Source organism: Heloderma suspectum, chromosome 2 (genome assembly GCF_057233095.1).
Source record: "Heloderma suspectum isolate Gila_16-S chromosome 2, 16-S_ref, whole genome shotgun sequence".
Taxonomy (NCBI): Eukaryota; Metazoa; Chordata; class Lepidosauria; order Squamata; family Helodermatidae; genus Heloderma; species Heloderma suspectum.
Window position 1 is genome coordinate 390,673,026 of NC_139459.1, and position 71,928 is coordinate 390,744,953.

General features: G+C 47.2%; 1 protein-coding gene across 2 annotated transcripts; it reads right to left on the reverse strand.

Annotated features, from left to right (window-relative positions):
* Window positions 1–15,752: 15,752 nt before the first annotated feature.
* Window positions 15,753–26,702, reverse strand: LOC146356439 (vomeronasal type-2 receptor 26-like). Of its 2 annotated transcripts, XM_084832632.1 has the most exons (4): window positions 26,545–26,702; window positions 21,328–21,555; window positions 19,034–19,160; window positions 15,753–17,674 (listed from the first exon to the last, which is right to left on the reverse strand). In XM_084832632.1, the coding sequence occupies exons 2-4, from the start codon at window positions 21,511–21,513 to the stop codon at window positions 16,773–16,775; spliced, it is 1,215 nt and encodes a 404-aa protein (XP_084688758.1). In that variant the 5' UTR covers window positions 21,514–21,555; window positions 26,545–26,702; the 3' UTR covers window positions 15,753–16,772. The 2 variants fall into 2 exon arrangements, 1 of the variants encoding a protein (XP_084688758.1); XR_014787460.1 differs by lacking the exons at window positions 15,753–17,674; window positions 21,328–21,555 and having other exon boundaries at window positions 18,560–19,160; window positions 26,545–26,678.
* Between the last annotated feature and the right edge of the window lie 45,226 nt (window positions 26,703–71,928).

The following is a 71,928-nucleotide window of genomic DNA, read 5'->3' on the forward strand; positions in this document are numbered from 1 at the left end:
GGCGGTTCAGCGGTGGCAGCCAGTCTTCCGACCGGCTGATGGCAGTGGCAGCCGGTCTTCCGACCAGGTGCTGCCGCTGCCGCCATTTCCAAGTAAAACAAACAAACAAACAAACATAATAGTCCACGTAAAGATTTACGTAGCCTATCACGGCTAGATTTTTTAAAAACACCGTGATAGTCTACGTAAATGTTTACGTAGCCTATCACGGCTGACTTTTTTTTTTAAAAAAAAGTGCATACGCAAATGGCGGCGCCCATGGGCGCCGCCATTTGCGTTCCTTATTTTGGCACGTGTAGTCTACGTCAACATTTACGTAGACTACGGGGAAAATAAGGGCAAAGCTACTTGCGTATTTGCATTTACGTAGACTACAGGTGCCAAAATAAGGAACGCAAATGGCGGCGCCCATGGGCGCCGCCATTTGCGTACGCCCTTTTTTTTTTCAAAAAAAAGTAGCCTATCACGGCTGACTGCAGGGACGCAAAAGTAGCCTATCACGGCTGACTGCAGGGACACAAACGGCGGCGGCTACAGCCGCCGCCGTTTGCGTCCTGGCAGTAGACGACGTTTCGCGGCCGGAGGGATGGGGCGCCTCCCACCCGGCCAGAATTTCGGGGGGAGGGATGGAGCGCCTCCCCCCCACCGCGAAGCAAGCTTCGGGATCAGGTAAGGGACTTTCATCCATCCCTAGCCGTAGAAGAAGCACTCCTCCTGGCCACAAACAGGGGAGATGCTTGTAGCAGAAAACACAATTTCCTCTCTACATCCCAAAATTTCATTTCCCTTATGAAGGATTCTAAATCACAATCTCTAATATCAGTATCTTTAGCAAAGGAGATCGTTACCTTGTCATGGCTCTGGTGCTTGAGCACCTCAATGACGTCATGAGCTAAACCGTGAAGGGACACCCAAGACGGGAAGGTCATGGCAGAGAGGTCAGACTAAATACAATCCCTGGGGAAAGAAACGGCAACCCACCCCAGTATTCTTGCCATGAAAACTCAATGGATCAGTACAACCAGAGATATGTCAGTATTCCACCAGAAGATGGGACTCCCAGGTCGGAAGATGGTCAAAATGCTACTGGGGAGGAACAGAGGATAACTTCAACTAGCCCCAGATTTGATGACGCAGCTAGCTCAAAGCCGAAAGGGCGGCTAGCTGCCGATGGTGCTGGTGTTGAACAACGAATCTGATGTTCTAAAGATCAATGCACCATAGGAACCTGGAATGTAAGATCGATGAGCCAGGGCAAATTGGTTGTGGTTATTGGGGAGATGTCAAGATTAAATCCCCTTCATGGATCACTGCCTTGTTGTGGCGAAGGGGCTTGCGTAACTCAGTGAAGCCATAAGCTATGCCGTGCAGGGCCACCCAAGACGGACAGGTCATGGCAGAGAGTTCTGACAAAATGTGGTCCACTGGAGAAGGAAATGGCAACCCACTCCAGGATTCTTGCCAAGAAAACCCCATGGAACATATCACAAGGCTAAAAGAGATGACGCCGGAAGATGAGCCCCTCCGTTAGGAAGGTGTCCAATATGCTACTGGGGAAGAGCAGAGGGTATTTCCAAGTAGCGCCAGAAAGAGTGAAGCAGCTGGGCCAAAGCCGAAAGGACCCTCAGCTGTGGATGTGTCTGGTGGTGAAAAGAAAATTCGATGCTGTAAAGAACAATATTGTTTAGGAACCTGGAATGTCAGATCAATGAATCAAGGTAAGCTGGAGGTGGTCAAACATGAGATGGCAAGATTGAACATCGACATCTTGGGAATCAGCGAACTCAAATGGACAGGCATGGGCGAATTTAATTCAGGTGACCATCATATCTACTATTGTGGCCAAGAATCCCTTAGAAGACATGGAGTAGCACTCATAGTCAACAGAAGGGTGGGAAAAGCAGTACTGGGGTACAATCTTAAAAATGATAGAATGATCTCAGTATGAATCCAAGGCAAACCATTCAACATCACAGTAATTCAAGTCTATGCCCCAACCACTGATGCCGAAGAAGCTGAGGTTGATCGGTTCTATGAAGACCTACAACACCTTCTAGAACTAACACCAAAAAAAGATGTCCTCTTCATCATAGGGGATTGGAATGCTAAAGTAGGAAGTCAAGAAATCACCGGGATAACAGGCAGGCATGGCCTTGGTGTACAAAATGAAGCAGGACAAAAGCTAATAGAGTTTTGCCAAGAGAACATGCTGATCATAGCAAACACTCTTTTCCAACAGCACAAGAGGCGACTCTACACATGGACGGCACCAGATGGTCAATATCGAAATCAGATTGATTATCTCCTTTGCAGCCAAAGATGGAGAAGCTCCATACAGTCAGTAAAAACAAGACCTGGAGCTGACTGTGGCCCAGGTCATGAGCTGCTACTTGCAAAATTTCGGCTGAAATTGAAGAACAGAGGGAAAACCACTAAACCATTCAGGTATGACCTCAATCATATCCCTGATGAATATACAGTGGAGGTGAGGAATAGATTTCAGGGATTAGACCTGATAGACAGAGTGCCTGAGGAACTATGGACAGAGGTCCGTAACATTGTTCAGGAGGCAGCAACAAAATCCGTCCCAAAGAAAAAAAATGCAAGAAAGCCAAGTGGCTGTCTGAGGAGGCTTTACAAGTAGCTCACGAAAGAAGGGAAGCGAAAAGCAAGGGAGAAAGGGGAAGATATATCCAACTGAATGCAGAGTTCCAGAGAATAGCAAGGAGAGACAAGAAGGCCTTCTTAAATGAACAATGCAAAGAAATCGAGGAAAACAACAGAATGGGAAAGACTAGAGATCTCTTCAAGAAAATTGGAGAACTCAAGGGAACGTTTTGTGCAAAGACGGGCATGATAAAGGACAAAGAAGGCAGGGACCTAACAGAAGCAGATGAGATTAAGAAGAGGTGGCAAGAATACACAGAAGAACTATACAGGAAAGATCTGAATGTCCCTGATAGCCATGATAGTGCGGTCACTGAACTTGAGCCGGACATCCTAGAGAGTGAAGTCAAGTGGGCCTTAGGAAGCATTAGTAACAACAAAGCTAGCGGAGATGACAGTATTCCAGCCAAGCTATTTAAAATCCTAAAAGATGATGCTGTTAAAGTGCTGCATTCAATATGCCAACAAATCTGGAACACTCAACAGTGGCCACAAGACTGGAAAAGGTCAGTTTACATTCCAATTTAAGTTAGGGTCCCAGAAGAACTTCAGAGAGAAGTTTGCAACATTGTTCAGGAGGTGGCAACAAAAAATGTCCCAAAGAAAAAGAAAACCAAGAAGGCAAGATGGCTGTCTGCTGAGACGCTGGAAGCAGCCCAAGAAAGAAGGAAAGCAAAAGGCAACAGTGATAGGGGGGATATGCCAGATTAAATGCAAAATTCCAGAGGTTAGCCAGAAGAGATAAAGAATTATTTTTAAACAAGCAATGTGCGGAAGTGGGAGAAGATAATAGAGTAGGAAGGACAAGAGACCTCTTCCAGAAAATTAGAAACATCGGAGGTCAATTCCAGGCAAAAATGGGTATGATCAAAAACAAAGATGGCAAGGACCTAACAGAAGCAGGAGAGAGCAAGAAAAGGTGGCAAGAATATACGGAAGATCTGTATAAGAAGAAAAATAATATCGGGGATAGATTTGACAGTGTGGTCAGTGAGCTAGAGCCGGACATCCTGAAGAGTGAGGTTAAATGGGCTTTAAGAAGCATTGCTAATAACAAGGCAGCAGGAGATGATGGTACCCCAGCTGAACTGTTTAAAATGTTGCAAGATGATGCTGTCAAGGTGATGCATGCCATATGCCAGCAAATTTGGAAAACACAAGAATGGCCAACAGATTGGAAAAAGTCAACTTATATCCCCATACCAAAAAAGGGAAGCACCAAAGAATGTTCAAACTATCGAATGGTGGCACTAATTTCACATGCCAGGAAGGTAATGCTCAAGATCTTGCAAGGTAGACTCCAGCAATTCATGGAACGAGAATTGCCAGATGTACAAGCTGGGTTTCGAAAAGGCAGAGGAACTAGAGACCAAATTGCCAAAATCCGCTGGATACTGGAGAAAGCCAGGGAGTTTCAGAAAAACATCTATTTCTGTTATATTGACTATTCTAAAGCCTTTGACTGTGTGGATCATCACACATCTTGTCTGCCTCCTGAGGAATCTGTATAACAACCTAGTAGCAACGGTAAGAACAGACCATGGAACGACGGACTGGTTTACGATTGGGAAAGGAGTATGGCAGGGATGTATACTCTCACCCTACCTATTCAACCTGTATGCAGAACACATCATGTGACATGCTGGGCTTGATGAAGCCAAGGCTGGAGTTAAAATCGCTGGAAGAAACAATAACAATCTCCGATATGCAGATGATACCAGTTTGATGGCTGAAAGCGAGGAGGAGCTGAGGAACCTCATGACGAAGGTGAAAGAAGAAAGTGCAAAAGCTGGGTTGCAGTTAAACCTCCAAAAAACCAAGATTATGGCAACCAGCTTGATTAAGAAATGGCAAATAGAGGGAGAAAATGTGGAGGCAGTGACAGACTTTGTCTTTCTAGGCACAAAGATTACTGCAGATGCTGAGTGCAGCCAGGAAATCAGAAGATGTTTACTTCTTGGGAGGACAGCAATGACAAATCTTGATAAAATAGTGAAGAGCAGAGACATCACACTGACAACAAAAGTCCGCGTAGTTCAAGCAATGGTATTCCCCGTAGTAACCTATGGCTGCGAGAGCTGGACCATGGACCTTCTGGCTTCCTGCTTAATGGTGAGTTTCATGTCTGGAGAGGCCTGTCTCTCCACACTCCCAATAGTCACTCTAGCATGAGACTCATTGGGAAACATCACCCAATTCACGATATCAAAGTCAGCTGCCAGTTCCCCAGTCTTATCCAGATACAGTCCGCCCATGGAAGCATTAGAAAACTGGATGTCTCGTAAGGAAGTGTGAAGCTAGAATGACAGAGAAAACAGCCCGGATTTAGAAGTCATGAAAATGTAGGCCATATCTTAGGCTTCATCACTTTGAGCTGTGAACTTCCATGTTCAGTGCACATCCCATCCGGGCTCACAATGCCATTCTTTGGCTGTTCACAGTCACAACTAGAGTTGTCAGAATAATCCGCAATCAATTCAAAAGTGATCATATTTAAGAGAGGGCTTTTCCCAAGTTGCACAGATTAGGGAAACCTGCAGGACTTTTTGTTGTTGTTTTACGGGGGCGGGGGGAGGTGCAAGTGCACATTACTAAAATGTGCGCCTTGGCACATGACCAAAATGCTCGTACAAAAAAGTGCATCCCATCAATGAACAGATGGCAGAAGTAAAGATGCCTGATCATCTGCGGAGATTTTAAAACAAATCCTGCCCATTCCTACTCATAATGAAGATACCAGGCATGTTCAGACATCATGCTAAGCCATAATGGTTAAGGAATCTCTGCTCACCTTGGTGGCTTAGCGTGCCATGTGGGGGAGAAAACCACATTCCTCATGCTTAGTAAGCCACCCCAACTAACCACCCCTCTGCAAAAGTGTTAAGGTGCCCGAGGTGACTTATTGTGCCATCTGGCGGGCTCCCCAGGGTTTCAACAGGCTCCAGAGGACTTCCAGGCCATGACCATAGAGTCTGCTGGATAGAGTCTCTTCTGCTGTGGGCAATGCTCTAATTGCCATGGGCCTTCTCTATGGCCAAGTGCTATTTTGGACCCTGGAGAGGCCACCAGGAGTGAATGCCAGGAGCCCTTTCGTGCCACAGAAGATGGGATGCTCACAAAATATATCAAGAAGATAGCCAGATAACAATGGAGAGAGGATGGTTACCAAAATGAAAACAACATTGGGGGAAAAGCTCATATACCTTCTGGGGTGCCACAGCTCAAGAGATCAAAGAATGATCACCGAATCTTAATTTCTGAAACCACCCTTGGAAGTAGCAGGGGAACTGGAGTTCAGTACCTCCAACACCAGTGTAGAAGGCCCAGAAGGATACGAGGTTTGATGGTAGAATCATAGAATAGGACGAATGGAAGGGGGCTATAAGACCATTGCATCCAACCCCCTGCTTAATGCAGGAATCCAAGTCAAAGAATCCATGACAGGTGGCTGTCCAGCCTCGTCTTGAATGCCTCCAGTGTGGGAGAGCCCACCATCTCCCTAGGTCATTGTTTCCATTGTCGTATTGCTCTGTCAGGAAGTTTTTCCTGATGTTCAGCTGGAATCTTTCTTCCTGTAACTTGAGCCCATGATTCCGTATCCTGCATTCTGGGATGATTGAGAAGAGATCCTGGCCTTCCTCTCTATGACAACATTTCAAGTACTTGAAGAGCGCTGTTGTATCTCCCCTCAGTCTTCTCTTCCCAAGGCTAACGATGTCCAGTTCTTTCAGTGTCTCCTATTAGGGCTTTGTTCCCAGTCACCTGATGATCTTTCCTGCCCTCCTCTGAATCCTCTCCAGTTTTTCTGCATCCTTCTTAATGTGTGGTGCCCAGAACTGGACACAGTACTCCAGATGAGGCCTAACCAGTGCTGAGGAGAGGGCAACTTGTACTTCATGTGATTTGAAAGTCTCAGATTCAGCTTGTGATCCACAACAATTCCAAGATCCTTCTTGCTTGTTGTCCTTTGGAGCCAAGTATTCCCCACTTGTAACTGTGCATTTGGGTTCTTTTTCCTCAGTGTAGAACTTGGCATTTATCCCTGTTGTTGTTCAGTCGTTCAGTCGTGTCCGACTCTTCGTGACCCCATGGACCATAGCACGCCAGGCCTTCCTGTCCTGCGCTCTCTCCCGGAGCGTGCTCAAGTTCATATTCATTGCATCCGTGATGCTATCTAGCCATCTCATCCTCTGCCGTCCCCTTCTCCTTTTGCCCTCAGTCTTTCCCAGCATCAGGGTCTTTTCCAGAGAGTTTTCTCTTCGCATTAGGTGGCCAAAATATTGGAGCTTCAGCTTCATTATCTGTCCTTCCAATGAGCAGTCAGGGTTGATTTCCTTTAGGATGGACTGATTTGACCTCCTTGCAGTCCAGGGGACTCGTAAGAGTCTTCTCCAGCACCACAGTTCGAAAGCATCAATTCTTCGGCGCTCAGCCTTCCTTATAGTCCAGCTCTCACAGCCATACATTACTACTGGGAAAACCATAGCTTTGATTAGACGGACCTTTGTCGGCAAGGTGATGTCTCTGCTTCTTACTATGCTGTCTAGGTTTGCCATAGCTTTCCTCCCAAGGAGCAAGCGTCTTTTAATTTCATGGCTACAGTCACCATCTGCGGTGATCTTGGAGCCCAAGAAAGTAAAATCTGTCACTGCTTCCATTTCTTCCCCTTCTATATGCCAGGAAGTGATAGGGCCAGATGACATGATCTTCGTTTTTTTAATGTTGAGTTTCAAACCAGCTTTTGCACTCTCCTCTTTCACCCTCAACAAGAGGCTCTTGAGATCCTCTTCGCTTTCTGCCATTAGGGTGGTATCGTCTGCATATCGGAGGTTGTTGATAATTCTCCCGGCAATCTTAATTCCGACCTCTGATTCATCCAACCCGGCATTTCTCATGATGTACTCTGCATATAAGTTAAATAAGCAGGGTTACAATATGCAGCCTTGTCGTACTCCTTTCCCAATTTTGAACCACTCGGTTGTTCCATGTCTGGTTCTTACTGTTGCTTCTTGACCCTCGTACAGGTTTCTCAGGAGACAGGTAAGGTGGTCTGGTACTCCCATCACTTTCAGAATTTGCCACAGTTTGTTGTGATCCACACAATCAAAGGCTTTAGCGTAGTCAATGAAGCAGAAATAGACGTTTTTCTGGAATTCTCTTGCTTTCTCCATGATGCAGCGAATGTTGGCGATTTGATCTCTAGTTCCTCTGCCTCTTCTAAACCCAGCTTGTACTTCCGGTAGTTCTCGGTTCGCATACTGCTGAAGCCTAGCTTGTAGGATTTTGAGCATCACCTTGCTGGCATGTGAAATGAGCGCAATTGTGCGGTAGTTTGAACACTCTTTGGCGTTGCCCTTCTTTGGAATTGGAATGTAAACTGACCTTTTCCAGTCTTGTGGCCACTGTTGAGTGTTCCAGATTTGTTGGCATATTGAATGCAGCACTTTAACAGCATCATCTTTTAGGATTTTAAATAGCTCGGCTGGAATACTGTCATCTCCGCTAGCTTTGTTGTTACTAATGCTTCCTAAGGCCCACTGGACTTCATTCTCGAGGATGTTCGGCTCAAGTTCAGTGACCGCACTATCATGGCTATCAGGGACATTCAGATCTTTCCTGTATAGTTCTTCTGTGTATTCTTGCCACCTCTTCTTAATCTCATCTGCTTCTGTTAGGTCCCTGCCTTCTTTGTCCTTTATCATGCCCATCTTTGCACAAAACGTTCCCTTGACATCTCCAATTTTCTTGAAGAGATCTCTAGTCTTTCCCATTCTGTTGTTTTCCTCGATTTCTTTGCATTGTTCATTTAAGAAGGCCTTCTTGTCTCTCCTTGCTATTCTCTGGAACTCTGCATTCAGTTGGGTATATCTTCCCCTTTCTCCCTTGCTTTTCGCTTCCCTTCTTTCGTGAGCTACTTGTAAAGCCTCATCAGACAGCCACTTGGCTTTCTTGCATTTCTTTTTCTTTGGGATGGATTTCGTTGCTGCCTCCTGAACAATGTTACGGACCTCCGTCCATAGTTCCTCAGGCACTCTGTCTATCAGGTCTAATCCCTGAAATCTATTCCTCACCTCCACTGTATATTCATCAGGGATATGATTTAGGTCATACCTGAACGGTTTAGTGGTTTTCCCGACGTTCTTCAATTTAAGCCGAAATTTTGCAAGAAGCAGCTCATGATCTGAGCCACAGTCAGCTCCAGGTCTTGTTTTGACTGACTGTATGGAGCTTCTCCATCTTTGGCTGCAAAGGACATAATCAATCTGATTTCGATATTGACCATCTGGTGACGTCCATGTGTAGAGTCGCCTCTTGTGCTGTTGGAAAAGAGTGTTTGCTATGATCAGCAGGTTCTCTTGGCAAAACTCTATTAGCTTTTGTCCTGCTTCATTTTGTACACCAAGGCCATGCCTGCCTGTTATCCCGGTGATTTCTTGACTTCCTACTTTAGCATTCCAATCCCCTATGATGAAGAGGACATCTTTTTTTGGTGTTAGTTCTAGAAGGTGTTGTAGGTCTTCATAGAACCGATCAACCTCAGCTTCTTCGGCCTCAGTGGTTGGGGCATAGACTTGAATTACTGTGATGTTGAATGGTTTGCCTTGGATTCGTACTGAGATCATTCTATCATTTTTAAGATTGTACCCCAGTACTGCTTTTCCCACCCTTTTGTTGACTATGAGTGCTACTCCATTTCTTCTAAGGGATTCTTGCCCACAATAGTAGATATGATGGTCACCTGAATTAAATTCGCCCATGCCTGTCCATTTTAGTTCGCTGATTCCCAAGATGTCGATGTTCAATCTTGCCATCTCATGTTTGACCACCTCCAGCTTACCTTGATTCATTGATCTGACATTCCAGGTTCCTAAACAATATTGTTCTTTACAGCATCGGATTTTCTTTTCACCGCCAGACACATCCACAGCTGAGGGTCCTTTTGGGTTTGGCCCAGCCGCTTCACTCTTTCTGGCGCTACTTGGAAATACCCTCTGCTCTTCCCCAGTAGCATATTGGACACCTTCCGACCTGAGGGGCTCATCTTCCGGTGTCATCTCTTTTAGCCTTGTGATACGTTCCATGGGGTTTTCTTGGCAAGAATACTGGAGTGGGTTGCCATTTCCTTCTCCAGTGGACCACATTTTGTCAGAACTCTCTGCCATGACCTGTCCGTCTTGGGTGGCCCTGCACGGCATAGCTTATGGCTTCACTGAGTTACGCAAGCCCCTTCGCCACAACAAGGCAGTGATCCATGAAGGGGCATTTATCCCTACTAAATTTCATTCTGTTGTTTTCTGCCCAGCACTCCAGTCTCTCAAGATCACTTTGAATTCTGTAACTGTCTTCCATGGTATTCGCTATCCTGCCCAATTGTGTATCATCTGCAGATTTGATCAGCATCTCATCATCCAAATCATTAATAAGAATGTGGAAGAGCACTTGGCCCAGGACTGAGCCCTGTGGTACCTCGCTCGATACCTCTCCCCAGTTTGAGAAGGTCCCATTAATAAGCACCCCTTGTGTCCGATTCTGTAGCCAACTGTGGATCCATCTGATGGGCCCTTGCCACTAGTCCATCTTCCAGGAAATATAGCCCACGGTCCTGGACTCCGAATTTCTCATGCCAGCACCACCTTCATAGCCAGTCATTCACCTGGAGTATTTTTCTTTCCCTTTTTATCCCTCTTCCAACTACTGGAAGGATGGATGAGAAAACTACCTGGGCCCCAAAGTTCTTGAGTTTCCTTCCCAAAGCTTCAAAATCTGATGTGATTTCTTTGTAGCTCTGCTTGTCGGGGTCATTTGTTCCCACATAGATGAGAAGAAAGGGATACCTGTCATTGGGCTTTATGAGCATAGGGAACCCTTCAAACACATCTCTAGGCCATCCTCCTGGGAGCAGCTTGCCTGGCAAGTCCATGAGTCTTCATGACATACTAAGGTTTCGATCCCACACAGCAGGGTGTCTCCCACTACTACTAGTCATCTCTTCTTCCTGTTGTAAGCCTTGCTTTCATCGCCTCTGTTTGACTGACCTTCAGCCTCTTGCTTGCTCTCATGCAGGAGGCTCATGCAGGGTCCCCTGTAATTCTTCCTCTGCATGGTGTCCTCCAGTCTCATCCTCAAGTACCTGGAAACGATTCCATAGTTCCAATGCTTCCACTGGTCTAGAGTGGCTTCTCGTTGTTCTGCTCCTAATTGTCACCCTTTTCCAAGGAGTATCCTTTATTCATTTTTCCTCGCCTCAGCAGTTTCCTATTCTGCCTCAGCTTGCTGTTGCTCTTCTAGCTTTATGTAGGGATGTATAAAAGTCACTTACCTTTTCACGGAATTGATCGGCAGTGGGGGGGAGGTGCTCTGTCTCTCCCACCGGAATCCTCGATGAGGGGGGGAGGCGATCCGGTCCACCCCTCCAGAATCCTGCCCAGCTGGCTCTGCTCCGTGGTGGCTCCACGGAGCAGCCGGCCAGGGCCGTCCGCAGCTGGAGTTCTGGCACGGATGGGCTGCTGCGAACGCAAATGGTGGCCACCGTAGTGGCTGCCATTTGCGTCCTTCCAGGCTGCCGTGACAGGCTACAAAAGTATTTACGTAGCCTATCATGGCATGCCCCGCCCCCAAAAAACAGCATATACAAATGGCGGCTATGGCAGCCGCCATTTGCATTCCCTATTTTTCGCCATTTTATTCTGCATAAATATTGATGTAGGCAATTACGGCGAAAAAAAGGGAACCACAAATAGTGTAGCAGGCCATTTGCGTATGCCATTTTTGTGTGTGTGTTTTTTGCTTGGCTTGCCGTGATAGGCTACGTAAATACTTATGTAGCCTATCACGGCAAAGACCAAGATGGAAATAGCAGCCTTGGCAGCTGGTCTAAAGACCAGCCTCCGCCGGAGCCGCTGCCATCCGGAACATCCGCCCAAGGTAAGCTTCTTCCTGGGGGGCATCCACGGGGGGGCGGGGGGCAGGCCATTCCCCCACGGATTTCGGGGGGCAGAATGCCAGTGCATTCAGCCTCACTGAAATCCGTGGTGGAATTCTCCGCCATCTTTAGCTTTATGTTTCTTGTTTTCTGATCGTACTGAAATTGCCTGTGCTTTGTCCTCTATTCACTGGAAGTTAAAAACACAGCCCGAATGGTATGGAAGTGTGTGTTACAAGAAAAGGATTTTTTAAAAAAGAAAAAAACCCATCATTAGCTGCCTCCCCCTTGACCTCCCCTGCCGAACTCCCCTGGCCAGCTCCTGTTTTCTCTCCCTGTTCACTCCCTCTTATCGTTCACTCTTTGGGAGCTGGCTACCTTGCATAGCCCCTAGACCAGCTAGAGCAGCTTCCTCTGCTCTGCCCACCTGGGAGGTGGGAAACAGATTGAAACTTCCTGCCCACACAGCTGCAGGGATCACTCAGGCCACACCCCCTCAATTCAATTGGAGCTCTCAGGAGCACATGGTGAGCACACGGAGACTCAGAATTGAAAGGACAGCCCCCTGGGCTTACTCCAGCCCACTCACTGCTTTGCCTTCATCGCCTCTTCCCCTGCAACTCCCCTGCAACTCCTATCTGCTCTCCCTGTTCGCTTGCTCTGATCACTCACTCTCTGGGAGCTTGCTTGCTTCTATAGTCCCGAGACCAGCTGGAGCAGCTTCCTCTGCACTGCTCAGGTAGGAAACAGGAAACAGACATATCAAAGGAGATGTGAGTTCAAGTAGAATCAACAGCGTGGATTTTCCCTTGTTTGTTTTAATGGTCATCCTTCACGAGACCAAGACTGATACAGTCACATAACCAGAGAGGGAATCCAAATGGAAAGGAGCTAGGCAATCAGGAACTGCAGCTGGGCTGCCAACACCCTCCCTCTTGAGTTGTTGTTGTTCAGTCTTTCAGTCATGTCCGACTCTTCATGACCCCATGGACCATAGCACACCAGGCCTTCCTGTCCTCCGCTCTCTCCCAGAGTGTGCTCAAATTAGGGATGGGGGAGAATTTCTCCCTGAAACTTTGGGGGGCAGAGTGCCAACGTGTTGGCCCCCCAGAAATAGTTTCAGGAGAAATTCTCCGCACCCCACAGCCCCCCGCACCCCGCACCACCCCCCCGGGACGGGACTTACCTTTCCCAAATGTCCCGCCCGGCGGCGGGTCCCGGCGGCGGTTCGTCAGGTCTTCGACAGGGGCAGAGGCAGCAGCCGGTCTTTCGACCGGCTGCTGCTGCCGCAATTCCAATAAAAGTAAAAAAAAAAAAAAAAAGCCTCCGTGGTAGGCTACGTGACAATTAACGTAGCCTATCATGGCTAGGTTTGCAAAGTCTGCCATGATAGGCTAGGTAAATCATCACGTAGCCTATCATGGGTGACTTTAAAAAAAAAAAAAAAAGTGCGTACGGCTAATGGCGGCCCCCATAGGAAATGCTGGAAATGTTGACTCCATGATGTTTAGGCTCAGTCCATGGAGTCATGTGTGATCTGTGAAGGAGTTGATGATTGTTCACGGGGGAGGCATCTCATGTTACAATCATGCAAAATCAAGAGGATCCATTCTACTCAATCCATTTATCACCTCTGTGTGCATTTGGCCTAATGTGTGTGTGTGTGTGATTCTTTCCCTCACTTCTGACACACACGTTTTCACTCTGGCACTCTGTGCTCTCTCAAGAACATTTTTTTTCTGTATTTGTGCCTCCCCCACCCCCTTGCCTCTCTGGTTTCTCTCTCTCTCCTCATTCCATTCTCTATCTTTGTGCCCCCTTTCTCTCCTATTGTGCCCTTTCTCTCTCTTGACCCCTGAACCACCCTTCTCTCTCGCTCATCAGACTCGGTTGCTGGTTGTTCTGCATTCTGAAGTCTTCTGCCTGCTGCTGCCTGACCATCACAACTCCTGCTCCCCAGTAGGGAATTAGGGATTGTGAAAAACCTGTTCATTTCGAGGATTGTCAGGCACCTTTTATTCCATCGTCCTCCCATCAACAAAGTTTCCAAATCTGTGCAAATTTGCATGGGCAAATTGGGAGAATTCCCCCCAAATGCACCCCCCCCAGTGCACATTTTAATGCCCCAGCCTTTGTGGGAAATGTGCATTTTCAGCCACTGTTTTAATTGTAGCTTATTTTTCTGCAACAAAATGTCCACAAAACAGTCTAAGGTTAGAAAAACGGTTCAGGAATTCTGTGGAATCCACCCAAGAGGGGGAAAGACAATCCACTGGTGGGATTCATACAAACCTGAACTCATTTGGTCCTATTGCAGATGTCTCCAACATCCCTAACTACAGGTCTCTCTCTTGCGGCCTATTAAAAAAAAGTTTTTAAAAGAACAGCTGGGAAGGGGCAGGGATGGGAGAACACGATCATACAATAAAGTTGTCAGATTTCAGATCTGACCAGGGTGACACATGTTTGGGCTACAGAACCAATCTCCAAGTGGTTGTATCTCTTGTATGGATGGGCAAATGAGTGATATTCGAGAGTGCTTGGACCTCACGATCTGGTGGCGGGGATGGAGGAGGGAATGGTGGTGGCGGAAGTGGGGGAGGCAACAGCGGCAGTGGCCTTGGTAACGAGCTGGGGGATTTTGTGGGGGCCTCGGGGGGGGGACCGGGATTTGGCCATCCGAATCCCACTTCAGATTCAGGGCCAAGTCAGGTCAAGGCCTCCCCGAGTCAGCCTGAGTCGAATCGGGCCCACCTCTGAAGCCACGAAGCTGCTTCCGAGTAGGATCGGGGGGTCCCTGCACAGCCCTGCTTTTATACACATCATCAGAGAAGGCTATCTCACATTGTTTACCTACAAGCACCCTCTAAAGCCGGGGGTGAGTGGAAGGATGTGAAGGCCTTGGATATGGTTCCTTGCTTCCTTGTTGCAGAGGCAGAAGAGGAAGAAGGAAGAGGAAGGGGAGGGGCAGGAAAAGGAAAAGGAACTGCTCAAGATGCAGGACAGCAAGGGGGTGAACAAGACAAGTGGCTGTTGATTCAACACACGCTCTATCACCCCCCAGTGTCTGGAAGCATGTGGAGTTGTTGCTACTATCCAACACAAAGCATGTGGTATGGAAGTGTGGTCTGGCATGGGGGAGGGGAGATTCTAGGGCTGCCTTTGCTTACATTCACTTAAAGTGAACGAAAGCCCACCATGTCTCAAGACCATCTCTTCCACTTTCGAACAACTCTTAACCATTAGGAAGTCCTTCCTCCTGATGACAAGGAGGCACATGAATGAAACACTCCTAGAGCTGTGGTGTGTAATTTGAGGTCCCCAAAACTTGGTTTTGGGCTGCACACTACAGTTCCTTATTCCTCTCTCTCTCTCTCTCTCGGCAATGATTGGCAGGGAGGCATACGGTTCACAACATCTGGTACCAAAGGGAACCATTGGACAAGACACTCACTGGCAATTATTAATTGGGGCCAGGACAGTGTTTTGAGGCCAAAAGAAATGTTGGGCCACACACAAAGATTGGGTCTGTCATTGAGGACACTGTCTGGTTGTATCGGTGGATGACATGTGGTTGATTTCATGTGGCCCAAACCTTAGGATGGTGTGTATACTCCTCTTTCTGGATCTTTCAGTGTGTGTGTTCAGAGGGTATAAGAATTAATATGTCACATATTGAGTGTTACACAAAGCCAATAGTTTGGACTGGAGAGAATTGCTCTGGCTCTCAAAGGGAGTATTCGCCCGGTCATGGAGATATAACACATAGAATAGCCTAAGCTTTATTAGGGCACAGGGGTTCTTGGGGCTGAGCATTCAGCTACATTTCAAACTTTCTGGGAATGAGGAAGTGGGAAGCTAGTCCCCAACTTCAGCCTTGTCCTTGACACAGCCCTCCACTGCATTCCCTTTTCTGACACAGATGGAGTCCAGCCATTGCTTCAGATCCAAAGGGGATGATAGAAAATCTCACTTGGGCAGAGTTCTCTCCACGTCCAGCCTTCCCACCAATCTTTCAGCCTAGGATCTCAGTGGAACAGGTGTCAGTTAACTCTGTGTTGCTCCAAGGGCAGGTGCATGGATGGAGGAAAACCCATTTGTGCAAATTCACTGATGCCACTCCATATGCTGGTTGGGAGTCAACAAATGGACAATTGACCTTGGCCAGTTATTTACTAATATACAAGCAATATCATAAGAGACAAGGCCAAGATACTCCTTTAGGATGAATGTCTACACAAAACAGACTGGATGAGTAATGTGCATTATGAATCTTTCTTCTACTGAATCATAATGCCAAGACAACTTGTACCAAAAATGTGTATCGACACAGTCAGAGAGCTTTGAGTATAGGCTGGTGGCTCCAGTTTTGGTGACTCTGTGAATCCATGCTGGTTCAGCACATTGGATTCCTCCTTTAGAGTTCTGGTTGGTTCTGTCTGAAACCCAGATTGGCTTCACAGCTCCACTGAAATCAGAGCTGCCAGCCTCCACTGGCAGCTGCCCAAAATCTCAGGCTGAGAATTTCAGGATTAAAGTTTAAACAGTCCTCTACCACAAACTGAGTATAACACTATCCCATATCAAACAACATTCTGTTTGGGAGACTGTCCACTCGGAGATAAACAATTCCCTCCGATCAAAAACATCATTTCTGTGCAGTAGATGTGTGATGACCACAGATGACAAAGACAATGACAAGAAAGGAAATGGAAGCACTATATTAAACTCCAGCATTCTCTTAGAATGTCGTAAGGACAAAAAGTGCATGAAAACTTCGTAGCAAGCAAAGCAAATACAATACACAAATCCCATTAACCAACAAAGAAAATGCCATTTAAAGTCTTGCATTCAGGGCTTTCCATTTGCACTCAAGCTGCAAAATGCTGGTACACTGCAGCTGCTAAGGGCCACACCTTCAACAGATGCATTATTTAGACAATGTGGGTATGGTATAGTTCCAGCTCCACCACTACCTTAGATGTGGAGGGTTGTCAGTGGCAGAGTGAGAGACCCAAATCCCAGATTTTCCTACTTGCAGTGACAGAAACATGGAGACAATGCAACTGAAGCTATAAGTGCATTAAAAGTCTCTGTTAACTATGACCTCACCAATACTAGTATCTCCTCCAAACCTTTGCCAAATATTCTTCCACAGACTCACTTCTGTGGAGCAGATGCCCTAGTTTGTTTTGAACATGATATGCTCCTTTGTATTCAGATCAGGCCTCAGTACAATGATGTAGCACTTGGGAAGAAAGATACAGCCCAACAACCCAGCACTGGAGGCCAAGATCGAGAAGACCTGCACGGCTACCATGTATTTCCCCTTGGTGCTCAGGTAGGAGGGCACAAAGGACAGCCAAACACTGCAGAAGACCAGCATGCTGAAAGTGATCAGTTTGGCTTCATTGAAGGCCCCAGGCAGCTTCCTGGCGAGGAAAGCCACCGTGAAGCAGATGGCAGCCAAGAAGCCCATGTAGCCAAGGGCAGAATAAAAGAAGGCGACAGATCCTTCGTTGCATTGCAGGATGATCCATCCAGCCTGCGAGTGCATGTCAGAGTCAGGGAATGGGGCAGAGCTCCCCAGCCAGATGGTGCAGATGGCAACTTGGACACTAGAACAAGAACTTACAATGGAGGTTGCAAAACTCTTCCCCAGCCATCTCTTCACTTGATTCCCTGGTTTTGTGGCCAGGAAAGCCAACACCACAGTGATGGTTTTGGCCAACACTGAAGAAACGGCAACTGAGAAGATGATGCTGAAGGCCGTTTGTCGGAGAAGGCAAGTCACTTTCCTTGGCCGCCCCATGAACAGGAAGGAGGACAAGAAGGAAAGCATGATGAAGAGGAGGAGAATGTAGGAGAGGTCTCGATTGTTGGCCTTGATTATTGGAGTTTCTTGGTATATAATGAAAATTCCTAATACGAAGCCTGTGGAGAGGGACAAGAATAGAGCAAAGGAAATCAGGACAATCCCCAAAGGTTCTTCATAGGAGAGGAAGGTCACATCCTTGGGGACACATTGATCTCGGTTCTTATTTGGATGCTGATCTTCTGGACACTTGGTGCAATGGTCTGCATCTGAGAAGAAGGAGAGTGACTTCAGCAGGATTCACAGCAACTCTAGTTGGATGAATTTGAAATCTGTGGCCTCATCACCAAAGGAAGACCTTAGTAGCAGGGCCAGGAAACCTGGATCTCTGGGACATTACAGAGCCTTTGTCAGTCAGAGAAGAACAGAGAAGAGTGAGCTAGATGGACTGATGGGTTGATAGGGAATAAAGACAACTTCCTACCTTGTTTAAATATGGAGAAGTGAGTGTGTTGATACCAACGTTGTTCAGGGTAAGGGGTTTTCTGTGTGGTTAACCTGTTTTTATCTTCATAATATTCTTGTATGCCATGTTAAGGCACGTGGTAGAGGATCGGCTTGTTATGTATGTATTTACTCAAATTATGTTGCTCCTTTCCACACCAAGGTGGTGCTCGTGGGACTCCTAGTTAAGTTTCAAATCCTGAGAAGGAAAATTTCATAAAGCCTTCCATTTTTTTTTATTACAGTTTTACTAAAGGGGTTTGAGGGAACAGAAGACTGAATCAACATTGGGCAGGGGAGTGCTCTGATCACCAGAAAGCAGGGGACGTACCATTTTCACATCCTTTTTCTGCCAGGGACCCCCGGCTTGCCTGCCATGGAATGGCAGCAGAGTACAGATGATTCCTTGTGTGTAATGGAGAAAGGCCCACAATGTCTGTACGTACTGCCCTGATTCAGTCATGGAAAAAGCAGAGCAGTTTGGGGGGGGATGATTTATACAAGGAAAAGTGTAAACTAAGCATCCCCCCTGCCTTGCGCCCCAGAGATTGACTCCCATTCTCATTTTTTTTTCACTCACTTATGGGATGAATGGTGGGGATTAAAAATGCTGAAGGGGACAGAGTTCAAAAAAGTCTTTGCCATTTGTTCCAAAGATGTATGAATATTTAATGTAAAAATTAAATGCTTTTGAGCCTGCACGTCCGAACAATTATTGTAGAAGAAGAGCCACTAATAACACATAAAATAAGCATTCTGTGAAATCGATCAAGGCATCATTAAAATCATGCTGTGTACTGGAATGGCCGGGTGAATAAACCACAGCACTGTGAGGTATTTTAGCCGGAGCAGTAGTGAATGGCCGATGACCACAAGCCCCATCTCTGAGCAGGGATTTGAACTCAGGTCTCTCCAGTCCACGTCCAACCCTCCCGTTGCTTCATCAGTCTGTCTAATTCCAAGGAATTGCCATGATATTTTCAACTAGGAGCAACAGTCATTTAAGAAGCCTTCTTCTCTTACCTACTCATGGAATGTTTTGCTCAAGGGGTTTAAAAGAGAAGAAGATGGACTCAAAATAGGGTTGTGGAGACGATTGGGTGTATTCCTCTGATGTCACCCACCTTCCAGAATGGAGATTGTTCCATCTGCGCATGGAGCGCAAGCATAGCAGCATGGTGGCTCTCCTTCCTGGACCTCCTTGGCGTATCCAGGGAGACAGCTCTCAGTGCACCTGGAACGAGGCACGGTCTAGCAGCAAAGAGAAGGAGCATCAAGGAAACCGTGTTATGAATAGTTGTGCCTATGGGAATGAGTCATACAGTTTAGAGAGGACCCAACAGGCTCTCTAGTGCTAGTGACCCTAAGTGAAATAGAGAGGTGAACCCAGGTCCTTGTTTCAGAGAAGCATTATTTACGCATCACAACATGGCACGGAAATTTTTGGTCTGTTTGTTTGTTTCAAAATGTATATACCACCTTTACTATACATGTACTCAAGGCAATGTAAAAACTGAGGAGGAAAAGGTACGGCAATGAAATAAACTAAAAGACAATGGTAAAATAACAGAAATTACAAGCAGCAGCAATAAATGGACAAGCTTCAAAATTACAAGCCTCTTCCCCATTTTGATCTTCAGTGCAGGGCAGGAAAAAAAAGGAAGGATTGGAAGCCTCACCCAACAGCTGGGAAGGGAAAGGCTTCTAAGAAGAAGGGGTCCATGGTGGATTTAGCAACACTGAGTGTTGCTCAACACTAAAAAGCCCCTTGAAACAGAAAGGACTGCCTGGTTGGGTCTCATGGGAGACCAAAATCCCCAGGGATGATGCCACAACACAAAATGCCTTCCTGCCAATTGTCACCAGCCAAATCTCAGAGGGTTGAGCCACTTAGAGGAGGCCTCATCAGATGCCGTAAGAGAACATATCCAAGAATCATGTGGAAGGCATCATTTTGATTAGGGCTGCGCCTGTGCGCTGCTTCGGTCCGAATCCTGAATCCTGAGAGGATCGGGGTGCTTCGGACTGAAGAAGTGAATTTCTGGAACAGGTCAGGATCAAGCCAAAGCACTCCAGTGTGGGATGAGGCGGGTTGGGGCTGATTTGGGACTTCTGAATCGGCCTCCAAAGCGGGTTGGGTGGGCTGTGCACAGCCCTAATCTTTGCTACCCAAAGCCTAGATTGTGAAGGGCTTCAAGTGTATCAGCACTTTAATCTGCACCCTGAAGCTGACTGGGAGCCACAGAAGCACTTTTAAAACAGGTGAGGTGCTGTCTCTCTGCCCTGCCCCAGTTATTAGCTGTGGGCCCACCAGAACTCTCTCAGCTGTCCTCAAAGGAAGGCCCACCTGGCTGGCACCTCCAGGCCTCCTTTCTGACCTCTGTACTACTCAGGTTTAGAGGAACCTGAGACTTCCGGTGCCATTGCTCCCAATTTTGCTCCACCCGAATAGGATGATGGTGTTCTGGAAATGGTTGGGGGTGGGAGGCCAGGGACAAGCAATAAATCCAAGCCAGATTCTCTGCTATATAAATGGGATAGGCGAGAGAGGCATGAGAGAGGCAGGGAAGAGCAAGAATGGGCAGTCCAAAGGGTAGAGACAGATGAGGACCAAGGCAAGTTGTTTCCTGATGATTGGTGCTGACAGTCCTGGGTTATAAATGCATTGAGCTGGGATGGAAGTAGAGTAAAAGCTTTGTCCTCTGTGATGGATTCACCCTTGTTTGGCCAACTTCAGATCTGGGGGATATTTTGCTCTTTCAGATTATAGAGGTGATCCTTTGGCCCAGGGTCTTATCTGCCACTAAATATGGGACGCGAATGGCAGCTCCCTATGGGGGCCGCAATTCGCGTACGCGCTTTTTTTTTTTTAAAGTCACCTGTGATAGGCTACGTGACAATTCACGTAGCCTATCACGGCTGACTTTGCAGATCTAGCCGTGATAGGCTACGTGAATTGTCACATAGCCTATCAGGGGGCGTTGTTTTTTTTTATTATTTTCGTGTTCGCGGCCGGGCGAGGCGAGGCGAGGCGCCTCCTCCCCGGCCTGAATTTCGGCCGGGCGAGGCGGGAAGCCTCCCCCCCCGGCCTGAATTTCGGCCGGGCGAGGTGGGAAGCCTCCCCCCTCGGCCTGAACTTCGCGGGGGGAGCAGCGAAGCGCTCCCCCCCACCGCGAACGGCCTTCGAGGACAGGTAAGTGACTTTCGTCCACCCCTAGTTAGATGAACCCATATTATTGGAGGCAGCTTCCTACATTGATGTTTGCATTCACTATGAATTGGGAGTTGTGTTTAACTTAGCCATGCAGCCTAGCACGTGTTTTGATGCCTGGAAAAAAAATCACAAAAATTTGACAGATATTATTAGAGCTTAAGAGATGTCACAAGCCAATAATAGGACACAAATCCTTTCCCCTACCTCGTTAAAATGGCCAGGCCATGCAATGGCTTCCCAGTTAATGGTGAATTTCATGTCTGGAGATGCCTGTCTCTGCACACTCCCAATATTCACTCTAGCACGGGACTTATTGGGAAACATCACCCAATTCACAATATCAAAGTCAGCTGCCAGTTCCCCCATCTCATCCAGATACAGTCTGCCCATGGAAGCATTAGAAAACTGGATTTCTCTTAAGAATGTGTGAAGCTGGAATGACAGAGAAAACAGCCCAGATATAGAAGTCATGAAAATATAGTCATTATCTTAGGCCTCATCACTTTGAGCTGTAATGTTCCATGGTCAGTGCACATCCCATCTGGGCTCAGAGTGCCATTCTTTGGGTGTTCACAGTCACAACTAGGGATGTCAGAATAATCCTCAATTGATTCAGATGAGATTGGATTCAACAGTTGATGCGCTTTTTCCAAGCTGCACAGATTCCGGGGACTTGCAGACCTTCTTTTTTTTTTTTTTTTACTGGGGAGGGGCAAAATTCTGGTAAAAAAAAAAGGGTTCCATCAATGAACAGATGGCAGAACTAAGGACACCTGATAATCTGCAGAGATTTTTAAACCAAATCTGGACATTCCTACTGATAATTCAGATACCCGGCCTGTTCACACATCATGCTAAGCCATGATGGTTTGGGAATTTCTGCTAACCATGGCAGCTTAGCATGTCATGTGGGGGAGAAAACCACATTCCCCATTGTTAGCAAGCCACCCCCACTAACCACCCCTCTGTAAAAGTGTTAGGGGCCAGCGGTGGCTTACCATGTCATCTGGAGGCTCCCCAGTGGTTTCAACAGGCTCCAGAAGACTTGCAGGCCATGACCAAAGAGCCGCTGGGTAGAGCATCCTTCACTGTGGGCAACATTCTAGCCGCCATGGACTTTCTCTATGGCCGAGGGCCTAATTCAGATGCTTGAGCAGAAGCCAGGAGCGAGCGCCAGGAGACTTTTCGTAAGATGGAGGATGGGATACTCAGGAAATGCACCAGGAAGGTAGCCATATAACTACGGGGAGGGGATGGTCACCCAAATATAAATAGCATTGGTGAAAAAAGTCATACACCCTCTGGGATGCCACAGCTCAGGAGGTCAAAGCATGATCACCAAATGTTAATTTCTGAATCTACCCTTGCAGGTAGCAGAGGAACTGGAGTGCTGTGCCTCCACCACCAGGGTGGAAGGCCCAGAAGGGTACGAGGGTTGATGGTATCAAAAGCAGATGTGGGATCTAGTAGAATCAATGGCATGTCTTTCCCCAATGTTTCTTTGGATGATGGTCATCCTTCATGAGACCAAGACTGAATCAGTCACATAACGAGAGAGGAAATCCAAATGGAATGGGTCTAAAGCATCAGGAGCTGCAACTGGGCTGGCCCCACCCTCTTGAGACCATTGGCCAAAAAGGGGGTAATAGGACTGGCAGTAAGTAGTTATCCAAACCTAGGACTTTGAACAGACTGCCCCCCTTCACTTTGGATGCCATTTCGGACCTTCAAAATCCAAATCATTCTTACTTGATATTTTGTCTTGGACTTTCATTGGGAAATAGAAACGACCATCATGTGTTCAGTTTTCATGATAAACACATGAATTTGGGAACCTAGAATTCCCCCTTGGAGCGAATTCCACCCGCCAAATTTCAGACAGTTTGGCCAAGTAGTTTTTGTGCGAAGTTCAGGTGAAATTTGATTTTTTCAACAAAAAGTCTCAAAGCAAAGAGCTATAACTTCCCTGGTTGCACAGAGGTGCATGAAATTTGGGAAACTGTCAGCTGCCCTGGAGAGATTCCCCTCATTCCCACCTGCCAAATCTGACACTGGTTGGCTGAGTAGTTGTTTGTTTTTTGCTAGGGAGAGCATGTGCTGTTCTCAGAAACTCATACCAAACTCAGAAGGGCTAATAATCAGGGAAGTGAGGTGCTGAAGCGGTGGAGGTCACTATCCCTACTCTCTGCTGTACATTTCTTTGAAGTGCAATAGCCCTCCCTCCTTTCCCATTAAGCTTCACAATGGATGAGCCCAGGCTCTCTTTGGCTGAGTGTGGAATCCACAACCCTCGTACCCTAGAACAGCAGTTCTTGTGTTAATGTGCTTTTTTTTTTTTTTTTTTTTAGGACACACAAAAGGAATATTTTATGTTCAAGTAAAAAAAAAAATAGCCCTGCCAGTCCTCCAGGGAATCCGCCCTTGGGGGGAGGCGAACTGCCCCCCCCACCCCGGAATCCTCCCCAGCCAGCTCCACTCCATGGCAATCCCACGGAGCTGCTGGCCAGCTCTGGAGTGCCAGCCATATGGCCGCCATTACCGTATCGCTGGCTGAGGCTGACTGACTCCGGACACAAATGGCATCCACTACGCCATTTGCTGCCGTAAAGCTCTTAGATTAAGCTCAAGGCAGCTGCAAATGGCTTCATTTAGCTTAATCTAAGAGCTTTACAGCTGCAAATGGTGTAGTGGATGCCATTTGCATCTGGAGTCAGTCAGTCTCAGCCAGCAGCATGGTAATGGCGGCCGTATAGCTGGCGCTCCAGATCCAGTGGCAAGGAGGATCCAGCCAGGGAGGATTCCTCAGAAAGGCGTAGGTAAGTATCTGTTCTCCATAGACTCCGGAGGCTGGATTCAAAAGAGTCTGGCCTCACTGGGGTCCGTGGAGGAATTCTCTGCCATCCCTAGCCACACCACACCTTCCAAATTTCAGACAGTTTTTAATTTTAAAAAAATGATGTAAGTGAACATAAGGAATTGAGAGTGTAGCAAAGTGCACATCATTATCCAGTTGGTATTTATATATGCAGTTGGTGATCTGGTTGGGCGCTGGAAGCCTCTAAGGATGTATGAATCCCCTTACCTTGCGTCCATTGGAGGGTCCGCCGGGGGGGAGGCAATCTGTTCCTTCCCCTGGAATCCGAGCTGGCTGGCTCTGTCTCAGCTCCTATCTGTGCGGAACGGTGCTCTCCAGACACAAATGGCGTCAGCTACTCCATTTGCGTCCCCGTGTCTTCTCACGATAGGCTACACGTCTCTATTTACATAGATACTTAAGTAGCCTATCACGTGAAAAACCAGGGATGCAAACGGCATCCACTACACCGTTTGCGTCGCTGTTTTTCCTCGCAATAGGCTATGTAAGTTTCTACGTAAATAGAGACGTGTAGCTAAGGATGTACGAAAATTCCACCATGGATCTCGGGAAGGCCGAATGCCAGCACATTCGGCCCCCCAAAATCGGTGGCAGAACGGTCTGCCCCCCCGGGACGAGACTTACCTTGGGCGGATCTTCCTGGCGGCGGCGGCTCCGGCGGCGGCTCCGGCGGTGCTTCAGTGGTGGCGGCTGCAGCGGCCGGTCTTCCAACCGGCTGCCGCCGCCACCATTTCCAGGTTTTTTGTTTAAAAAAAGTGATAGGCTACGTAAAGATTTACGTAGCCTATCATGGCTAGGTTTATTAAAAAAACATGATAGGCTACGTAAATGTTTACGTAGTCTATCACGGCTGACTTTTTTTAAAAAACACACACACGTGTACGCAGATGGCGTCTACACTATTTGTGTTCCCCTTATTTTCGCCTTCTTAGTCTACGTAAATGTTTACGTAGACTAAGATGTGCCAAAATAAGACACACAAATGGCAACGGCCATGGCCGCCGCCATTTGCATACGCGCATTGCTGTTGTTTTTTTAAGTCAGCCGTGATAGGCTACATAAACATTTACGTAGCCTATTACGTAGCCTACGGCCGCCGCCATTTGCGTCCCTGCTAGCCAGCGGTCGGATGTCCGGCTGCTGGCAGAGCCGGCCAGCAGCTCCGCAGAATCCCTATAGAGCACAGCCAGATGGCCAGGATTCCGGGGGGGGGGGGAGGGATGGAACGCCTCCCCCCCAACTATAAACATAATCCGCAAAAGGTAAGTGTCTTTCGTACATCCCTATGTGTAGCCTATTGCGAGGAAAAACGGGGACGCAAACGGTGTAGCCGACGCCATTTGCACCTGATCACTTACTTCCAGGTTCTGCACAGATGGTGGGATGGAATCAGCCCGGGGGGGGATATTCTGTCTGGGGAGGCACAGGTAAGCGCGTTCATTCTGCCATGGACTTGGGGGGGGGGTGAATTAACTGGAATTCAGCCTCATTGGAGTCCGCAGTGGATTCCACGGACATCCCTAGAAGCCTCCTCATTGGAGTGAGATATGCAGAGCTTGCTGGAGTTCCAGTACCCCCAGCCTTCTGCTTGCCCCTGCTGCCTGCCAGCTGGGACATGGGGAGCTCTTCCCCAAGCAAGACCGATTGGTGCTGCCTCCATAAGTGCAGCAGCAGGCTGCTGGTGCTGGCGTGCCCTGAATGTTTCCCCTGCTCAGAGACACCTTGCTATAGTGGCAGACAGCAGTGCTGGGATCCACTCCCACCTCAAAGTGGTCCCACACAATGCTTCCCTGACCTATCTGTGGAGACACAGACTGCCTGCCTTGATTCTCGGGGGTCACCACATGAGCAGGGCAAACAATGGAAGAGGGGTCAGGTGCTGGAGTCTCTGCCTTCTGGTCATCCCCCCCACACACAACCTGGAGGATCTCCTCCTCTTGACCCTCCACCATGTGGAGGACATCAGACATCTCTGACGTAACATCCAGCAGTGGTCTCCCCACTTCTACTACAGAAGGAGACGCTGCTCCGTTGGCAAGAGTGGTACTGCTGCTGCCTGCACCAGCCTCCTCTGACAGTGACCTCCAGGCATTGCAACTGCCCTCCGCACTCGGCTGCCCTACTCCACTGGGATGCACCATCTGGACTGGGGTAGAGCCACCCTCCTACCAGAGCTGCTGATCCCAGCGGCACGTCGCCCATCTCTGCCCCTGTCAACGAGACCCTGAAGACGCATCATATTGGGCTCGCTTGCTTTGCAACAGAGTGTAATATTAAATTATTTAAATAATAGGTGTTAATGTCCGTAGTGCTTTGCCCAATGTTTTTTGAAATGTGGACTATGTAGTGGTTAGACACACACTGATTGCTTGTACACAACACAAGCACACATACAGAGAGAGAGAGAGAGAGGGAGGGAGGGAGCGGGGGAGAGAGAAGTAAAAGAAAAGCAGATGCTGGAATACCTACAAGCGGGGGGGGACTACAGAAAAGAAAGGGGTTGATGATGATGATGATGATGATAGGGATGTACGGAAGTCACTTACCTGTCCTCGAAGGTTTTTCACAGTGGGGGGGAGGCGCTTCGCTGCTCCCCCCGCGAAGTTCAGGCCGGGGGGGGAGGCTTCCCGCCTCGCCCCGGCAAAAAATCAGGCCGGGGAGGAGGCTTCCCGCCTCGCCCGGCCAGAAACTCCATTGTTTGTTTGTTTGTTTTTTTAAACGCCTCCGTGATAGGCTACGTGACGATTGATGTAGCCTATCACGGCTGACTTTGCAGATCTAGCCATGATAGGCTACGTTAATCGTCATGTAGCCTATCACGGGGGCATTTTTTTTCTTTTATTGGAATGGCGGGGGCGGCAGCCGGTCGAAAGACTGGCTGCCGCTCCCACCCCGCACGAACACCCGCCGAACTGCCGGCCAGACCCGCTGCCGGGAGGGACATTCAGCAAAGCTAAGTCCTGTCCTGGGGGGGGGGTGCAGGGGCGGGGGGGTGCGGAGAATTTCTCCCCGAAACTTGTTCGGGGGGCCCAACACGTTGGCGCTCGGCCCCCCAAAGTTTCGGGGAGAAATTCTCCGCCATCCCTAGCCCCTATATACTACAGGCTGCACCCACCTGGTCATACCCCCTCCCCAAACTAGCTTCTATTAGGAGGACATGTAGTTGGGCACATTGCTGCGAATGACTTCTGCACTTCATCAGACCACAATAACTGAAATGGCTCCCACTGAATCTTCTACAACAAAAGCATTAGATTCACTGCAAAGTCAAGAGATGATATCCTTAAAGTTCTTCACAAAACAACAACAACTGGTTCACTATCGGTCTGGGTCTCCATTTGTAAGGGATTTTTGGAGGAGGGCAGCTACTTGGGGATGTAATGGTGGCAGAGAAACAGGATGTATTGCCTGACTGCACTGCCATGCAGGAGGAACAATTGTCTGCCCAAACACATCTTTGGTTATCTTCATCATGAGTCTTTATGGGGATGTTCCAGAAGGGAAGGGGAATACCTGCCATGGTTGCAGCATGTGACGTTCCTGCCTTTCTCCTTCACCCATCATGAACATCTGCTTGGATCGGGATGAATATGCAGCATGCAAGGCATGGGCCACAGCTTGGATACTGCTGTAAGTAACATAGCTGTCCTGAGACAGGACACTGTCAATCTCCTCCTGGGGCAGCGTCGCCTGTTTCTCTTTCTCTCTGCAACGTGTCCAAACTTTCATGGACAAAACATGCATTGAACTGGAACAGTTAAAGGTTTCGTCCCAAAACAGTGTCAGAGCAGAGGAGCCTGGTTCATAGGAGTCATATTTTGTCATTATTTTAGTCTTAATTATAAAGGACAAAGAACCATGGAGGAAATGGAAGTAATTAGGTTCATAAGACAAGTTCATGTTGATGTCCTGAAAAGCTGGTGTGATCCAGACTTTTGCCCCAGATTCTCTCTTTTCCAGTGTTCTTTGTATTAACATTAATGGAAGACAGCCATAGTAGGAGTCCACATAGTAAACCATTACCTTCACTTCTTTCCCCAAGATGGATAGGTCGATCTGGGATATTTGTTGTAAGATATTTCGTGGTAACCTTTTTGAGAAGGCAACACAAATCCCACTGCCAATCATCAGGGGTGTCAAGGCACCCAGGAACCTCTCCCCATTCTCAGTGTCTGGAGCAAAGAGACCAACCCACGTCCATCGGAAAAACAGGAGTAGCTGGACGATCCCCAGGTACTGGGTTTCTTCCTTTGGGGCCATGCGGTAGACAAAAGGAAACTGACTTTTGTCATTAGAAACAGGAGTAGCAATGCCATAACTGATCTAGGGAGCAAAGTAAAGTCAGAGACTGTAGTTTAGTCTCAGTTTGTTTTCTGCATGAAGGTCAAATATTTACTAGCCTGGAAGTATTAGTATCTAATGCAATGCCTGTCACTATGAGTGGTATACCTGGAGGGGGAGTGCAAAAATATCTCAGTCCTCATTTGTGGTGCAGCCCAAGAGGAACACTGGGGTCCTTTTCATGCATTCAAAATGCTGTAGAGTGATACACTTCAGGAACCAATCGATGGAGGTGAGACCTGCTCGCTGCCTTGCGTGAGCCAACTGAAAAGGATAGATTTAGCCCCGCCCCAACTATGTTCTAGATGCTGTTTGGGGAGCACACAGGATCCTTATTCAAGAATTAAAGCCATGAGGGGGCAACATGAGTACAAAAGCAACCCACTCTGGGTTTTGACCTGGTAACAGGACCGAATCAGCCTTAGCTGCCTGCATTGCCTGTGCAGTAGGCCTCCTAATTTAGAGGTGCCAAGATTGTAATAAGCCAGGTCCAAGTTTGCTTACAAGGAGACTTTACTGAGTACTTACAGCGCACAGGCGTACCCAATGTTTGGATCAGACAGCTTCTCTGAACCCAGAGCCATGGGGTAAGATGGGTTTTATACCATACATGTCAGCAGTGGGGCAGCAGGACAGCAGCAAGCATTAATTAGCATTCATCTGCAACTTTCCCAGCATAGACTAACCATGCTTGGTCAGAATGAAAACAATCAGAACTTTCCCAGCACAGATGCCTGTAGCTTTAAGACAAACAAGCTTCACTTCCCAGGCACATCCTAGACCCTGATAAGACCAGCGCTCATTAGCGTGGGATGTGCTGAGGCGGTGATATCGACCTTTGACTCATCTTACCAGCCAAGAGGCCCACCTTGCAAGAGAATTGCACTAAAAACGAACCAAAGCAGAGAGCACTATAGATCTCCAAGCCGCTCTGAAACTCCTGGTAACGTGGGGTTACAGGCCTGAGGCCAATACACTCCACTTTCTATGGAACCCCTTTCTCTGGAACTCCCTGCCTTTGGAGGTCAGGCAGGCGCCAACACTCTGCTGTTCCCTGAAAACATCTTTATTTCAGCAAGCCTTCCTTGGCTGAACAGCCACAGTTGTATCAGGATTCTGTTTGTTTCTCTTTTTATTTTTTATTTTTTTTTAACATGGAGTTTTATTCTTTCACCTTATCTTGTATCTTTTATGGTTGTGGATGTGTCTGGTGGTGAAAAGAAAATCCAATGCTGTAAAGAACAATGTTGTTTGGGAACCTGGAATGTAAGATCAATGAATCAAGGTAAGGTGGAGGTGGTCAAACATGAGATGGCAAGACTGAACATCGACATCTTGGGAATCAGCGAACTAAAATGGACAAGCCTGGGCAAATTTAATTCAGGTGACCATTATATCTACTACTGTGGGCAAGAATCTCTTAGAAGAAATGGAGTAGCACTCATAGTCAACAAAATGGTGGGAGAAGCAGTACTGGGGTACAATCTCAAAAATGACAGAATGATCTCAGTACGAATCCAAGGCAAACCATTCAACAGCACAGTAATTCAAGTCTACGCCCCAACCACTGAGGCTGAAGAAGCTGAGGTTGATCAGTTCTATGAAGACCTACAACACCTTCTAGAACTAACACCAAAAAAAGATGTCCTCTTCATCATAGGGGATTGGAATGCTAAAGTAGGAAGTCAAGAAATCACTGGGATAACAGGCAAGCATGGCCTTGGTGAACAAAATGAAGCAGGACAAAGGCTAATAGAGTTTTGTCAAGAGAACACGCTGATCCTAGCAAACACTCTTTTCCAACAGCACAAGAGGAAACTCTACACATGGACATCACCAGATGGTCAATATCAAAATCAGATTGATTATGTCTGATGAGGCTGTCTGATGAGGCTTTAGTAGCTGAGGAAAGAAGGGAAGCAAAAAGCAAGGGGAAAAGGGGAAGATATACCCAACTGAATGCAGAGTTCTAGAGAATCGCAAGGAGAGACAAGAAGGCCTTCTTAAATGAACAATGCAAAGAAATCGAGGAAAAGAATAGAATGGGAAAGACTAGAGATCTTTTCAGGAAAATCAGAGATATTAAGGGAACATTTTGTGCAAAGACGGGCATGATAAAGGACAAAGAAGGCAGGGACCTAACAGAAGCAGATGAGATTAAGAAGAAGTGGAAACAGTACACAGAAGAACTATGCAGGAAAGATCTGAATGTCCCTGATAGCCATGATAGTGCGGTCACTGAACTTGAGCCAGACATCTTAGAGAGTGAAGTCAAGTGGGCCTTAGGAAGCATTACTAACAGCAAAGCTAGCAGAGATGACCGTATTCCAGCTGAGCTATTTAAAATCCTAAAGGATGATGCTGTTAAAGTGCTGTACTCAATATGCCAACAAATTTGGAACACTCAGCAGTGGCCACAAGACTGGAAAAGGTCAGTTTACATTCCAATTCCAAAGAAGGGCAATGCCAAAGAGTGTTCAACCTACCGTTCAATTGTGCTCATTTCTCATGCCAGCAAGGTTATGATCAAAATCCTACAAGCTAGTCTTCAGCAGTATGTGTAGGGATGGACGAAAGTGACTTACCTTTTCATGGATTTTGTTAATGGTGACGGGGGAGGCGTTCCGTCCCTCCCCCCAGAATCCTCGATGGCCAGCTGTGCTCCACGGCGGCTCCTCAGAGCAGCCGGCCAGGCCCAGGCCAGGGCCGTCCACAGCCAGACTTCCGGCCACAGAGGGCTCTGGGTAACAAAAAAAAGAATGCATAGTGGGCGCTATTTGCGTCCCATTTCTTTTCTTCATCTTAGTCTACGTAAATATTGACATAGACTAAGACGGCGAAAAAAAAAGGAATGCAAATGGCAGCGGCCATAGCTGCCGCCATTTGCATACGCATTTTTTTTTTAAAACCCAGACGTGACAGGCTACGTAAGTCTTTACGTAGCCTATCACGTCAATGGGGGGGAGGGAAGAGAGACTGCAAATGGCAGCGGCAGCAGCCGTTTGGAAGACCAGCTGCTGCCGCCACCACCGCTAGAGCTGCCGCTGTCTGGAACATCTGCCCCAGGTAAGTCTCATCCCAGGGGGGATCCGTGGGGGGTGGGGGGGCAGGCCGTTCCGCGATGAATTGCACTGGCATTCAGCCTCACCGACATCCGTCGCGGAATTCTCTGACATCCCTAAGTATGTGAACCAAGAACTACATTGACTACATTCATTGACTACGCTAAAGCCTTTGATTGTGTGGATCACAACAAACTGTGGCAAATTCTTAAAGAGAGGGGAGTACCAGACCACCTACCTGTCTCCTGAGAAACTTGTATGAGGGACAAGAAGCAACAGTAAGAACCAGACATGGAACAACCGAGTGGTTCAAAATTGGGAAAGGAGTACGACAAAGCTGCGTATTGTCACACTATTGCGTTGCTCTTATTTTCGCCGTAGTCTACGTAAATCTTTACGTAGACTATAGGGACCAAATAAGGAACACAAATGGCGGCTCCCTTTGGGAACGCGCTTTTTTTTTTTTTTTCAATGTCAACCGAGATAGGCTACGTGACGATTTACGTAGCCTATCACGGCTGACTTTGGAAATCTAGCCGTGATAGGCTACGTCAATCGTTACGTAGCCTATCACGGGGGTGGTGTTTTGGGGTGGTTTTTTTGCGGCCGGGTAGACGGGGCGCTTCTACCCAGCCTGAATTTTGCCGCCGAGGGATGGTGCGCCTCACGCCCGGCCTGAATTTTGGCCGGGCGAGGCGGGGCGCCTCCCCCCTACCGCAAAGCAAGCTTCGAGGACAGGTAAGGGACTTTCATCCATCCATAGTTTTAAAGGTCAAAACCAACACCTTGAATTTGCCTGGGAAAACAACTGGTAACCAGTGCAACTCCTTCAGCACTGGAGTGATGTGATCTCGCCGGCGGCTGCCTTTAATCAGGCGAGCCGCCGCATTCTGTACCAGCTGCAGCTTCCGAACCGTCTTCAAGTGTAACCCCACATAGAGCGCATTACAGTAGTCTAAACGAGAGGAGACCAGGGCACGTACTACCGATGGGAGCAGATGGTCGGGAAGGAAGGGGTGCAGCCGCTGTATCAGATGGAGATAATACAGCGCTGTCCGGCTCACAGCTGACACCTGAGCCTCCATGGACAGCTGTCTCTGACCTCCTCTGAAGTTGGAGGCGACCTCCATTCCAGTGCAGGGTGGAAGCAGCGCAGAGGAGAGGATTCCCTCTGCTGCAGCAGCCCTGCATTTTGGTTTAGAGATGGACATTTTCACATGTCTAAGTGCAGCTTCAGGAAGGCGGCAGGAACAGGGCTGGAGATCACATCGGAAGCTGTCTCAAACAGCTTCCGTGGCCTCCTGCCAACCCTGCCCCTGGGAATGTCCTTTTTTTGCCCCTCCGTGCTCTGTCTTATGAGCAGAGCAGTTCTCTCAGTGCAAGCTACAGGGGGCAGGGGAGTGAGCAGGGTGTGCAGTTTCTGGCAACCGAGCTCAGAGGAGTGTGGTTGCCAGAAGCCAAAAATTCCTATGGCCACCTAGACGTCTAGTAGCCACACGATTGCTCTCTCCAAAGATTGATAATTGTGTCATTGAACATGGTCGGCAGCTGACACTGAAGAGGGCCAAGGACTTGTTTGGCCTTGTTTCCATTCAATCCCTGCCAAAAGAAGCAGGGATTGCCAGGACTGGGGTATGGGACCTCCTGAGCCTGTGGATTCTTGGCACCTGTCCAACCATGCTGACCCCTGATGGTACTCTTTCTCCAGCCTCATTTCTCCCTCAGAAACTCCCGACCATTCCAACTCTCGAGGCCAGAACTGGTTATGGTCCTCCTCCAGCTTCACTTTTTGATGCCCGGCCTGAGCGTCCTCCCATTCCAGAGCTCCACTGCTGCCACGACTCGCTTCCAACACACACTGCAGAGGACAAGCATGTCCAGCAGGCACAGGCACTGAAGAGTGAGAGCTGAGACCCAAGCAGTGCTCATCTCCCCTATCTATGCACCTGGCCTCCTGTCCACTCCCAATTCACACCTGTGGGATTTTGTAGATGCTCGACATGGAGGAAATGTGGAGGAAGAGGTCCGATTCAGCCCCTTCAAGAACAGCCAGCAGGTGATTCTTCCTCCCGCAGCTGTAATGTGGCATGTTGCTTTCGCCCCCAGCAAGGAGCTGCAGCATGGCGTAGGAGGTGGATCTTCCTTCGAAGAAGGACTTGTAGAGGTTGTAGCCCAGGGTGACATTGGGCAAGAGCCTGGGGTTCCGGTTGATCTCCTGAATGGCAAACATGAAGGACAGGATGTGCCAGTACCTTGTACCGTGCAAACTGCAAAACAATAAATAAAAATAATATTCTGTGCCTCATACTGCCATTCTCCACTGAATGAAAACAAATATGCTTCTTTCTGTTATACCCCTATAATCTTTTTTCATGCAATTTAAATTTCAGAATAACCGATCATCGCATAATGGTTTGGAAGTTCGGAGGGGGCAGCGAACATATCCATGTTGCAAGGAATTGAGTATCCTTTTACCTGATAAAAGGAAAGATGGAGATATTGGTACCCCATTCCTTAAGAGGGGATGTTGACAGATTTCAAGGAACATACACACACACACACACACACACACAATTGGATCCTTCATTAAGGCTTATCAGTACAAACAAGCTGTGGGATCGTTTGGAACAGTTTCACCAATGTTTCTGAAATGTACAGGTGCCAGGAAGAAGTGCTGGGTTTACATAGCATGAAATTTCCAGCATCTATTGCTGAAATACTGAGAGAGAAAGAGCAGTTTAAAGAGAAAAGGCAGGTAAACAAACAAAACCCTCCCTCTGTCCTAAATGACTTTGAGAGTTCATATCAGCAACCTTTTTTTGACCAGAATTTGTGAAAAAAACAATGTTTTCTTTTGGGGGTTTTTAAGTCTAAAACACTGATGATTTCCATGGTGGAATATAATTAAAAAAAAAACTTTTTAACATGTATGCAGGTCAATAGGAGTGCCTGTCACTGTTGACTTTGAATGTTGTGGCGGAAGGGGAGAAAATCTGCAGCCATTGTACGCCTTTTTTCATTACAGTGGTCAGTTTGTATTCTGCATCATGCCATGTTTTCTGGTGTTTGTGGGGGCAGCGGGAATCAAAATGACCATCGCCATTAAAAAAAAAGAAAATGCTTAATTTGCCAGGGATATCTACTGGGAAATTTGTCTGGTGGGACATTTACTGGTTAGCTATTTAGGCTGGGGTATTTAAAAGTAAGTAAATGCTTTGAAGAATGTCTGCGTGTCTGCTTCTTCCGGCCTGCATAGTTCTCTGTGTTGCAAGAGATTTTACTTCTGGTGTGAGTTTAGCTTCAATCTTTCCTTTCCCCCAAATTATCTTTAAATCATTTCTCTTTTAGCTTTGCAAAGTTGTGTTACCGAATATCACCCACAGAAGTTTAAAAGTAACCAATTTAGGGAGGGGGGAGTCATAGATTAACAATGCCTTCCTAAGCATGCTGTTTTGGAATGTATAAATAAAAATAACAATTATTTTATTATTACCTACATAGTGCTTATATTGTTTACAGCATTTGAAGTGCTCAGTAATGCTGCCTCAAAGTAAAGCTGTGTCACACTGATTTTTACCTAGCACAAATAACATCAAAGTGGAAATTCGGAAAGAAACACACTTCAAAGCTAATACAAGGAATACAATCTTTGTTGTTAGTACTTAACCTGTAGAACCTGGAAAGAAAGGTTACAGACGTTTGCTCTTTGCCACACTAGCTCACTGCAGACAGTACATTAAAAAAAACACAGCCCCTCAGGTCAAGTTGGCACCACCTCAGCTCATACCCCCCCCCCAGCTCAACTCCATGGGCAACCTCCCAGCTCACCCACCCCTAAGGCCAGGCCTGGGATGGATGCTTTGTCCTCAGATGATCCTGACTGTTCCATCTTCACACTGGAAGGAGAATAAGCCAATAAACACCACTTTCCTCCATTAATCCAGGAGCCTACTGGGAGTTTGGATTTGCCCTTTTACAACCCAGTGTGTCCAACAGTGAATCATGACCAGTGTAAAAGGCCACACACTCAACATTTAAATTCAATTATTGATACACGCCTAAAAATACTTTATTTCGTATGCTATCTGAAGGATCATAACCTCTCATATACACGTACCCAGACCCTGACATCAGCTTTAGCAGTCCTACTCCAGAAGCCCCTGCCAAAGGAAGCAAGGTAGGTGGCTACCAAGATAAGGGCCTTTTCTCCTGTCCCACCCCAGTTGTGTAGGTGTGAATTGGGTGAATCGTATTCTATTTTAACCAGATATTTAGGGAGGGAGTAGATTCTATGGCTCATATTGAGCAAACAATGGAACCAATGACCTAGGGAGGTGGTGGGCTCTCCGACACTGGAGGCATTCAAGATGAGGCTGGACAGCCATCCGTCAGGGATAGTCTGACCTGGATTCCTGCACTGAGCAGGAGGTTGGTCTTGATGGCTTTGTAGGCCCCTTCCAACCCTACTATTCTATGATTCTACTATTCTATGATTATATGAAAAGGGCTCAACGGATCAGTCTGAAACTTGGCAGCAGAGGAAAAGTGTATTTGAGGATGGCCTGTGGCCATTTTGAGGTAGAACTGGTAAGAAATTGCTTTTTTCTAGGAGGTTAAATTTTGATAGGTGAGCTCCAGCAGTTTGACAGATCTTGCCTGGATTTTTTCCCCCTTAGAATTACACGTGCTACTTTGGAGGATCATGTCTCCTCTTTGTTCAGCATCTCTCGGAAAACAGTCTGTCATGCATGCCTCAGAAGAACCATAAGGTATTTGAAGGCTTTTACCCCATTTTAACCAAGCATTTAAATAAAAAGAAATTCCACACCAGCCACTCAGCCGTTCTGGAACATTAACCAGTCCTTAATAGCATGAAGGATGTTAATAGACTTGAGCCTTGTTCTATTAAGGGGGTGGGAGTAAAGAAAAATAGATCTATCTATTAATACTACAAGAGGCATAGCTCGGTGCCAATGATCTGCCACCATATATTTGATATTAACAGGTACAGATGGACAAAATTTGGAGACACATGACAGAGATTCTTAATTCTCCTATTTCTAATAACCTATAAAAGATGATGCTGTTAAAGTGCTGCATTCAATATGCCACCAAATTTGGAACACTCAACAATGGCCGCAAGACTGGAAAAGGTCAGTTTACATTCCAATTCCAAAGAAGGGCAATGCCAAAGAGTGTACAAACTACCCCACAGTTGCGCTCATTTCACCAAGGTGATGCTCAAAATCCTACAAGCTAGGCTTCAGCAGTATGCGAACCGAGAACTACCAGAAGTACAAGCTGGGTTTCGAAGAGGCGGAGGAACTAGAGATCAAATCGCCAACGTTCGCTGGATCATGGAGAAAGCAAGAGAATTCCAGAAAAACGTCTATTTCTGCTTCATTGACTATGCTAAAGCCTTTGATTGTGTGGAACACAACAAACTGTGTCAAATTCTGAAAGTAATGGGAGTACAAGACCACCTTACCTGTCTCCTGAGACACCTGTACGAGGGTCGAGAAGCAACAGTAAGAACCAGACATGGAACAACCGAGTGGTTCCAAATTGGGAAAGGAGTACAACAAGGCTGCATATTGTCACCCTGCTTATTTAACTTATATGCAGAGTACATCATGAGAAATGCTGAGTTGGATGAATCACAGGTCGGAATTAAGATTGCTGGGAGAATGATCAACAACCTCCGATATGCAGACGATACCACCCTAATGGCAGAAAGCAAAGAGGATCTCAAGAGCCTCTTGTTGAGGGTGAAAGAGGAGAGTGCAAAAGCTGGTTTGAAACTCAACATTCAAAAAACTAAGATCATGGCATTTGGCCCCATCACTTCCTGGCATATAGAAGGGGAAGAAGTGGAAGCAGTGACAGATTTTACTTTCTTGGGCTCCAAGATCACCACAGACGGTGACTGTAGCCATGAAATTAAAAGACGCTTGCTCCTTGGGAGGAAAGCTATGGCAAACCTAGACAGCAGAGTAAGAAGCAGAGACATCACCTTGCCGACAAAGGTCCATCTAATCAAAGCTATGGTTTTCCCAGTAGTATTGTATGGCTGTGAGAGCTGGACTATAAGGAAGGCTGAGCACCGAAGAATTGATGCTTTCGAACCGTGGTGCTGGAGAAGACTCTTGCGAGTCCCCTGGACTGCAAAGAGGTCAAATCAGTCAATCCTAAAGGAAACCAACCCAGAGTGCTCATTGGAAGGACAGATACTGAAGCTGAAGCTGAAATATTTTGGCCACCTAATGTGAAGAGAAAACTCTCTGGAAAAGACCCTGATGCTGGGAAAGACTGAAGGCAAAAGTAGAAGAGGACGGCAGAGAATGAGATGGCTAGATAGCATCACCGATGCAATGAATATGGACTTGAGCACACTCTGGGAGAGAGTGCAGGACAGGAAGGCCTGGCGTGCTACGGTCCAAGGGGTCACGAAGAGTCGGACACGACTGAATGACTGAACAACAACAAACTGAACAGATCACCAAAAAAGATAAACAAGGGCTTTGGTTAATTACCATCCAATAAGCCTTTTTGTCCATAATGGGGAGTCTACGCACAAAACATAAAATGAACTCAACTGGCGTTTTGCTTGATTGCAGGAGCAACTACAAGCTTTAAAAGTCTTGATTCAGAGGTTTTATGATACTGAATGACACCAGCTACACACCTGCCCAGCAGAACATGTTCCCCCGTGACTCTCTGGGATTCTGCCCAGTTGTAGTACTTCACCCTCTTATTTGAAGCCTCTTAAGAAGAAAGGAGCCCATCAAGCATTCACTCGTGCAAGACTCAACATTTTACCCACAGCAGCATTTCAGGGCAGGATTTGGGAAATTCCATCCCAAAGCAAATCGTGTCTGGGTAAGGCAGGAGTCCCTGAAACACTGACACATCTACTCTATTGTATTGCCTTGTAATGTTTATTCTGATTTGAGATGTCATATGCTGTACCCTCTTCTGACTAACTTCCTAGGGCATTCTGATGAAAGATAAGTCATTCACTGTCTTTGGGATAAGGTTGGATATCTCACCAAAGAGGTGGCTAATTATTTTCTAATCATCATGCGAATAAGGTCTCAGCTGATTGTAATAGCTAAACAGAAGAAACTCTGTCCCTGTGTCCTGATATTATGTCTTGCATTTTATCTTGAATGAGTCTAATGCCCGCTATCTAGCTATCTAGCTATCCATCCATCCATCCACCCACCCATCCATCCATTTACGTAGACTACGGCGAAAATAAGGGGAACGCTATCACGGAATCATGAGCTCAAGTTACAAGAATCCAGATTCCGTCTGAACATCAGGAAAAACGTCCTGACTGTTAGAGCAATACGACAATGGAACCAATTACCTAGGGAGGTGGTGGGCTCTCCCACACTGGAGGCGTTTACATGCCATGAAGTTTCCAGGTCTACTGGTGAACTATGGGGAGAGAAACAGCACTATAAAGAGAAAAAGCAAGCAAGCAAGCAAACCACTCTCTCTGTCCAAAGTGATTTGGGGAGTATGTTTCAGTGACCTTGTTTGGATCAGAGTTTGTGAAGAAGAAAAATAAACTTTTTATAGTCTAAAACATGGATGATTTCCTATTCCTCCTGTGTTGGGGATGGTGGAATTTTTTTTTAAAAAAATAACCCCTTTAACGTGTATGCAAGTCATTAGCCACCATTGTAGGCCTTGTTTTCGTTTTGTTTTCGGCATCATGCCATGTTTTCTGGTGTTTGAGACAGAGATCAGAATGGCAACAGCCATTAAAAAGAAAGTTCCCCAATTTGCCAGGGATATCGACTGTTAAAAAATGTCTGGAGAGATATTTAGTGGATATGTACTGACCAATGAAATGATAGTAAAGTTTGCTGGCATTTTTAAAAGTAAGTAAATGCTTTGAAGAAATGCTAATTTCAGATCTTCAGATCTTCTGTGCGCACCCGTGTGTGTGGGCATGGGCATGCACGGGTCTACGGGTCTCCTTATTCCTGCCTTTATCATTCTATGTGTTTCAAGGGCTCTCACTTATGGTTTGAGTTCAGCTTCACTCTCTCCTTTCCCCAAAATTATCTCTCAATCACTTCTCTTTTAGCTATGCAAGCTTTTGTTGCTGAATATCACCGACAGAGACGTAAAAGTGAGTAATATGGGAAGGGGGAGTCATAGATTAACAGTGTCCTCTTATCCATGCTGTTTCAGTATGCGTAAATAAAAATAACAATTATTTCATTATTACCTACATGGTCCTTATAATGTAAACAGTATTTGAAGGGTTAAGTGCTTGGGAACGTTGCCTCAAAGAAAAGCTGTGTCCCACTCACTTTTACTCACTGGAAATAACATCAAAGTGGAAACTGAAAATGAAGCACACTTTAACACTTCTAGAAGGAAGACGATTTTTCCAGTTAGTACTCACACAACCAGTAGAACCCTGAAAGGGGGGTTACAGGCACTTGCTTTTGCCATCTTTGCTCACTGCAGACAGGATATTCAAAAAGCACAGCCCCTCAGCTCAGCCTGGTGCCTCCAAATGCTCAATCTGCCCCCCCAGCACCCCCCCTTGCTACCTGAGGGATCATCTCCTCCCATATACACTTGCCCAGAACTTGAGATCAGCTTTAGCAGTCTGACTTCAGAAGCCCCCACCAAAGGAAGCAAGGTGGACGGCTACTATGACAAGGGCCTTTTCTCCTGTGGCATCTCAGTTGTGGAGGAGAAAATTGGGGTATCGTATTCTCTTATAACCAGAGTTTGGCGGGGGGGGGGGAGTAGATTCTATTCCTTATATTAAGAAAATACCTCAGTGGACCAGTCTGAAGCTTTGTAGTGGAGGAGAAGTATATTTGAGGATAGCCTGTGGCAATTTTGAAGTAGAACTGGTCAGAAATTGCTTTTTTCTAGGAGGTTTAATTTTGATAGGTGAGCTCCTGCAGTTTGACAGATTTTGTCTGTTGTTTTTTCCCACTTGAGTTACATGGGCTACTTTGGAGGATCATTTCTCCTATTTGTACAGCATCTCTTGGAAAACAGTTTGTCCTCTTAGGAAGGAAGAAGGAGAGGAATATAGTATGCTTCAGAAAACTATAAGGCATTTCTAAGTTTTTACCCCATTTTAAGCTGGCATTCAAATAAAAAATAATTTCCACACCAGCCACTCAGCCATTCAGGAATGTTAACTAGCACAAAGGATGTTGTAGTCTTAAGCCATGTTATATTCGGGGTGAGGAGGGGGGAGAAAGAGATCTACCTATTAATAATCCAAGAGGCGTAGCTTGGTGCTGATGATCTGTCACCGTATATTTGATATACACAGATATAGATGGACAAAATTTGGAGACACATTATACAGATTCTTAATTCTCCTATTTCTAATAACATAAATGAACAGATCACCAAAAAGATATCCAAGGGCTTTGGTTCATTGCCATCCCATAAGGCTTTTCTTCATTAAAGGGAATCTATGCACAAAACACAAAACAAACTCAAGTGGTGTTTTGCTTGAGTCTCTTCTAACACAGGAGCAACCACAGGCTTCTGCAGTCTTGATTCAGAGACTTGATGATAATGAGTGACAGGAACTACACTCCTGCCCAGCAGAACATGTTCCCCTAGTCACCCCATGTGATGCTGCCTAGTTCTGGTACTTTACCCTTTCCTTTGATGTCTCTTCAGAATAAACAGGGCCATCAAGCATCCATTCATGCAAGACTTAATCTTTGACCAGCAGCTGCATTTCAGGGGTGGTTTGGGGAAACTCCATTCCAAAGCAGATCGTGTCTGTGTAAGGCAGGAGTCCCTGCAACTCTGACACAAAGACTCTTTTATTGTAATTTTATTCTGATTTGAGAGGCCGTATGCTGTATGCTCTGCTGACTAACGTCCCAGGGCATTCTGAGGAAAGACTGGTCATTCACTGTCCTGGGAAAAGTCAGATATCACAAAAAAGAATTGGCTAATGATTTTTTAATCATCATGCATATGAGCACTCAATTGATTGTATAGGCTAAACTGAAGAAACTATATCCTGGTATCCCGATATTATGTCTTGTATTTTATCTTGAATGAATCTAACAACCATTGTGCACACACACACACACACACACACACACACCCCTGGCTTCTTCAGAAGTAAATCCACAGAATGCAGTAGGATTTACAGTGAAGTACTGTAGTGGATGAGGAAGAAACGGTGCTCACCCTTAAGAAAGGGCCACAACTATGGCCCTGTATTATTCTGGAGAGGGAACCTCTGTGCGGGCATTTGCATTTGGACCACTGCCAAGAAAGAACCTCCCGGGCTCCAGCCTGTGTCTTATCAAAACATTTACTATCAAAGAGGCTGCTGGTTCTTTTGGCTGAAACAATGCAAGGGAACCCCCTGGATCCAGTCATATGTGAGCATACTGAACTGAATGATGCCTTCACTTTAATGAAGCTCTGAATTCTTCTTCAAAAAGGAGAGAGAGGCAAAAGTCAGAAGAGCGATTTATCAGGGATGACCAGAGATACCAGAAAAGATGGACACTCTCCCGTAAATGGGGACAACCGGAGTGCGGGTTTGGAAACATTAAATCATCAGCATCACTTACGTGACAACCCTGGTTACAGGGGACTCAGAGAAAACGTATGGTTCGTTGCACATGAAATACTGTGAAGACAGGACTCCACTGATGAGGTAGTCCCCTGGCCGGTAATAATAGGATCCTAAGTCTTGCTCTTTGTTCAAAATGGTCAAGCAGTCTGTCTTCTGCAGTTGACTGGCCGCAAGAGGAAGCAGGAGCAACAACAGCAACAGCAACGATATCATTCTGGGTCTGCCTCCCTCCTGCTGTTCCTCCTTTCTGAGTGTCCTTTCACCTCCTCAGCCAGCTAATCAGAAGATGTGAGAAAAGTCTTGCAAGACAGAGCCTGCAGTGTCTTTACAACAACATCCAGTTCTGAGCCGAAGGCAGCGGTGGGAGGTGGTATACTAAACTATACCACAGGCATGGTCATCTTAGCCTGTCCGAAATCTGAGCCCAGGCTCTCGGGAGCACAGAAGATGTTTTATGCACCAAGCTTCTCAGGCACGGGGCAAGAGCATTCCTGGAGCTGCCTTTCATTCTGATGTTGACATCGTTGGTCTCCAAGGAAAACAGAAAGCAAACATCTCTTGAGCTTTGGCAAGACTCAGAATAGATCACTATGTTTTTGATAATGGTCAAGGGAAGCTTCACAGCTGCAACTTCATGGATTCTCCGAGTGCCTCGAGGCAAGCTGCAGAGCTGGGGAAAAACATGTTTGTGAGAAGTCACACAGGCAGTTCCATCTTTTGGTTGTCCAGGGGGAAAGGTGAGCCTGGCCTGGCCTATATGCGAAAAACTCACACAAAGCCAAGATCAAGGAAATCTCTTCGGATGCATACAAGTGTTTGGGAATGTGCGGCCCTCCACATAGCACTGGAGTGCATGTTCAGCAGCCCGAACTGGCCTAGACCATGGGGGAAAAATGCCCAGTGTGCTGGTCTCTGCTCGCTCGAGGTGAGCCATAGTAGCCTCATCGGTGTCAAGGATGTACAGCTGGCCATAGCTTGGCGGCGCATCTGACGGCACAGTGCTCATCGGATGGCAAAGTGACCCTTGAACTCTAAAAACAAATGGATTGGGAGCTTGTGGCTGTGCAATTTCGAGGGGTGCATACCAGGAAGCAAAGCCTAGAGTACTGCTGTCCTTGCGAACGTCCTTCAGAAATTTATTGCCCAGAATGGAGCCATCGGTGACAATGTTGAAGATGGAAATGGGAACCAAGGGTGTTGGTAGTGATTGAAAACTTTCTGCCATGGCAGCAAAGAGTTGACAATTCAGAATTCACACTTGAAAAAGAAGGTGTCACAGCACTCACAAGCCTTAACACAGTTGCCGATATCAAACCTGTCAATGTTGGCTGCAGGACGCAGGGCAAAAGGCGCAGTCTGCCTCCTGTGTCTGGGCTGGTTTCAGATATTGAGGGATGCAAGGCTGGCCAGAGATTTGTTGGCTCCCAAAGCCGAGGGGCTGCCTGCATATGCAAGCTTCTTGAGGCGGGGGTGGAATCATCCTGGCTGGGCCACAAAGCTTCTTCTCTAGGGCTGAGGGGTAGAATTGGTGCGGGGGAACGAGGTATGCTGGGACTCATGGTTCACCTACTGGTTGCTGTTACCAGTAAGCATTTGATGTCTAGGCATAGTAGTAATGTGTGGGTTACTGTATATAAAGGTCATTTTGTTAAATGTAACAGCTTGAGACTTCCTTTCTGAGCAACGAATAAAGTTCGACTGGGTTACTTTTAACTGTTTGTTGTTTATTCGTTCAGTCACTTCCGACTCTTTGGGACTTCATGGACCAGCCCATGCCAGAGTTTCCTGTCGGCCCTCGCCACCCCCAGCTCCCCCAAGGTCGAGTCCGTCACATCCAGAATATCATCCATCCATCTTGCCCTTGGTCGGCCCCTCTTCCTTTTGCCTTCCACTTTCCCTAGCATCAGCATCTTCTCCAGAGCGTTCTGTCTTCTCATGATGTGGCCAAAGCACTTCAGTTTCGCGTTTAATATCATTCCCTCAAGTGAGCAGTCTGGCTTTATTTCCTGGGGTATTTAACTGGTTTGATCTTCTAGCGGTCCAAGGCACTCTCAGGATTTTCCTCCAACATCACAGTTCAAAAGGGTCTATCTTCCTTCGCTCAGCCTTCGTTATGGTCCAGCTCTTGCAGCCATAGGTTCCTCATCATCATCATGGCGATCACTCGTGACCGAGTAAGATTGTCTTCCAAAGATAGAGTCTATATGGATAACTCTTTAAAAGGATTAGACATTCATAGGAGATAGGTCAATCAACACATTAATCTCTAGCAGTGGGTGTGCAGGTGGCTATGAAGGCCGATTCTGGATCTACACAGCCTCCCACACCGAGGACATAGGTTTCCAGCTGGAAGGTGGACACAGTGAGGGTTTGCTTGACATGCCTTCCGCTGAGCTCGTTTCTCCCTTTCGCTCTGTACTCGTGCTTCTTCAGAGTCTATAGCACCTAGGGATATCAGAGAATTTCTCCACGAATCTCGGGGAGGCCGAATGCCAGCGCATTTGTCCCCCCGAAATTGGTGGAGAAATTCTCTGACATCCCCCCCCCCCCGGAACGGGACTTACCTTGTGCAAATGTCCCTGGCGGCGGCGGCTCCGGCGGCGGTTCGGTGGCCATTTCCAAGTTTAAAAAAAAAAAAACAGTGATAGTCTACGTATAGATTTACATAGCCTATCACGGCTAGATTTTTAAAAAACACCGTGATAGGCTACGTAAACATTTATGTAGCCTATCACGGCTGAGTGTGGGGGGGAAACCACGCATACGCAAATGGCGGCACCCATGGGCGCCGCCATTTGCGTACGCACGGTTTTGTTTTTGTTTTTTCCACTCAGCCGTGATAGGCTACGTAAACATTTATGTAGCCTATCATGGCTAATTGTAGGGACGCAAACGGCAGCAGCTACGGCCGCTGCCATTTGCAGTGCCGGCAGAACAGGATTCGCAGCGGGAGGGACGGGGCGCCTCCCCCCTGGCCAGAATTTTGGGGGGGAGTTATGGGGCACCTCCCCCCCAGCCAGAATTTTGGGGGAGGGACAGAGCGCCTCCCCCCCACCGCGAATCAACGTTCGGGTTCAGGTAAGTGACTTTCGAACTTCCCTAATAGCGCCTTTAATACAGGTTTGACCTCCAGTTGGAACGCTGATGAGTTAGAGCTTCCCATTTTTCAATGCTTAGGTTACATTTTTCTAGATTAGCTTTAAGAACATCTTTAAAGCTCTTTTGCTGTCCACCAATATTCCGTTTTCCATTCATAACTGGGAATAGAGTAACTGCTTTGGAAGATGATCATCAGGCATTCGAACAACATGGCCGATCCAGCGAAGTTGATGTTGGAGAATCATGGTTTCAATGCTGGTGGTCTTTGCTTCTTCCAGTATGCTCACATAAGTCCGTCTGTCTTCCCAAGTAATTCGCAGAATTTTTCAGAGGCAGCGTTGGTGGAATTTTTTGAGAAGTTGGGAGTGGCATTTATAGATGGTCCGTGTTTCACAGGCATACAGTACGGTTGGTAGTACAATGGCTTTGTAAACAAGCATATTGGTCTCCCTGCGAATGTCCCAATCCTCGAACACTCTGCGTTTCATTTGGGAGAATGCTACAGTCGCAGAGCTCGGGTGATGGTGAATTTCAGCATCAACGTCGGCTTTTGTGGAGAGATGGCTGCCAAGATAAGAAAGGTGGTCAACATTTTCCAGCATCACATCATTAAGCTGGATTGATGGCACTACAGAGGGGTTGGTTTGTGCTTGCTGGTAAAGTACTTTGGGTTTTTTTGATGTTAAGCAAGAGGCCAAGCTGTTCATATGCTTCTGTGAAGACATTTAGGATAGTTTGGAGATCTTCCTCTGAATGTGCGCAGATTACATTATCATCAGCGTATTGACGTTCTTTGACACAGGAAGTAATTACCTTACTTTTTGCTTTCAGCCTACTGAGATTAAAAAGTTCTCCATCTGTTCAATATATAATTTCTACACCAGTAGGAAATTTCCCTTCAACAAGGTGTACAATCATAGAGATGAAGATAGCGAGTAAGATCGGCGCAATGACACCTCCCTGTTTAACGCCTGATCGCACTTTGAATGGATCACTTTGAGAGCCATTGTTATCCAAGATTGTTGCCAGCATGTCACCATGGAGGAGCTGCATGATGTTCTCAAATTAATTAGGGCATCTGGTTTTCAGAAGGATGGTCCAGAGAGCAGTACGATTTACAGTGTCGAATGCCTTAGTCAGATCAATAAACGCCATGCACAGGGGTTGGTTTTGCTCCCTGCATTTTTCTTGGAGCTGTTGTGCAGTGAAGATCATATCCACTGTCCCCCTGGAAGGGCAGAAGCCATTTTGGGGTTCAGGGAGGATGTCTTCTGAGATAGGAAGAAGGTGGTTTGCGAGGATCCTTGCCAGGATTCTGCCTGCCGTAGCTAGAAGGGAGATGCCTCGATAGAACAGATTGTGCAAACTATCACCCTTTTTAAAGAGAGTGATAATTATGGCATCCCTGAAGAATGCTGGGATCTCCTCTCTCATCCAGATTTTTTCAAAGAGCTTGTGAAGCTGTTGTGTAGCTCCAGGGCCACCTTCTTTAAAGACCTCAACAGGGATCCCATCGGGTCCACTAGCTTTATCTTTTTTTATTTGGTTAATGGCTTTGCTGACTTCATCCAAACTAGGGGATACTGCAAGCTCATCTCCGGTTTGTTTTTGTGGGATTTGTGAGAAAACCTCATCAGCCACAATAGAGTTATGGTTAAGGAGGTTGTTGTAATGCTCTTTCCAACGCAGTGCAATAGACTCTTTGTCCTTGAGAAGTTCGGCACCATCTATTGAGCATAAAGGGTTTGTACCAAGGTTTGTTGGTCCGTAAATGGCCTTTGCGGCATTAAAAAAGCCCCGTGAGTCATGGGCATCTGCAAAATGCTGGATTTCTTGAGCTTCCTTTATCTACCAGGTCTTCTTAAGTTCTCTAGTTCTTCTTTGGACCTCAGACTTTGCACTGGAATAGGTTTTTTTGTTTTTTTTTCTTAGCAGCATAGTTGATGTCTTTTTGCCATATTGGAAAGCTTTCCTTTTCTTATCAGTAATATGTTCAGTCTCTCTATCATTCTCATCACCCCCTTGTCATGGTCAGATCACTATATGGCGATGTTGGACTTCTCGGTTCCACAACCCCTCCGCAGGGGTGGAGGACCCATTAAAATGGTCCGCCCCAGGCGTCTTATGGATCCAAACGGATTCCTGAACACGCTTGGGGATTCTCTGGGGCATGCCAACGGCCACTCGGTCGAGACCCTGGTGGGTGGCTGGAATGCCGTAATCACTGGGGCATTAGATCGGGTGGCTCTGAAACGCCCTCTCCCCCTGAACAGGGCTCGGACTGCACCATGGTTCAATCCACGGTTACGAGCTCTGAAACAGGAGGTGAGACGGCTAGAGCGCCGGGGGCGGAAGTCTCGCTCCAAAGACGATCAGACACGGGCTAGAGCTATATCTTCAGCCTATCACGTGGCAGTGAAGGCAGCAAAAAAGGAATATTATGCTGCCTCCATCGCGTCTGCAGAGTGCTGCCCCAGGAGGCTGTTCCAAGTGGTCCGGAGCCTGGTCGGTCCTGTGGCTCCGGAACCACTGGAGCATTCTAAGGCCTCCTGTGAGGCCTTGGCAAGGCACTTTGCAGATAAAATTGATCAGATTAGGTGTGTTACTCTGCATGCTGTGGATACAGTTAGTGAGCAAGAGGCGGCCTGTGGCAAACCGGTTTTGTGGGATCGGTTCCAGCTTCTTCCTCCTGATGAAGTGGACAAGGTGCTTTCATCTGTAAGGCCGACCACCTGCTTACTTGATCCTTGCCCATCTTGGGTCATTATGAGCTGCAGAGAGAGACTGGGTGAGGGGATCAAGGTGGTGGTGAACGCCTCCCTTGAGGAGGGAGTGATGCCATCAGCCCTCAAGGAGGCAGTGATAAGACCACTCTTAAAGAAGCCCTCCTTGGATCCTCAAGTTCTGAACAACTTTCGCCCAGTCTCAAATCTGCCATTTTGGGGCAAGGTGATTGAGCGGGTGGTGGCGGTGCAGTTGAAGGCACACTTGGAAGAAACTGATTATCTAGACCCATTTCAGTCAGGCTTCAGGCCTGGGCATGGGACAGAAACGGCCTTGGTCACCTTGGTGGATGATATGAGGAGGGCTCTGGATAGGGGTGAATGCTCCTTCCTTGTTCTCCTCGACCTCTCAGCAGCTTTTGATACCGTTGACCACGGTATCCTCCTGGACCGCCTGGAGGGGTTGGGCATTGGAGACACTGTATTGGGGTGGTTCCAGTCCTTCCTCTCCGGCAGGTACCACAGGGTAGCACTGGGAGAGGAGGTTTCGGACCCGTGGCCACTTACTTGTGGGGTGCCACAGGGTTCCATCCTCTCCCCGATGCTATTTAACATCTATGTGAAGCGGCAGGGGGCTATCATCAGGAGGTTTGGGGTGCAGTGTCATCAATATGCGGATGACACGCAGCTCTACCTCTCATTCAAATCTTCACCAAGGTTGGCCGTAGAATCCCTGTCCAAATGTCTGGAGATGGTGAGTGGCTGGATGGGGAGGAATAAGCTGAAGCTGAACCCTGACAAGACCGAGGTACTTTTGGTGGGAGACAAGAGGAGGCTGGGGGATGTTGACCTGGTGTTGCATGGGGTACGGCTACCCTTGAAAGACCAGGTCCGCAGCCTGGGGGTCATTTTGGACTCCCAGCTGTCCATGGAGGCTCAGGTGTCAGCTGTGAGCCGGACAGCGCTGTATCAACTCCATCTGATACGGCGGCTGCGCCCCTTCCTTCCCGACCATCTGCTCCCATCGGTAGTACATGCCCTGGTCTCCTCTCGTTTAGACTACTGTAATGCGCTCTATGTGGGGTTACCCTTGAAGATGGTTCGGAAACTGCAGCTGGTACAGAACGCGGCGGCTCGCCTGATTAAAGGCAGCCGCCGGCGAGATCACATCACTCCAGTGCTGAAGGAGTTGCACTGGTTACCAGTTGTTTTCCGGGCCAAATTCAAGGTGTTGGATTTGACCTTTAAAACCCTATATGGTTCCGGCCCAGCCTATCTTAAGGAGCGCCTCCAGCAACACCAGACAGGCCGCTTAACAAGATCAGCCTCAGATGGCCTTCTCTCTGTCCCATCAGCCAGGACAGCTAGACTGGTGGGGACGAGGGAGAGGGCCTTCTCTGTGGTGGCCCCCACTCTGTGGAACTCCCTTCCTAGGGAACTCCGTCATGCCCCCTCTTTAATGAGCTTCCGTCGTGCATTAAAAACGTGGTTGTTCAGGCAGGCATTTGGGGTGGGTTAGAGTATTTTTTAAAAAAAATTATGGTAAAATTTTATTGTTTTAAATTGTTTTATGGTGGGTTGTACATCGCCCAGAGTGGCTGGGTGACCAGTCAGATGGGCGATTAATAAATTTAATAAATAAATAAACCAGTCCTGATGTCAAAAAGGGACACAAATAGCGCCCACTACACTATTTGCATTCCCCTTTATTTTCACCGTAATAGTCTATGTAAATATTTACGTAGACTAAGATGGCGAAAAATAAGGAATGCAAATGGTGGAGGCCATAGCAATCTTAATTCTGACTTGTGATTCATCCAACCCATCATTTCTCATTATGTACTCTGCATATACATTAAATAAGCAGGGTGACAATAAAACAATATACAGCTTTGTCGTACTCCTTTTCCCAATTTTGAACCACTCGGTTGTTCCATGTCTGGTTCTTACTGTTGCTTCTTGTCCCTCATACAGGTTTCTCAGGAGACAGGTAAGGTGGTCTGGTACTCCCATCTCTTTCAGAATTTGACACAGTTTGTTGTGATCCACACAATCAAAGGCTTTAGCGTAGTCAATGAATCAGAAATAGACGTTTTTCTGGAATTCTCTTCCTTTCTCCATGATCTAGTGAAGGTTGGTGATTTGATCTCTAGTTCCTCTGCCTCTTCGAAACCCAGCTTGTACTTCCAGTAGTTCTCGGTTCACATACTGCTGAAGCCTAGCTTGTAGGATTTTGAGCATCACCTTGCTGGCATGTTAAATGAGCGCAATTGTATGATAGTCTGAACACTCTTTGCCATTGACCTTCTTTGGAACTGGAATGTAAACTGACCTTTTGCAGTCTTGAGGCCACTGTTGAGTGTTCCAAATTTGTTGGCATATTGAGTGCAGCAGTTTAACAGCATCCTCTTTTAGGATTTTAAATAGCTCAGCTAGAATACTGTCATCTCTGCTGGCTTTGTTGTTAGTAAGGCGCACTTGGCTTCACTTTCTAGGATGTCCGGCTCAAGTTCAGTGACCGCACTATCATGGCTATCAGGGACATTCAGATCTTTCCTCTATAGTTCTTCGGTGTATTCTTTCCACCTCTCCTTAATCTCATCTGCTTCTGTTAGGTCCCTGCCTTGTTTGTCCTTTATCATGCCCATCTTTGCACAATACATTCCCCTGAGATCCCAGATTTTCTTGAAAAGATCTGTAGTCTTTCCCATTCTACTGTTTTCCTCGATTTCTTTGCATTTTTCATTTAAGAAGGCCTTCTTGTCTCTCCTTGCTATTCTCTGGAACTCTGCATTCAGTTGGATCTATCTTCCCCTTTCTCCCTTGCTTTTCGCTTCCCTTCTTTCCTCAGCTACTTGCAAAGCCTCATCAGACAGCCACTTTGCTTTCCTGCATTTCTTTTTCTTTGGGAGGGATTTAGTTGCTGCCTCCTGAACAATATTACGGACCTTTGACCATAGTTCCTCAGGAACTCTGGCTATCAGTTCTAATCCCTTAAATCTATTTGTCACCTCCACTGTATATTCATACGGGATATGATTTAGGTCATACGTGAATGATTTAGTGGTTTTCCCTCTGTTCTTCAATTTCAGCCGAAATCTTGTAAGAAGCAGCTCGTGATCTGAGCCACAGTCAGCTCCAGGCCTTGTTTTGACTGACTGTATAGAGCTTCTCCATCTTTGGCTGCAAAGGACATAATCAATCTGATTTCGATATTGACCACCTGGTGATGTCCATGTGTAGAGTCGCCTCTTGTGCTGATGGAAAAGAGTGTTTGCTATGATCAGCGTGTTCTCTCGGCAAAACTCTATTAGCTTTTGTCCTGCTTCATTTTGTACACCAAGGCCGTGCTTGCCTGTTATCCCAGTGATTTCTTGACTTCTTACTTTAGCATTCCAATCCCCTATGATGAAATGGACATCTTTTTTTGGTTTTAGTTCTAGAAGGTGGTGTAGGCCTTCATAGAACCGACCAACCTCAGCTTCTTCGACCTCAGTGGTTGGGGCGTAGACTTGAATTACTGTGATGTTGAATGGTTTGCCTTGGATTTGTACTGAGATAATTCTATCATTTTTGAGATTGTACCCCAATACTGCTTTTCCCACCCTTTTGTTGACTATGAGTGCTACTCCATTTCTTCTAAGGGATTCTTGCCCACAGTAGTAGATATAATGGTCAACTGAATTAAATTCACCCATGCCTGTCCATTTTAGTTCGCTGATTCCCAAGAGGTCAATGTTCAGTCTTGCCATCTCATGTTTGACCACCTCCAGCTTACCTTGATTCATTGGTCTTACATTCCAGGTTCCTAAACAATATTGTTCTTTACAGCATCGGACTTTCTTTTCATCCACAGCTGAGTTTCCTTTCGGCTTTGGCCCAACCGCTTCACTCTTTCTGGTGCTCCTTGGAAATTCCCTCTGCTCTTCTCCAGTAATATATTGGGCACCTTCCGACCAGAGGGGCTCATCTTCCGGCGTCATCTCTTTTAGCCTTGTGAGACGTTCCATGGGGTTTTCTTGGCAAGAATACTGGATTGGGTTGCCATTTCCTTCTCCAGTGGACCACATTTTGTCAGAACTCTTCACCATGACCTGTCCGTCTTGGGTGGCCCTGCACAGCATAGCTTATGGCTTCACTGAGTTACGCAAGCCTCTTCACCACAACAAGGCAGTGATCCATGAAGGGGACTTTTAACTGTAGGTATCTCTTAATCCCTTCATGATTTGTTTGCCGGCTGTATATTACTGGCATATCATTCTACCTTGGCCTGCACCTCTGTTTATACAGGTGTACAGAGACTTTTGTGTGTGTTCATATTTGATTTCACTCCAATTTGCTATAGATGGTTTAACTAAACTTGACTGTTTTGATATTAAAGACAAACCTTTATAGTACAGTACTAGAGAAAATAGCCTAATTCTTTTCTTCTTCTTTTTAAGATTTATACATAAACTCCTGACTTTGAATTATAGTAAAAATTGTTGTTATCCGTGGAATCTGCATGTCAAGAGCCTTCCAATGAAGGGTATTTTAAGAGAATCTCTCAATGGGAAGGCAGTCAAAAAGGGATGGCCAACCTACTCCCAATTTGCCTATGGAGAGATACATACACACACATGCACACACCATTTCCTAGTTATCAGAGCAGCTCTCTTCTGAGCTGGTGTCAGTACATGGTGTCCATGGGCAGTTGCCCAGTCCCTGTGCCCTGTTTTGGTCCACTGCTGATGCCCACCCTGAGCCCCCCTCAATTTCCCCCCTGTCTAGCTGTGGCCTCCACAATTTCTGAGTGGATGGAGTAACCATGCAGAAAGGTAATGAAACGGGCAAAGGTGAAAGCACAGATAAGCAGACAGAGGTCAAAACACAGCTGGGCTGTCACATACCTTGCACAGTCCATAAGCAGAGTCAAGAAAAAAGCAAAGGTTCAGTAACACCAAGCATCCATCACAGGCCAAGGTCCACGAGGCAAGACAGAAGCCACAGAACCTGAAGGAACACCACTGTTTCTAGCACTGGCTAGGCAGACACTGAAGTCTTTTAACCCCAAAGCCTGCTGAGCCCCACCCAGAGCTCAGCTGCAGTACATTAGAGCTCTCTGGTCAGAGATCTACTGATGAGGAGGCACTTTCTCCTGAGGAGACCTTCCTTGCAGTTGGTCACTTCTTTACAGGAGCCCTGCTGATTGCCCTCTTTAGGTGATGATACGCCCTGTGACTGATGGTGTGTGTGGGGGTGTTGCTCAGCCTCTGTTTCTAAGCAGAGCTCCCTGATATGGACAAAGGTCCGCATAGTTAAAGCAATGGTATTCCCCATAGTAACCTATGGCTGCGAGAGCTGGACCATAAGGAAGGCTGAGCGAAGGAAGATAGATGCTTTTGAACTGTGGTGCTGGAGGGAAATTCTGAGGGTGCCTTGGACTGCAAGAAGATCAAACCAGTCCATCCTCCAGGAAATAAAGCCAGACTGCTCACTTGAGGGAATGATATTAAATGCAAAACTGAAGTACTTTGGCCACATCATGAGAAGACAGGATGCCCTGGAGATGTCAATGCTAGGGAAAGTGGAAGGCAAAAAGAAGAGGGGGCGACCAAGGGCAAGATGGATGGATGATATTCTGGATGTGACGGACTCGAACCTGGGGGAGCTGGGGGTGGTGACGGCCGACAGGAAGCTCTAGTGTGGGCTGGTCCATGAAGTCATGAATAGTCGGAAGCGACTGAATGAATAAACAACAACAATATCAGTATAGAGTTGACATTTGAGAATATAATGTGCCAATTCCCACAAAACGGGTTTCCCACAAAGAGACCATCTCTCTTAGACTGGCACACCACAAAATCTACCCAGTTTCAACATTGAATCCATTTGTTTGAAGCCCCATTGAGTGAAACCCTTCGACATTTTAGTGACAAGGAGAATATAAAGTACCCTTCGGACTGGTGCTGTCCCGTCATCCCTGCCAAGCACGTCACTGCTCTATTTGGAATAGTGCTCAAGGTGACAAACAATACTAAAGCATTATATCAAATATAAATCTATAATTAAAACATAAATGCAAATAAGTTAAAGCCACATCAATAAAAGAGAAATTGCACCCGCCACTTCAAACCCACTTCAGCAAACAGCTTTATAACCGAAACCTGCCCTGAATAAAGACCCCTTTGCCTGCTGCCAGGAGGTCAACAAAGTGGTAGCTGCCCTGGTAACTTACCTTATAGGGATGTGCGAACTCACCCCCATCTCAGATTTCCGGGCATCCACCCATCCCCTGCCCCCACTCACCAGTTCCCAGATCCCACTTGAGCCCCTCCCATGCTCAGCAAGCAACCCGCACCCACCCCGGCTTCTTGTTGAGCTCTGTGGTCACCATTTTATGACAAATAAAATGGTGATCACAAAATGCACATAGCACGACAATGCACATTTTGTGAATGCGTATATTTGTGCATGTGCAAATATGCGCATTTTGGGATTTGGAGGGAGTTGCCTTGTAAAAGCTATAGAGCCATGTTTTTCTACCATGGCGGTGCTGGAAATGATGGATGCATATTGCTTAGGGCTTAGTCCATGGAGTCCTGTGTGATCTGGGAAGGATTTGATAGTGGTTTGCAGGGATGGATCTCTGGGGCATCTTAGTACCTCAACAGACTCACAGACATTATTTCTGAAAGTTAGGATATATAAATAAATGCATGAATGAAAGAATAATACATATATGCATACACAATTACAATAAAAAGAGAAGCAGAAGGCGTAGAGGGAACCAAAGCAGCTATGAGGGAGCACAAAAGAGGGCTGAGAGGGTGGTTTCGGAGCCCTGGTCTCACCTCCATCCACAGAAACAAAGAAATCCTATGGCACTCTCAACACTGTCTATTACTGCACTGCAGAGCAAATCAACAGTTGACAGTTGACCTTGGCCAGGCATTTACTGTAGAAGCAATATCATAAGAGACAAGGCCAAGATACTCCTTTAGGATGATTGTCCACACAACACAGCCTGGCTGGGTACTGTACATTATGAAACTTTCTTCAGCTGAATTACAATGTCAAGCCAACTTGTACCAAAACTGAGTGTTAACCCAGGCAACAGCTCCCAGTGGAGGCGGGTGATTCCAGTTTTGGTGGAGCTAGTTTCCATGCTGGATCAGCACGTTGGACTCCTCCTTTCAAGTTCCGGCTGGTTCTGTCTGAAACCCAGAATGGGTTCACAGCTCCACTGAAATCACGGGTGACTTTAAAAAAAAAAAAGGTGCGTACGCAAATGGCGACCCCCATAGGGAGCCGCCATTCGCGTTCCTTATTTGGTCGCTGTAGTCTACGTAAATCTTTACGTAGACTACAGTGACCAAATAAGGAACATGAATGGCGGCTCCCTATGGGGGCCGCCATTAGCCATACGAGCTTTTTTTTTTTTTAAGTCACCCGTGATAGGTTACGTGATGATTTACATAGCCTATCACGGCTGACTTTGCAAATCTAGCCGTGATAGGCTACGTTAATCGTCACATAACCTATCATGGGGGCGTGTTGTTGGTTTTTTTACTTTTATTGGAATGGCAGCGGCGGCAGCCGGTCAAAAGACTGGCTGCCGCCCCCGCCCCTGACGAAGACCTGCCGAACCACCGCCGGGACCCGCCGCCGGGAGGGACATTCGGGAAAGGTAAGTCCCATCCCAGGGGGGTGCGGGGGTGTCTCCAAGCCTCCTTTCAGACCTTTGTACTTCTCGAGTTTAGAGGAACTTCTGTCTTCCTGTGTTATTGCTCCCAATTTGCTCCATCCGAATAGGGATGTCAGAGAATTCCGCCATGGATTTGGTAAGGCTGAATGTCAGTGCATTCAGCCCCCCGAAATCCATGGCAGATCAGCCTGCCACCCCCCACCCTCCGCAGTTCCCCCCCGGGATGAGACATTTGCAGTCTGGTCGCTTGTGTGTTTGTTTGTTTTTACATAGACATGATAGGCTACGTAAAGTCTTACGTAGCCTATCACGTCTGGGTAAAAACAACAACAACAACAACAACAACGCAAATGGCAGCTACAGCCACCACCATTTGCATTCCTTATTTTTGTCCATCTTAGTCTACATAAATATTTATGTAGACTAAGATGGCAAAAATAAAGGGGAACGCAAATAGCATAGTGGGCGCCATTGGCGTTCCTTTTTTAATCGCAAATAGCGCAAATATTGAAACGCAAATAGCGTTGCACTTATTTTCTCCATAGTCTACGTAAATCTTTACGTAGACTAGACATGCCAAAATAAGGAATGCAAATGGTTGTGCCCATGGGCTGCCGCCATTTGCGTATGCACTTTTTTTTCCCCCCCAAAGTCACCCGTGATAGGCTACGTGACGATTAACATAGCCTATCACGGCTGACTTTGAAAATCTAGCCATGATAGGCTATGTTAATCGTTATGTAGCCTATCACGGCTTTTGTTTTGTTTTTTACTTCATTTTGTAATGGCGGTGGCGGCAGCCGATCGGAAGACCGGCCACTGCCCCCACCCCCACTGAACCGCCGCCGAACCGCCGCTGGGACACACCACCGAGAGGGACATTCACAGGAGGTAAGTCCCATCCCGGGAGGGGCGGGGGGGTGGAGAATTTCACTGTCAATTTCGGGGGGCCGAATGCATTGGCATTTGGCCTCACCGAGATTCGTGGAGAAATTCTCAGAAATTCTCCGCCATCCCTAGGGGTTGCCCTGGTCTATAGAAATTCAATCTCCCTCTCTAGTTCCTGCTCATTCGAGTGCAGATCTTGAGTGTCTTTACCTTGTGTTGGGTACGCAGGACAGATTAGAGATTCTGTTGGTGTACCGCCCACCCTGCCGCCCATCAGACTCCCAGCCTGAGCTGATGGAGGTGGTCTCGGAGTTGCTGTTGAGGACCCCTCAGGTGATGGTCCTGTGGGATCTCAACTTCCATGCCAAGGCCGCTGTATCTGTGGTGACTCCATACTTCATGGCCGCCATGACAACCATGGGGCTGTCCCAATATGTCATCGGCCCAATGCATATAAAAGGACACACGCTTGATCTGGTTGTCTTGACTGGGCAGGAGTATGGTGATCTGAAAGTGGAGGAATTAACATCTGTCCATTTGGCATGGTCAGATCACTTCCAGTTGAGGTTTAGACTCCTGGCAGCTTTTCCCCTCTGCAAGGGTGGGGGACCTATTAAAATGGTCCGCCCCCAGAGGCTAATGGATTCCTATGGATTCCAGAGGGCTCTGGGGGGGTTTCTGCTGGTATGGCTGGTGCTCCTGTCAAAGCCCAGGTCACTCTGGAGAATGCAGCGATGACACGGGCAGTTGACACGATCGTTCCCAAGCGCCCTCTCCCTCTGAGCAGAGCCCGGCCAGCTCCTTGGTATTAGGGATGGCAGAGAATTCCGCCACGAATGTCAGTGAGGCCGAATGCCAGTGTATTCGGCCCCCCGAAATTCATGGCGGAATGAAGCCCCCCCGGCCCACCACCCCGCTAAACGCGCGCAAAATGGAGCACCGGCCTGGTGCTGTTCACGCTGCTTTGCGAATGGCAGCCAGGTCTGCGGCTGGCATTCGCTTCACCATTTTTCCCGTGATAGGCTACGTAAATACTTACATAGCCTATCACGGCTAACTCAGGGATGCCATGATAGGCTACATAAATATTTATGTATCCTATCATGGCGAAAAAATGGGATGCAAATGGCGGCGGCGGCGGCAGCTGCCATTTTCATCCCTGCTCAGGCGAGCAGCGGCCAGATGTCGCTGCGGGCAGCCCCAGCCGGCTGTTCCACGGAGTCGCCGAGGAGTAGAGCTGGCCGGCACAAAATGAAATGAAACAGGTAAGTCATTTCGTACATCCCTACTTGGTATACGCCTGAGCTGAGGGCAATGAAGCAAGTGAGGAGACGGCTAGAATGCAGATGGAGGAAAACTCGTGCTGAGTCTGACCAAACACAGGTAAGAGCTCACTATCGAGCCTACTCTGTGGCGGTGAGGGTGGCAAAGAGGCAGTGCTTTTCCACCAGTATTGCGTGTTGTCAGTGTCATCCAGAGGAGCTTTTCTGGGTGGTTTGCGGCCTGTTACATTCTGGGCCAGGGAAAGACAACTGTGGGACTCTCGGTTGCATGCTGTGAGGAGTTTGCATAGGACTTCGAAGATAAAGTCACTCAGAATTTGTCATGAATAACCTCTCGCCTGGATTACTGCAATGCGTTATACGTGGGGCTGCCTTTGAAAACGGTCTGGAAACTTCAGTTGGTCTGAAACAGGGCAGCAAGAGTGTTAACAGGGAGTGGCATGCGAGCTCATATTAAAAAAAAAAGGTGTCCCCAACCAGTCGTGTCCAACTCTAGGGTGCGGTGCTCATCCCCGTTTCTAAGCCAAAGAGCCAGCACTCTCCAAAGATGCTTCCGTGGTCATGTGGCTGGCATGACTGAATACCCAGGTGCATGGAATGCTGTTACCTTTCCTGCCGAGGCGGTACCTATTTATCAACTTGCAATTTCTTGCTTTTGAACTGCTAGGTTGGCAGAAGCTGGGACTGAAGACGGGAGCTTGGTCCGTCATGCAGCACTTGGGTCTCAGACTGCTGACCTGCCGACCTTCCAGTCTGCAGTTAAGCGTCTTAACCACTAAGCCACCGTGGCCCCATATTACGCCATATGAGTAATATGATGTATGTTGTAATATGAGCCATATGAGCTCATATTACACCAGTACTTTTCCAGCTGTACTGACCTCCAGTCCATTTCCAGCCCCAATTCGAAGTGCTGGTAGTGACATTTAAAGCCCTTAACAGCTTGGGGTCAGGCTATCTGAAGGATCGCCTCCTCCCATGTGTTCCTACCTGCCCAGACCCTGAGATGATCCTCAGAGGCCATTCTCCATGCGCCCCTGCCAAGGAAGTGAGGCCAGTGGCTGGTAGGGATGGCAGAGAATTTCTCCACGAATCTCCGGGAGGCCGAATGCCAATGCATTCGGCCCCCCGAAATTGGTGGGGAAATTCTCCGCCGGCCCCTTAACCCCCCACCCCCGGATGGGACTTACCGTGGCTGAATGTCCCTCTCAGCGGCGGGTCCTGGCGGTGGTTGAGTGGTGTTTCGGTGGGGGCAGGGGCGGCGGCCGGTCTTCTGACCGGCTGCCAAGTCTGCCATTGCAAAATAAAAAAGTAAAGTAAAACACACACACACACACCCGTGATAGGCTACATAACAATTTACGTAGCCTATCACTGCTAGATTTCCAAAGTCAGCAGTAATAGGCTACGTAAATCGTCACATAGTCTATCTCAGGTGACTTTGAAAAAAAAAAGCGCGTATGCAAATGGCGGCGCCCACGGGGCGCCGCCATTTGCATTCCTTAGTTTGGCACGTCTAGTCTACGTAAAGATTTACGTAGACTACGGCAAAAATAAGGGCAATGCAAATAGTGTTCCCTTATTTTCGCCGCAGTCTACGTAAATCTTTACGTAGACTACCCATGCACAAAGAAGGAACGCAAATGGCGGCGCCCATGGGCGCCGCCATTTGCGTACGCGCTTTTTTTTTTCCAAAGTCACCCGTGATAGGCTACATGATGATTTACGTAGCCTATCATGGCTGACTTTGGAAATCTAGCCGTGATAGGCTACGTAAATCATTACGTAGCCTATCACGGGGTCTTTTTTTTAACTTTTGGTTCCTCGGCCAGGGAGACGGGGCGCTTCTCCCCGGCCTGTTTTTCTGCCAGGCGAGGCAGGAAGCCTGCCCCCCAGCCTGAATTTCGGCCAGGCGAGGTGGGACACCTCCCCCACATCGCCTGAACTTCGGGGGGAGAAGCAAAGCGCCTCCCCCCCACCGCGAAGCCAAGCTGGGAAAAGCTAAGTCCCTTTTGTACATCCCTACATTGGATTCCTCCTTTAGAGTTCTGGTTGGTTGTCTGAAACCCAGATTGGCTTCACAGCTCCACTGAAATCAGAGCTGCCAGCCTCCACTGGCAGCTGCCCAAAATCTCAGGCTGAGAATTTCAGGATTAAAGTTTAAATGGCCCTCTACCACAAACTGAGGATAACACTATCCCATATCAAACATCATTCTGTTTGGGAGACTGTCCACTTGGAGATAAACAATTCCCTCCGATCAAAAACATCATTTATGTACAGTAGATGTGTGATGTCCACAGATGACAATGACAAGAAAGGAAATGGAAGCACTATATTAAAATCCAGCATTATCTTAGAATGTCTTAATGACAAAAAGTGCATGAAAACTTCTTAGCAGGCAAAGCAAATATAATACACAAATCCCATTAACCAACAAACAAAACACCATTTAAAGTCCTGCATTCAGGGCTTTCCATTTGCACTCAAGCTGCAAAATGCTGGTACACTGCAGTTGTGAAGGGCCACACCTTCAACAGATGCATTATTTAGACAATGTGGGTATGGTATAGTTCCAGCTCCACCACTACCTTAGATGTGGAGGGTTGTCAGTGGCAGAGTGAGAGACCCAAATCCCAGATTTTCCTACTTGCTGTGACAGAAACATGGAGACAATGCAACTGAAGCTATGAGTGCATTAAAAGGCTCTGTTAACTATGACCTCACCAATACTAGTATCTCCTCCAAACCTTTGCCAAATATTCTTCCACAGACTCACTTCTGTGGAACAGATGCCCTAGTTTGTTTTGAACATGATATGCTCCTTCATATTCAGATCAGGTCTCAGTACAATGATGTAGCACTTGGGAAGAAAGATACAGCCCAACAACCCAGCACTGGAGGCCAAGATAGAGAAGACCTGCACGGCCACCATGTATTTCCCCTTGGTGCTCAGGTAGGAGGGCACAAAGGACAGCCAAACACTGCAGAAGACCAGCATGCTGAAAGTGATCAGTTTGGCTTCATTGAAGGCCCCAGGCAGCTTCCTGGCGAGGAAAGCCACCGTGAAGCAGATGGCAGCCAGGAAGCCCATGTAGCCAAGGGCAGAATAAAAGAAGGCGACAGATCCTTCGTTGCATTGCAGGATGATCCATTCAGCCTGCGAGTGCATGTCAGAGTCAGGGAATGGGGCAGAGCTCCCCAGCCAGATGATGCAGATGACAACTTGGACACTAGAACAAGAACTTACAATGGAGTTTGCAAGACTCTTCCCTAGCCATCTCTTCACTTTGTTCCCTGGTTTTGTGGCCAGGAAAGCCAACACCACAGTGATGGTTTTGGCCAACACTGAAGAAACGGCAACTGAGAAGATGATACTGAAGGCTGTTTGTCGGAGAAGGCAAGTCGCTTTCCTTGGCTTCCCCATGAACAGGAAAGAGGACAAGAAGGAAAGCATGATGAAGATGAGGAGAATATAGGAGAGGTCTCGGTTGTTGGCCTTGATTATTGGAGTTTCTTGGTATTTCATGAAGATTCCTAATATGAAGCCCGTGGATAAGGACAAGAATAGAGCGAAGGAAGTCAGGACAATCCCCAAAGGTTCTTCATAGGAGAGGAAGGTTATCTCCTTGGGGACACATTGATCTCGGTCCTTGTTTGGATGCTGATCTTCTGGACACTTGGTGCAATGGTCTGCATCTGAGAAGAAGGAGAGTGACTTCAGCAGGATTCACAGCAACTCTAGTTGGATGAATTTGAAATCTGTGGCCTCATCACCAAAGGAAGACCTTAGTAGCAGGGCCAGGAAAGCTGGATCTCTGGGACATTACAGAGCCTTTGTTAGTCAGAGAAGAACAACAAAGAGTGTGCTAGATGGACTGATGGGTTGATAGGGAATAAAGACAACTTCCTACCTTGTTTAAATATGGAGAAGTGAGTGTGTTGATACCAACGTTGTTCAGGGTAAGGAGGTTTCTGTGTGGTTATCCTGTTTTTATCTTCATAATATTCTTGTAAGGCATGTTAAGCTACATGGTAGAGGATCAGCTTGTTATGTATGTATTTACTCAAATTATGTTGCACCTTTCCACAACAAGGTGGTGCTCGTGGGACTCCTAGTTAAGTTTCAAATCCGGAGAAGGAAAATTTCATAAAGCCTTCCATTTTTTTTTTTTACTACAGTTTTACTAAAGGGGTTTGAGGGAACAGAAGACTGAATCAACATTGGGCAGGGAAGTGCTCTGGTCACCAGAAAGCAGGGGATGTACCATTTTCACATCCCTTTTCTGCCAGGGCCCCCCGGCTTGTCTGCCACAGAATGACAGCAGAGTACAGATGATTCCCTGTGTGTGATGGAGAAAGGCCCACAATGTCTGTACGTACTGCCCTGACTCAGTCATGGAAAAAGCAGAGCGGTTCTGGGGGGGGGGGATGATTTATACAAGGATAAGTGTAAACTAAGCATCCCCCCCTGCCTTGCACCCCAGAGATTGACTCCCATTCTCATTTTTGTTTCACTCACTTATGGGATGAATGGTGGGGATTAAAAATGCTGAAGGGGACAGAGTTCAAAAAAGTCTTTGCCATTTGTTCCAAACATGTATGAATATTTAATGTAAAAATCAAATGCTTTTGAGCCTGCACGTCCGAACAATTATTGTAGAAGAAGAGCCACTAATAACACATAAAATAAGCATTCTGTGAAATCGATCAAGGCATCATTAAAACCATGTTGTGTACTGGAAAGGCTGGGTGAATAAAGCATAGCACTGTGAGTTATTTTAGCCGGAGCAGTAGTGAATGGCCAATGACCACAAGCCCCGTCTCTGAGCAGGGATTTGAACTCAGGTCTCTCCAGTCCAAGTCCAACCCTCCCGTTGCTTCATCAGTCTGTCTAATTCTAAGGAATTGCCATGATATTTTCACCTAGGAGCAACAGTCATTTAAGAAGCCTTCTTCTCTTACCTACTCATGGAATGTTTTGCTCAAGGGGTTTAAAAGAGAAGAAGATGGACTCAAAATAGGGTTGTGGAGATGATTGGGTGTATTCCTCTGATGTCACCCACCTTCCAGAATGGAGATTGTTCCATCTGCGCATGGAGCGCAAGCATAGCAGCATGGTGGCTCTCCTTCCTGGACCTCCTTGGAGTATCCAGGGAGACAGCTCTCAGTGCACCTGGAACGAGGCACAGTCTAGCAGCAAAGAGAAGGAGCATCAAGGAAACCATGTTATGAATAGTTGTGCCTATGGGAATGAGTCATACAGTTTAGAGAGGACCCAACAGGCTCTCTAGTGCTAGTGACCCTAAGTGAAATAGAGAGGTGAACCCAGGTCCTTGTTTCAGGAAAGCATTATTTACGCATCACAACATGGCTCGGACGTTTTTGGTCTGTTTGTTTGTTTCAAAATGTATACACCACCTTTACTATACATGTACTCAAGGCAATGTAAAAACTGAGGAGGAAGACGTACAACAATGAAATAAACTAAAAGACAATGGTAAAATAACAGAAATTACAAGCAACACCAATAAAACGTCAAGCTTCAAAACTTATGCATGCAATCTCAGTGAACAATAGGGTGTGGGAGATGAGCTTTTCGAGGGAGGATAGCACCACCTCTGAAAACACCTTCTCCTCTTCCCCATTTTGATCTTCAGGGCAGGGCAGGAAAAAAAGGAAGGATTGGAGGCCTCACCCAACAGCTGGGAAGGGAAAGGCTTCTAAGAAGAAGGGGTCCATGGTGGATTTAGTAACACTGAGTGAAGTAAAAAGCCCCTTGAAACAGAAAGGACTGCCTGGTTGGGTCTCATGGGAGACCACAATCCCCAGGGATGATGCCACAACACAAAATGCCTTCCTGCCAATTGTCACCAGCCAAATCTCAGAGGGTTGAGCCACTTAGAGGAGGCCTCATCAGATGCCATAAGTGAACATATCCAAGAATCATGTGGAAGGTATCATTTTGACTAGGGCTGTGCCTGTGCGCTGCTTCGGTCTGAATCCTGAATCCTGAGAGGATCGGGGTGCTTCGGACTGAAGAAGTGAATTTCTGGAACAGGTCAGGATCAAGCCAAAGCACTCCAGTGTGGGACGAGGCGGGTTGGGGCTGATTTGGGACTTCTGAATCGGCCTCCAAAGCGGGTTGGGTGGGCTGTGCACAGCCCTAATCTTTGCTACCCAAAGCCTAGATTGTGAAGGGCTTCAAATGTATCAGCACTTTAATCTGCACCCTGAAGCTGACTGGGAGCCACAGAAGCACTTTTAAAACAGGTGAGGTGCTGTCTCTCTGCCCTGCCCCAGTTATCAGCTGTGGGCCCACCAGAACTCTCTCAGCTGTCCTCAAAGGAAGGCCCACCTGGCTGGCACCTCCAGTCCTCCTTTCTGACCTCTGTACTACTCAGGTTTAGAGGAACCTGAGACTTCCGGTGCCATTGCTTCCAATTTTGCTCCACCCGAATAGGATGATGGTGTTCTGGAAATGGTTGGGGGTGGGAGGCCAGGGACAAGCAATAAACCCAAGCCAGATTCTCTGCTATATAAATGGGATAGGCAAGAGAGGCATGAGAGAGGCAGGGAAGAGCAAGAATGGGCAGTCCAAAGGGTAGAGACAGATGAGGACCAAGGCAAGTTGTTTCCTGATGATTGGTGCCGACAGTCCTGGGTTATAAATGCATTGAGCTGGGATGGAAGTAGAGTAAAAGTTTTGTCCTCTGTGATGGATTCGCCCTTGTTTGGCCAACGTCAGATCTGGGAGGTATTTTGCTTTTTCAGATTATAGAGGTGATCCTTTGGCCCAGGGTCTTATCTGCAAGAGGGGTTATCACCCACCATTCCTACAACTGCATGAGATGTGGGTGAAAAGGGGGCATTATTGTACTCCAACCCTTTGCTTTTTAGGAAGATTCAGGTCTGTTAATGTAGCAACCTGCAGAGGCCAACGCTGAACCAGAATGATTTCGTAATATCGATTGCTCCCCAGAACATATGGGGAGGATGGGCATCTCCTCACAAATCTCACCTTGACTCTGGCTCCAGAGCGTACTGCCCCCACTGGGCATTGTGTTACTCCTTATGGTCACCCCTTGTCTCTGCACTTAGAATCCGTACCACCTCTCTTAACTCAATCCAATTCCACCCATACTCGGGCCATACTTCTGCAGTAGAGCACCTGATTTACATGCACAAGGCCCCAGGTTCAATCCCTGGCATCTCCAGAAAGGGCTGTAATTTCTCCTGCCTGAAACCCTGTAGAGCCTCCTCCAGTCAGGGTCAACAATACTGTATTAGATGAACCCCTTATTATTGGAGGCAGCTTCCTACATGGATGTTTGCATTCACTATGAATTGGGAGTTGTGTTTAACTGACTGGATACTTAGCCATGTAGCCTAACACATGTTTAGATGCCAGGAAAAAAAATCACAAAAATTGGACAGATATTATTAGAGCTTAAGAGATGTCACAAGCCAATAATAGGACACAAATCCTTTCCCCTACCTCATTAAAATGGCCGGGCCATGCAATGGCTTCCCAGTTAATGGTGAATTTCATGTCTGGAGATGCCTGTCTCTGCACACTCCCAATATTCACTCTAGCACGGGACTTATTGGGAAACATCACCCAATTCACAATATCAAAGTCAGCTGCCAGTTCCCCCGTCTCATCCAGATACAGTCCGCTCATGGAAGCATTAGAAAACTGGATTTCTCTTAAGAAAGTGTGAAGCTGGAATGACAGAGAAAACAGCCCAGATATAGATGTCATGAAAATATAGTCATTATCTTAGGCCTCATCACTTTGAGCTGTAATGTTCCATGGTCAGTGCACATCCCATCTGGGCTCAGAGTGCCATTCTTTGGGTGTTCACAGTCACAACTAGGGATGTCAGAATAATCCTCAATTGATTCAGATGAGATTAGATTCAACAGTTGATGCACTTTTTCCAAGCTGCACAGGTTCCAGGGACTTGCAGACCTTTTTTTTTTTTACTGGGGGGGGCAAAATTCTGGTAAAAAAAAAGGGTTCCATCAATGAACAGATGGCAGAACTAAGGACACCTGATAATCTGCAGAGATTTTTAAACCAAATCTGGACAAATCTGTATTATTACTGATAATACAGTAATCTGTATTACTAATAATACAAATCTGTATTATTACAGATAATACAGATACCCGGCTGTGCACACATCATGATAAGCCATGATGGTTAGGGAATTTCTGCTAACCATGGCAGCTAAGCATGTCATGTGGGGGAGAAAACCACATTCCCCATTGTTAGCAAGCCACCCCGACTAACCACCCCTCTGTAAAAGTGTTAGGGGCCAGCGGTGGCTTACCGTCTCATCTGGAGGCTCCCCAGTGGTTTCAACAGGCTCCAGAAGACTTGCAGGCCATGACCAAAGAGCCACTTGGTAGAGCATCCTCCACTGTGGGAAACACTCTAGCCTCCATGGACTTTGTCTATGGCTGGGGGCCTAATTCAGATGCTTGAGCAGAAGCCAGGAGTGAGTGTCAGGAGACTTTTCGTAAGATGGAGGATGGGATACTCAGGAAACACACCAGGAAAGTAGAAATATAACTACAGGGAGGGGATGGTCACCCAAATATAAATTGTTGTTTTTGTTGTTCAGTCACGTCTGACTCTTCGTGACGCCATGGACCACAGCACGCCAGGCCTTCCTGTCCTGCGCTCTCTCCCAGAGCGTGCTCAAGTTCATATTCATTGCATCGGTTATGCTATCTAGCCAACTCATTCTCTGCTGTCCCCTTCTCCTTTTGCCTTCAGTCTTTCCCAGCATCACGGTCTTTTCCAGAGGGTTTTCTCTTCGCATTAGGTTGCCAAAATATTTGAGCTTCAGCTTCAGTATCTGTCCTTCCAATGAGCACTCAGGGTTGATTTCCTTTAGGATGGACTGATTTGACCTGCTTGCAGTCCAGGGGACTCGTAAGAGTCTTCTCCAGCACCACAGTTCGAAAGCATCAATTCTTCCGCGCTCAGCCTTCCTTATAGTCCAGCTCTCACAGCATATGTTACTACTGGGAAAACCATAGTTTTGATTAGACGGATCTCTGTTGGCAAGGTGATGTCTCTGCTTCTTACTATGCAGTCTAGGTTTGCCATAGCTTTCCTCCCAAGGAGCAAGCATCTTTTAATTTCATGGCTACAGTCACCACCTGTGGTGATCTTGGAACCCAAAAAAATAGAATCTGTCACAGCTTCCATTTCTTCCCCTTCTATATGCCAGGAAGTGATGGGGCCAGATGCCATGTTCATCGTTTTTTGAATGTTGATTTTCAAACCAGCTTTTGCACTCTCCTCTTTCACCCTCAACAAGAGGCTCTTTGGATCCTCTTCGCTTTCTGCCATTAGGGTGGTATCATCTGCATATTGGAGGTTGTTGATCATTCTCCCAGCAATCTTAATTCCGACCTGTGATTCATCCAACCCGGCGTTTCTCATGATGTACTCTGCATAGAAGTTAAATAAGCAGGGTGACAATATGCAGCCTTGTCATACTCCTTTCCCAATTTGGAACCACTCGGTTGTTCAATGTCTGGTTCTTACTGTTGCTTCTTGACCCTTGTACAGGTTTCTCAGGAGACAGGTAAGGTGGTCTGGTACTCCCATCACTTTAAGAATTTGCCACAGTTTGTTGTGATGCACACAATCAAAGGCTTTAGCGTAGTCGATAAAGCAGAAATAGACATTTTTCTGGAATTCTCTTGCTTTCTCCATGATCCGGCGAAAGTTGACGATTTGATCTCTAGTTCCTCCGCCTCTTCGAAACCCAGCTTGTACTTCCGGTAGTTCTCGGTTCGCATACTGCTGAAGCCTAGGTTGTAGGATTTTGAGCATCACCTTGCTGGCATGTGAAATGAGCGCAATTGTGGGGTAGTTTGAACACTCTTTGGCACAGCCCTTCTTTGGAATTGGAATGTAAACTGACCTTTTCCAGTCTTGCGGCCACTTTTGAGTGTTCCAAATTTGTTTGCATATTAAGTGCAGCACTTTAACATAGGGATGTACAAAAGGGACTTAACTTTTCGCATCTTGGCTTCGCGGTGGGGGGGAGGCGCTTCGCTTCTCCCCCCGAAGTTCAGGCGATGGGGAGGAGGCGTCCCACCTCGCCCAGCCAAAATTCAGGCCAGGGGGGAGGCGCCCCACCTTGCCCAGCCAAAATTCAGGCCGGGGAGAAGCGCCCCGTCTCCCCGGCCACGAAACAAAAAGTAAAAAAAAAAAGACACCGTGATAGGCTACGTAATGATTTATGTAGCCTACCCCGGCTAGATTTCCAAAGTCAGCTATGATAGGCTACGTAAATCGTCACGTAGCCTATCACTGGTGACTTTGGGGGGGGGGAAAAAGCGCGTATTCCTTATTTTGGCATATCTAGTCTACGTAAAGATTTTCATAGACTACGGCGAAAATAAGTGCAATGCAAATAGTGTTCCCTTATTTTTACTGTAGTCTACGTAAACCTTTACCTAGAATAGATGTGCCAAAATAAGGAACACAAATTTGCCCATGGGCGCCGCCATTTGCGTATGTGTTTTTTTTTTCTTCCCCCAAAGTCACCCGTCATAGGCTATGTGACGATTTACGTAGCCTATCATGGCTGGCTTTGGAAATCTAGCCTTGATAGGCTACGTAAATCGTTACGTAGCCAATCACGGGGTCTTTATTTTTTTTTTACTTTTTTATTTTGTAATGGCGGCAGGGGCAGCCGGTGGGGAGACCGGCCCCCACCCCCGCCCGCGATGAATCCCCGCTGAACTGCCGCCGGGACCCGCCGCCGAGAGGGGCATTCGGCGAAGTAAGTCCCGTCCCGGCGGGGGGGGCGGGGGGCCTACGGAGAATTTCCCCAACACTTTCGGGGGGCCGAATGCTTCGGCGCTCGGCCTCCCGAAGATTCGGGGAGAATTCTCCGCCATCCCTTCTTTAACAGCATCATCTTTTAGGATTTTAAATAGCTCAGCTGGAATACTGTCATCTCCGCTAGCTTTCTTGTTAGTAATGCTTCCTAAGGCCCACTTGACTTCGCTCTCGAGGATGTCCGGCTCAAGTTCAGTGACCGCACTATCATGGCTATCAGGGACATTAAGATCTTTCCTGTATAGTTCTTCTGTGTATTCTTTCCACCTCTTCTTAATCTCATCTGCTTCTGTTAGGTCCCTGCCTTCTTTGTCCTTTATCATGCCCGTCTTTGCACAAAATGTTCCCTTGAGATCTTCGACTTTCTTGAAAAGATCTGTAGTCTTTCCCATTCTGTTGTTTTCCTCGATTTCTTTGCATTGTTAATTTAAGAAGGCCTTCTTGTCTCTCCTTGCTATTCTCTGGAACTCTGCATTCAGTTGGATCTATCTTCCCCTTTCTCCCTTGCTTTTCGCTTCCCTTCTTTCCTCAGCTACTTGCAAAGCCTCATCAGACAGCCACTTGGCTTTCTTGCATTTCTTTTTCTTTGGGATGGATTGAGTTGCTGCCTCCTGAACAGTGTTATGGACCTCCGTCCATAGTTCCTCAGGCACTCTGTCTATCAGGGCTAATCCCTGAAATCTATTCCTCACCTCCAATGTATAATCATCAGGGATATGATTGAGGTCATACCGGAATGTTTCAGTGGTTTTCCCTACATTCTTCAATTTAAGCCAAAATTTTGCAAGAAGCAGCTCATGATCTGAGTCACAGTCAGCTCCAGGTCTTGTTTTGACTGACTCTATAGAGCTTTGACTGTATAGAGCTTCTCCATCTTTGGCTGCAAAGGACATAATCATTCTGATTTCGATATTGACCATCTGGTGATGTCCATGTGTAGAGTCGTCTCTTGTGCTGTTGGAAAAGAGTGTTTGCTATGTTCAACGTGTTCTCTTGGCAAAACTCTATTAGCCATGTTTCTTTGGATGATGGTCATCCTTCATGAGACCAAGACTGAATCAGTCACATAACGAGAGAGGAAATCCAAATGGAATGGGTCTAAAGCATCAGGAGCTGCAACTGGGCTGCCCCCACCCTCTTGAGACCATTGGCCAAAAAGGGGGTAATAGGACTGGCAGTAAGTAGTTATCCAAACCTAGGACTGTGAACAGACTGCCCCCCTTCACTTTGGATGCCACTTCGGACCTTCAAAATCCAAATCATTCCTTCTTGATATTTTGTCTTTGACTTTCATTGGGAAATAGAAACGACCATCATGTGTTCAGTTTTCATGATAAACACATGAATTTGGGAACCTAGAATTCCCCCTTGGAGCGAATTCCACCCGCCAAATTTCAGACAGTTTGGCCAAGTAGTTTTTGTGCGAAGTTCAGGTGAAATTTGATTTTTTCAACAAAAAGTCTCAAAGCAAAGAGCTATAACTTTTCACTGGTTGCACAGAGGTGCATGAAATGTGGGAAACTGTCAGCTGCCCTGGAGAGATTCCCCTCATTCCCACCTGCCAAATCTGACACTGGTTGGCTGAGTAGTTGTTTGTTTTTTGCTAAGGAGAGCATGTGCTGTTCTCAGAAACTCATACCAAACTCAGAAGGGCTAATAATCAGGGAAGTGAGGTGCTGAAGCGGTGCAGGTCACTATCCCTACTCTCTGCTGTACATTTCTTTGAAGTGCAATAGCCCTCCCCCCCTTCCCATTAAGCTTCACAATGGATGAGCCCAGGCTCTCTTTGGCTGAGTGTGGAATCCACAACCCTCGTACCGTGGAAGAGCAGTTCTTGTGTTAATGTGCTTTTTCTTTTTTTTAGGACACACAAAAGGAATATTTTTTGTTCAAGTAAAAAAAAAAAAATTAGCCACACCTAGGGATGGGCGGATTCCCTACTTGCCGGTCCTCCGGGGAATCCGCCCTTGGGGGAGGCGAACGGTCCCCCCCCCGGAATCCTCCCCAGCCAGCTCCACTCCAGGGCAATCCCATGGAGCTGCTGGCCAGCTCTGGAGCCCCAGCGATATGGCCTCCATTGCCGTATCGCTGGCTGAGGCTGACTGACTCCGGACACAAATGGCATCCACTACGCCATTTGCTGCCGTAAAGCTCTTAGATTAAGCTCAATGCAGCTGCAAATGGCTTCATTTAGCTTAATCTAAGAGCTTTACGGCTGCAAATGGTGTAGCGGATGCCATTTGCGTCTGGAGTCAGTCAGTCTCAGCCAGCGACATGGGAATGGCGGCTGTATAGCTGGCGCTCCAGAGCCGGTGGCAAGGAGGATCCAGCCAGGGAGGATTCCTCAGGGAGGCGTAGGTAAGTATCTGTTCCTCCACGGACTCTAGAGGCTGGATTCAAAAGAGTCTGGCCTCACTGGGGTCCGTAGAGGAATTCTCTGCCATCCCTAGCCACACCACACCTTCCAAATTTCAGACAGTTTTTAATTTTAAAAAAAAGATGTAAGTGAACATAAGGAATTGAGAGTGTAGCAAAGTGCACATCATTATCCAGTTCATATTTATATATGCAGTTGGTGGCCGGCTCCGTCTCTGCTCCTATCTGTGTGGAACGGTGCTCTCCGGACACAAATGGCGTCAGCTACTCCATTTGCGTCCCCGTTTCTTTTCACGAAAGGCTACGCACCTCGATTTACATAGATACTTATGTAGCCTATCGCGTGAAAAACCAGGGATGCAAATGGCATCCACTACACCGTTTGTGTCGCTGTTTTTTCACGCAATAGGCTATGTAAGTTTCTGCGAAAATAGAGATGTGTAGCTAGGGATGTACGAAAATTCCACCATGGATCTCAGGGAGGCCGAATGCCAGCGCATTTGGCCCCCCAAAATCGGTGGCAGAACGGCCTGCACCCTCCGGGACGAGACTTACCTTGGGCGGATCTTCCTGGTGGCGGCAGCTCCGGCGGCGGCTCTGGTGGTGGTTCAGCGGCGGCAGCTGCAGCGGCTGAACTTCCGACCGGCTGCCGCCGCCACCATTTCCAGGGGTTTTTTTTTTAAAAAAAGGGATAGGCTACATAAAGATTTATGTAGCCTATCTAGGGGTGGACGAAAGTCGTTTACCTGTCGTCGAAGGCCGTTCGCGGTGGGGGGGAGCGCTTCGCTGGTCCCCACGCGAAGTTCAGGCCAGGGGGGGAGGCTTCCCGCCTCGCCCGGCCGAAATTCAGGCCGGGGGGGAGGCTTCCCGCCTCGCCCGGCCGAAATTCAGGCCGGGGAGGAGGCTTCCCGCCTCGCCCGGCCGCGAATGCGGAAGTAAAAAAAAAAAACAAAAAACGCCCCCTGATAGGCTACGTGACGATTCACGTAGCC

Coding starts and splice junctions, on each gene's coding strand:
- LOC146356439 (XM_084832632.1), bottom strand. CDS start 21,513: ATGGGCAGACTGTATCTGGATGAGATGGGGGAACTGGCAGCTGACTTT. Junction 19,161..21,327: donor GGCCTGGCCATTTTAACGAG/GTAGGGGAAAGG, acceptor CTTTGCTGCTAG/ACCGTGCCTCGTTCCAGGTG. Junction 17,675..19,033: donor AACAATCTCCATTCTGGAAG/GTGGGTGACATC, acceptor CCTTCTTCTCAG/ATGCAGACCATTGCACCAAG.